The 72,089-nt window shown below is 44.1% G+C and overlaps 1 protein-coding gene across 1 annotated transcript; it reads left to right on the forward strand.

The window, feature by feature from the left end:
* Nucleotides 1-600: 600 nt before the first annotated feature.
* Nucleotides 601-59,723, forward strand: LOC137537854 (mucin-2-like). The gene is made up of 7 exons (XM_068259805.1): nt 601-771; nt 3,519-3,758; nt 25,954-26,110; nt 34,790-34,924; nt 42,744-42,888; nt 51,691-51,734; nt 59,524-59,723. Exons 1-7 carry the CDS (start codon nt 601-603, stop codon nt 59,721-59,723), a joined length of 1,092 nt encoding a protein of 363 aa, XP_068115906.1.
* The last annotated feature ends 12,366 nt before the right edge of the window (nt 59,724-72,089 follow it).

Genomic DNA, 72,089 nt, shown 5'->3' on the forward strand with positions numbered 1-72,089 from the left:
AATGTTTTATTTTTTAGCTGTACTACACATACAAATCATAATATCATAATTTTTTTTTCGCTTCAGTGTCTCTTTAACTCCTTATCCAGACATGTACAGAAGAGAGGAACCACTAAGCACATAGCCCTTAGAAGCCTAATTGATGGTACTTTATGAGTTCTCCCCATGTTGAGGGACAAGGGGTTAATCCCTAGCTCAGAGAACCTTATGAATAACTAAAGTGTCATTATGAATTGTACATGCCGCAGGTTGACACACTTGCTGCCCCTTTCCCTTCATAAGTAAGTTATTTGTATTTTTCCCCAATCAGGTGGCATTGTCGCTTGTTATGTATTTAATAAATTGCACAGAGATAGTACAGAGGGCAGAACCTTGACCTCTGTCCTAGACATACATGCTAATTGCAGGGTAATGATGCTTTGCTTATTGTCCTGCATGGTCATGCACCCCAACAGTTTTTAGACTTATTACATGCCAACAGAACAGGTTATCACTGCAAGACATGCAAATCTAAACTCCTTCTACTGCCGTCATTATGTTCTATGCAGTCACTTTCTTAATTTGGTTTTAACTCAGCTTTAATATTTATAGGACTTTATCATGACTCTTGAGGATGGCGATGTATCCGTTAATGGTGACTATGAAGGAACGGAAGCACCTTTTCAGATCCAAAATAACAGTCTTTATTTAACAATTAAAGTATCTATTGGAATTGTCTTGATTTGGGATAAAAAGACATCGCTCACTATAACTATCACAGATGATTATCAGGTACTATTTGTATATTTGCATTTCATCTTTATCATTGTTATCTCTGTATGGGGGGAAGAGTGACACATAGAGGAAAATGATTGCAGCTGCAGGCTTAAGTTGAAACTAGAGATGGTCCTACCTGTTCACCGGCGAGCAGTATTCTGCAAACATCCGCTGTTCGCATTCACGGCGAGCAGCGAACATTTGGCGTGTTCAGTTCGCCCCCTATAAATTATCATTGAGCTTAACTTTGACCCCTTACCTCACAGTCAGCAGACACATGGCAGCCATTCAGCTAGCAGCCCCTCCTGGACCCCCCACCCCCTAAGCAAAAAGCAGTTGCGGTGGCCATATTGGATCAATTCTCTGCTGGCTACTGACTGTTATTGAGAGCAGGCCTGTGTTCTTATTCCTCACTTGCTGTGAAAGAATCCCAAACAGCCCTGTTGAGGGGGGCCAGCACATCGGTCTCCTGTGTTTTTTGTGTGTGACACTCCACAGCCCACTGACACCTAGAGCTGTGTGCACACTACTGCTGCTACCTCATTAAGTTGCAGGCACAGGACCACTCCAGTACATTATTATTTTACTGTATTCTGATAGTACTAATGCATTTCTCTGTGTGAGACACTACACTACCCACTGACACCCAGAGCTGTGCATAATGTGATTTCTGCCCTTTAGGGATTAAAATCCGACTTTGCGTCAACTCCGCAATTTTTGGTGGGACTTTTGGCATGGATCCCCTCCGGCATGCCCCTGTCCAGATATTAGACCCCTTCAAACAACTTTTTTTTTATCACTTTTGCGGCCAGAAACAGTCTTTGTAGGTTTTAAAATTTGCCTGCCCATTGATGTCTATGGCGGTTCGCCAGATTCGTCTGTTCGCGAACATTTGCGGAAGTTCGCGTTTGCCGTTTGTGAACGGAAAATTCTATGTCCGCGACATCTCTAGTTGAAAGGCAACATTCTTTGGAATTTAGTTGAATATTTTAAGAGTGACACAGTAGATTTCAGGAGACCAAAATGATCACTCCTATTGTCTCAAGTGTAAATTTAGTATATGCACACGTGTACCCTGACATTGCTTTTGAAGTCATTAGTAATCTGTGGTGTTGGGTTACTAACAACAAACCAAAATTGCTCTTCTGGTAAGTGTTATTGAGGTTCCTGCAGCAGTTGCCTTTCGATTTTCTCGTCCCTCCCATCTCTATGGTCCTAAATGTGCTACCTGGTAGATGGGGAGCCTTTGAAAGTCATTTTCATTTCCTGCATATCCTTTGACACTCTATTGGCCAGTTACTGTAAAATCTAATCATTGTGGAATGTCTGTGCTTTTTATACACACAATGAATATGGCAGGAGAGCCTGAGTTTTAAAACATAGGCATCCAGTAATGTCCAAGAAATTTTCTAGGTTAAGGGTCCATAAATAATTACAATGTAGTATGGAAAAGAAGTGGAAAGGCAAGGCACCAACTTTAATTTGCTTTGCTTTAATTTGCAGACAGTTTATTGAACAGTAAAATAGCGATGAAACGAAAATTCACATTTGCATAATTTTACAACCTTATTTGCAATTACAATGAAAAAAACATAATTTCATCATTTTTGGGAAAATCATAATAAATGTGTTGTTGTTCATAATGCTGCAATGTAATTTTGCATTAAATTGTATTTTCATGTTACTTGTAATTTTCAGAAATTTCACTAAATTTCACTATTACAAAAAATTAAATGACATTATGAAATTACACGTAACGCCAAATTATACACGAAATCATAATTTTCTGTAATTAGGTAAATAAATAAAAATAATGGTAGTTACGAATATAGTCATAAGTACGAAAAATTAATTAATTTCTTGCAATTACTATTTTCCATTACAAATTATGCAAATTATGCAAAGTATGCAAAATTTCATGAAATCACAATTAGCACATTATGATTATCACTGCAATAAAACAAATGGGACAAACTGACATGCCGAAAGAGATGGAAAGGATTCCCATGGTTGTTATGTTGGGGATCTGAGTGACAACAGCCTTTTTGGTAGCTAAAAACAAACGACTGTGAGAAAACATTGTCTAGACACAAAACAGCTGTCAGCCTCTAGGATCGCCCCTCCTCCCCCACCTGTTTGGACATCATCCACTCATCTTTTAGGGCTCGTTCACACTAAGGGCGTTTTTGCCCTTTTTTCAAGGCGCAGGCGATTTTCAAAATTGCCCTCTAAACGCTTGTGCAATGATTCCCTATGAGAGAGTTCACATCTTAATGGTTTGTTTCCGATCCGCTCAGTAAAGCGGTGCCTGTACCATTTTTGAGGCATTTTGCCTCAATGGACGGTATAGGAAAAACGCAAAACGCTCACAAAATCGATTTGTGCAGCGATTACGTGAGCGTTTTGAAGAATAAATACATTGTATTTATTATTTTACGGATCTTGCATCAGGGAGTGAAAAAACGCAATCGCTCTGCAAAAGCGCTTTAAAAAAAACAAAAAACGCAGAGCCCTCCCGAGCGCTGGGAGGAGAAAATGAACTGCCCACAAAATCGAAAATTGCTGCCATCAGCGATTTCGATTTTAGATGTGAACGAGGCCTTACCATTGGATTTATTTCTGCCTGTAAACACAGTTGGTGCCTTGCCTTTCCACTGCTTCTCCATTCCAAATACAGCGTAACCAAGCTGAAATAATGCTCTGATTAATCATTACTTTGTTAATTGCTTATGTTCTTTATTTTTTTTTTTTTTAATTTACAGGATAAAGTCTGTGGGCTCTGTGGAAATTTTGATGGCAACTCAAACAATGACTTTAATACAAGAGGGCACCTTACTGTGGAGGATGTTATTGAATTTGGTAACAGCTGGAAACTGTCACCATCATGTCCTGACATTGACGATATAGTAGAGCCGTGTGACATAAATACACACAGGAAATCATGGGCAGAAAGGCAATGCAGCGTGATACTCAGTGACACTTTTAAAGCTTGTCATTGTCAGGTAAGTGGCATAAGGGAAGGATGTGACAACAAAGTGGACCTGAACTCAGAACTTCCTCTCTGCTCTATAAGATACACAACAGCATAATAACCTTTAAAGAAAGACATTTCTTTGTTACAGCTGATACAAATCCTGTAATAAATCTGCAGTGTGTCTACTTCCTGCTTTCATGAAAGAAGACACATTGTTAACATCATGTGTTTACAAATTAGCAGCTCTGCTGTGGAAGAGGAGATTCCTTAGCTGAAACAAGTTAAAAAAGACATCCATCTATCAAGTTCAACTAGAAAAAGAAATATAATAATAATACAATAATTTTTAACACTGTACCTCACTTACATATCTCAGTTAGAGATGTAGCGAACTGTTCGCCGGCGAACTTTGGGGGTTCGCGTTTGCCTGCACCAGGCGAACTTTTGCGGACGTTCGATTCGACCCATAATGCTGTATTGAGCAAAACTTTGACCCTCTACATCACAGTCAGCAGTCACATTATGGCCAAACACACTGCTCTCACTGCTGGAGGCCCGCCCCCTCCCTCCCTCCCTCCCTCCCTCCAAGCAAGGTTCTTATGCCATTTCACGCACTTGTCTGCCTACACTAATTAGTTAAGGGACAGCTGCTTCCCTCCACCCTTTTACCTATTCTCTCCTCCCTCCTACCAGAGGGAGGAGGGTCTCATCTGCCAGGAAATTATACTATTTCAAAAACCAGTTTACATACCATGGCTGGGAATCGAACCCAGATCTCACTGTGTGGTGGGCAAGTCACCCTAACCACTGTACCACAACAGTACTAACTGAAGCTGGCCTAGCATTTACTATTTATGCTCAATGCAATAGAAACATTAGGTTGCTTAAAGGGAACCTTAACTGAGAGTGATATGGATGTTTCCTGTAAACAATACCAGTTGCCTGGCAGTCCAGCTGATCTCTGTGACTGCAATAGTGGCTGAATCACACCCTGAAACAAGCATGCAGCTAATCCAGTCTGATTTCATCCAGAGCACCCGATCTGCATGCTTGTTCAGGGGCTGTGGCTAAAAGTATTAGAGACACAGGATCACCAGGCGATTCAGGCAACTGGTATTATTTTAAAAGGAAAAATCCATATCCTTCACCGTTTAGGTTCCCTTTAAGGATTTGTAGCATAAAAGCCAACTCACATTGGCTGGGATTTGAACCCGGGTCTCACTGTGTGGTGGGCAAGCACCCTAACCGCTGTACCACAACAGTACTAAATGAGGCTGGACTGCCAGGCAACTGGTATTGTTTACAGGAAACATCCATATCACTCTCAGTTAATGTTCCCTTTAAGCATTACACCATCCAGACATTACTTACCAGGCCATTACCAGGCAACTGGTATTGTTTACAGGAAACATCCATATCACTCTCAGTTAAGGTTGTCTTTAAGCAACCTAATGTTTCTATTGCATTGAGCATAAATAGTAAATGCTAGGCCAGCTTCAGTTAGTACTGTTGTGGTACAGCAGTTAGGGTGCTTGCCCACCACACAGGGATCCGTTGAAAAGGGCTCCTGAGCTGCCTGTATAAAAAGGGCTCCTCCCTAGACATCAATGTTATTTCTGCAAATATGGGCTACAAGGTGGTGAAAAGGGCTCCGGAGTTTTGATATAGGCTACAAGCGGGCGCCCTTTTGTAGCCCATAATTTTTTTTAGGCTACTGTAGGGCACCGCTTTGTAGCCCATATTTTTTATTCAACTACAAGGTTTTCGGCTACAAAAGGGCACCCCTTTGTAGCCCATATTTTTATTCGGCTACAAGGTTTTTGGCTACAAAAAGGCACCCCTTTGTAGCCCATATTTTTTATTCAGCTACAAGGTTTTAGGCTACAAGGTTTTTGATTCTGCTACAAAAGGGCACCCTTTTAAAGGCGAGATTTTTGATTCGAGGGTGCAGGGGAGGTTAGGATTAGCCATCACAAGGGGGTGGGGGGGGGGGTCTTAGGGTTAGGCACCTCCTAGGGGATTAGGGTTAGGCATCATCGGGGGAGGGTTCTGTGTGAGAGTAGGAAGCAGTTGGGTCATAATAATCACTTTTCTTAGCTATATCTAGAGCCCTTTTATAACCCAACAAATTTTGCCTAATAAACTAAATCTAGCTTTTTCGGCTACACCAGGTGCCCTTTGTAGCCGAATTAGGCATATATGGGCTACACCAGGCGCCCTTTGTAGCCGAAGTTGGCATATGGGCTACACCAGACTGCCCTTTGTAGCCGAAGTTGGCATATGGGCTACACCAGGAGCCCTTTTTTACAGGAGCACTTTTCAAATAGACCCGAAAATCGGAGGTTCGCGACATCTCTAATCTCAGTTGATCCAGACAAGGGCAAAAAAAAAACACCTCTTACAAGGCGTAGGCCATTTGGATCAAGACAGTTTGGAATTATCTAGTTATTTTTATGTGGATGTCTGTCAATGCAAGGAATGCTTCCAAGCACTCTCTAAATGCAGATATAGAATCTATCTGCATTTCCTGTGGTAACATATCCCACATTTTAACCATTCTTACTGTAAAGAATCCCTTTCTAAATAGATGTCAAAAACATTTTTTTTCTCCATACACAGCTCATGCGTCCTTTGTGACTAGGTATGAGTTCCAAATGTATTTATTGAGTTTTGTAAGATACAGAAACTTTACACCTGTGGGTAGTAGCAGAAGGAGGAGGGTCAACTCCTTGCATTCCACATCACTCTGATGCTTCCTCTTTCTGGCTTTAAAGGAAGAAGCACCTAAACGATGTGGAGCATGATGTGGAATGCAACAAGTTACCCCCCTACCGTGGCCCACTGGTTTAAAGCTTCCAGTTCTTACAAATCTTAAAACATAAAGTTAGAATTATTTATTTATTGTATTTATAAAGCGCCAACATATTATGCAGCGCTGCTGGGCATTAGTTTAGGTTAAAGACAATATTTAGGGGTGACCTACAATTATATGACAATGCAGGAAAACCAGAAAAACCATATCACGCAGCACAGTATGAGTACAAGGTAATGCTTAGTCAGTCACTGGATGGAGCATGGAGATAAGGCAAGTTAGGTTCACTTAAATGCATAGCGTGGGTGCACAGTAATGGAGGTGCATGATCAGGAAGGACACAAAAGGAGGTCCCTGCCCAAAGGCTTACAATCTAGAGGGAGAGGTAGGGATACGAAAGGTAGGGGACCAGAGTTCAGCTGTGGGTTTAGAGCACTTGTTAGGGGTGGTAAGCCAGAGTGAAAAGGTGAATTTTGAGGGCCTTCTTGAAGATGTTGAAGGAGGGGGCTGCCCTAATGGGTGGAGGTAGGAAGTTCCATAGTGTTGGAACAGCTCTTGAGAAGTCCTGTGGGCGTGCATGGGACTGGGTGTTGCAGAGGAATCTCATCCCTACTAGGGAGAAAATGCTTATCTTTCAAGCTTTGGTATTAAACTCTGCTGTATTTATACATGTTAATCAAGTCACCTCTTAGTCATCTTTTTTTCCAAGAAAATTAGGCTCAGTTAGACCAGTCTTACAAAAGTGAGACATTCCTTTCCTCCCTCTGATTTAGCTGCCCTTCTTTGTACCTGTTCTAGAATGTCAATATCCTTTCCAGAATGTGGTGCTCAAAACTGTATCTCATACCCCAGATGTGGCCTCACAAGTTTTATACATCCCAAAATTGTATTTGCTTTAGCTCCTGCTGCCTGGCATTGAGTACATTTGCTCAACTTTTTATCATTCGGTATTCCTTTTCAAAGGCTGATGTTCCCAGCTGTATGTTATTCATTTTATGTGGTGCTCTACCGTTTGTACGTCCAAGGTACATTACCTTACCTTTAGCAGCATGAAATTGAATCTGCCATATGCCTGCCCATATAGTCATTCTGTTGATATCCTTTTGTAATATATCACTATCCTGCTTAGTGTTGAAAATTCTGAAAAAGTCGTAATCATTAGAGATGGCCTGAAAGGTTCGGCGGCGAACGGGAACCGGCGAACTTCCAGGGTTCCTGATCGCGGAGAACGGAAGTTCGATTCGCCCCCATAGAGCATCATGAGTGTCAACTTTGACCCTCTACATCACAGTCAGCAGGCACATTGTAGCCAGTCAGGCTACACTCCCTCCTGGAGCCCCACCCCCCTTATAAAAGGCAGGCAGCGTCACCCTTTTCACTCACTCGTGTGCCTGCAGTAATTAGAGAAGGGAGAGCTGCTGTGCAGAGACCTATAGGGAAAGCTTAGTTAGGCTCTTGTAGGCTTCTTAGCTTGCTCCTTGCTGATTCTCATTGCTAAGAAAGCACCCCTCAACAGCTCTTTTGAGAGCTAATCTTGTTCTTGTGATCTATTTTTTTTTTTGTGTGGCCCACTGACACTTGTGTTGCATAGACAGCCTTCGTAATTCCTACTGTGTGTGCCACTGCCAGGCCCAGCACATTCAGTGACTACCTGTGTGTGTGACAGGTGCACATTGTAATACCCATCATTGCATATACCTACCTGTTGTTCAGTGCACCCACCTACCTACGTGAGCACAAGCAGTGACATTGTGCCTGTCTGGTACTTGTCTGTGTGTGACAGGTGCACATTTGTAATACCAGTCATTGCATAATTGTTCACACTACCTGCGTGACCGCACGCTGTGTAATATACCACTCCGAGCATACCTGTGAACTGCACCTGTGTGACAGCTGCACATTATATTGTAATACCAGTCACTGCATACCTTTCACTGCACCTGTGTGACTGCACATTGTATTAGTCAAGTCAGTGCATACCTTTCACTTCATCCCCTCCATTTGGACAAAACAGGTAGAGGCAGGGGCAGACCCAGAGGAAGGCCACCCAGCATTTCTGTTTAAGGTCGTGCTGACGTGATTTCGTGCGGCCCTGGCCCAAAGTACAGTGCTCAGAAGAAGGCACGTCCCGTCAACTCCCAAGATTGTCAGGACGTGGTTGACTATTTAACACAGAACACCTCATATTCCGCAGCCACCAGTGCTACTACTAGCACCACATCCGCTGCATTTGACACTTCGCAGGAGTTATTTGGTGGGGAAATCACTGATTCTTGTTACAACAAGATGAAGATGCTAAGCAAGTTACACCACCTCATATGTCTGAGTTAGGCGACACTATGGACGTAAGGTGTGAGGAGGAGAATGATGAAGTATCCGCTGTTGGTGCAGTTTACGAGGTGTCTGAGGCAAGCAAAGCTGGGGAGGATGATTATGATGATTATGATGATACGGATGCCACGTGGGATCCTAAGAGACATGATGACCAGGGGGACAGTTCAGAGGGGGAGTCAGAGAGGAGTAGGAGGAGACGAGTTCCTGAAAGAAACAGGGGGAGCTTGTCATCAGAAACAGCTGGTGGCAGTGTCCGGTGCCATGTATCGCCACCTATGGACAGCCAGCCAACATGCCCTTCAACGTCAGCTGATGAGGCCACCATAGTGCCCACAACCCAGGCTGGCTCAGCGGTGTAGATATTTTTTAGTGTGTATGCCAAAGATCAGAGCAATGCCATCTGTTCTCTCTGTCTCCAAAAATTTAGCCGTGGATAGGCCAACACCCACGTAAGGACCGGATACTTTGTAGAAGGAAAGGGGCTGGCACTACATAAACATCACTTCTTTTGCGAGCAGGGTTGGGGTAGTAGTACAGCTCTCCCCCTGCAATACCACCACTTCAGCGTGCTCTGGTGTCAGAAACTTGTAATGCAGCAGCTATAGAGGGTGAAAAGTGAACCGGCGCTGCTGAAAATGTTGCTTTTATTTACATCCAAGTTTAAAACATCTTCTTGTCAGGCATAACAACATTGCATGGGTGTGTGGGTAGTAATTGCACATACCATGTGGGTGAAAGCTGATCTTGGTGTGGTGGGTGTCGGGAGCAGGAGCCTGACGGCCATTTTGCGCCGAATAGCGCTTCTACAGAGGCTGCGGGGCGGTAGCCCTTTGCCGTCAATTGGGCGTGTGACGCAGTTTGAGATCGCCCTTCTGCTTCCTGAAAGTCATTGAGGCGCATATGCGTTCCAACGATGTAATATGGCACGACCGATGTCAGCAATGCATCCAAAACGTTGCATCTTATTGGGTGATGCTGTGACATGTATTATGTCTATCGGGTGCTAGAACTTGGACACAGATTAGTGGGGAAACCCCATCTAGTGTCCAAAATATAAAATTATCAACTTTTTTTTCCATTTTTCCATATGGAGTGCGTGCTCTTGCATTCTCACTACTCTATAGTTCTGAGCGCTTGTTAAGGATCTAGGAAGCAATGGTCATTCATACCGAGAGGCCCCATGGTGTTAGTCCGCATGATCATGAGGGCCTCTTCACGTTTGAGTTTCTTCTCTCGGTCACCTCCTCTAGAGAGGGGAGGGACTTGGTTGAGGCCTGCAAAAGTAAGTACATTTTGGTCGCCCTTGTGGTTTAATCTAATATGTTCAATGACCCGTGGTGATCCTTTTCCTGATTTGATGGAGTTGTAGTGTTCCCGAAATCTTTCACTCATGGGCCTTGCGGTTTCCCCTATATAAAAGCATCCACAGGGGCACCACAGCGCATACACACCACAAATCTGGTTTTACAGGTAAAAAATGTGCGTATTATACGACGTTCTGGACCAATCGTATACTGCGTACCTGTCGCCATCTGCGGACAGAGTATACATCTGCCACATTTGTGGCTGCCCCGCGGTTGGCCCCTGCGTAGCCAGTCGCTTTCACTTGGGGAGGTAAACTCACTTCTACTTACAAGAGAGTCAATTGTTGGTGCTCGCTTGAATGAGAACAAGGGTCCTTCATCCGCTAGAGTTTTCAAGAATGGATCTCCCAGTAGGATGTCCCAATTTTTTATGATGGTCTTTTTTATTTGATTAGCCATGTTATTATATTCAAAGGAGAATGGTGTTTTTGATTTTATTAGTCATCTGATTACATCTTTTTTTATTTTTTCTCTGGAGAATAGTCCTCCTGTCTTGGGTATTCGCCTTGGCAAAGGCCTCTTGAATAGCTTGTGATTCATAGCCTCTTGCAACTAGACTCGAACCTAGATCCTCAGACTGACAACGAAATTCCGAGTCACTTTCGTTGTTTCTATGAAGTCTGAGGAACATGTACTTGCGCCCGATAGACATAATACATGTCACAGCGTCGCCCAATAGGATGTGACGTTTTGGACGCATTGCTGACGTCGGTCACGCCATATTACGTCGTTGGAACGCATATACGCCTCAACGGGTGCACGACGTGACTTTCAGGAAGCGGAAGGGCGATCTCAACCCGCGTCACATGCTCAATTGACTGCAAAGGGCCGTCAATTGGTAGCCTGCGAGTACCATAGAAGCGCCACTCAGCGCGAAACAGCTGTTAGGCTCCTGCTCCCGGCACCCACCACACCAAGATCAGCTCTTACCCACATGGTATGTGCAATTTCTACCCACACACCTATGCAATGTTGTTATGCCTGACAAGCAGATGTTTTAAACTTGGATGTCAATAAAAGCTACGTTTTCAGCAGTGCCTGTTCACTTTTCACCCTCTGTAGTTACTGACCCATGTAGGGACAACTGCCTTACAAAGGCACCTGCAGAAAAAGCACAAACTGCAATGGGAAGAGCACCTGAGGAAAAGCAGCACACAAAAGCAAAGCAACCCTCCTTCTCCTCTTCCTCCTTCAGGTGCATCATCTTCAGCCGCTTTCTCCCTTGCACCTTCACAATCACAGCCTCCCTCCTCCACTCTGCCTCTCACCTTGAGCAGTTCCTGCTCCTCTGCCCACAGCAGCAGCCAGGTGTCCTTGAGGGAAATCTTTGAGCAGAAGAAGCCAATGTCTGCCAGTCACCCCCTTGCCTAGCGTCTGACAGCCAGCTTGGCGGAACTGTTAGCTCGCCGGCTGTTACCATACCAGCTGGTGGACTCTTTCCGTAAATTTGTGGCCATTGGGACACCGCTGTGGAAGATACCAGGCCGCAATTATTTCTCAAAAAAGGCAATACCCAAACTGTACCATGAAGTTGAGAGGCAAGTGGTGTCATCTCTGGCACACAGCGTTGGGTCAAGGGTCCATCTGACCACGGATGCCTGGTCTGCCAAGCATGGTCAGGGCAGGTACATTACTTACACAGCCCACTGGGTCAACCTGGTGACCGCTGGCAAGCAGGGAGTACGTGGCTGTGCAGCGTACCTAGTGACACCCCCACGGCTTGCAGGGAGGCCTGCTGCCACCTCCTCTCCTCCTGCTACATCCTCTTCGCTGTTGTCCTCCTCCTTGGCTGAGTGGCAGTTCAACTCTACTGGTGCTGCGATCTCCTCTCCAGCTACACAGACCCAGCTCCCAAGGACCTATGCTGTATGCCAAGTACGACGGTGTCACACCATATTAGACATGTCTTGCCTCAAAGCGGAGAGTCACACTGAAGCAGCTCTCCTGGCTGCTCTGAACTAACAGGTGGATCAGTGGCTGACCCCGCACCAACTGGAGATCGGCAACGTGGTGTGTGACAACGGCAGCAATCTCATTTCTGCTTTGAATTTGGGAAAGTTGACACATGTACCCTGCATGGCACATGTTCTGAATCTCATAATTTAGGGATTTGTGTCTAAGTACCCAGGCTTACAGGATGTCCTAAAGCAGTCCAGGAAGGTGTGTGGGCATATCAGGCGGTCTTACATGGCCATGGCACGCTTTGCCAATATACAGCAGAGAAACAACTTGCCGGTAAGACGCCTGATTTGTGATAGCCCGACTCGCTGGAATTCGACCCTCCTGATGCTGGACCGCCTGCTACAACAGGGGAAAGCCGTCAAACAGTATCTATACAACTATAGTCAAAGGACACAGTCTGGAGAGATGGGGATGTTCTGGCCGAAGTACTGGACACAGATGCGAAATTCCTGCAGGCTCATGCGGCCGTTTGAGGAGGTGACAAACCTGGTGAGTCGCAGTGAAGGTGCCATCAGCAACTTGATTCTGTATGCCTTCTTCCTGGAGTGTGCCGTGCGTAGAGTGGTGGATCAAGCTGTGGAGGAGCGTGACCAGGAACAGGAACAGGAGGGGAAGTTGTGGGATCAATTCTCAGCAGAAGCAGATGATTCCTCAACACCTGCAGCAGCACAGGGGGGGGGGGGGGGGGGAAGAGTAATGTGGAGAAGAGGAGTCAGATGATGATGAAGGTGTTGGTTTGGAGGAGGATGAGGCGGAAAAACAACCACAGCAGGCGTCGCAGGGGGCTCGTGCTGCTCAACTTCCCTGTGGTATCGTTCGTGGCTGGGGTGAGGAGAACTTAGCTGACATCACTGAGGGAGAGCAAGAGGAGATGGATAGTACGTCTGCATCCAACTTAGTGCAGATGGCGTCTTTCATGCTGTCTAGCCTGTTGAGGGACCCCCATATAAAAAAACTCAAGGGGAATGAGCTGTACTGGGTGGCCACGCTTCTAGACCCTCGGTATAGGCACAAAGTGGCGGAGATGTTACCAACTCACCTGAAGGCAGAAAGGATGCAGCACTTGCAGAACAAGCTGGCAACTATGCTTTACAATGCGTTTAAGGGTGTTGTCACAGCACAACGGAATAAAGGTACCACTGCCAGTAATCCTCCCATGTCCACGCAGGCAAGGACAGGACGCTCCAGCAATCTCATGGTGATGTCGGACATGTGGACATTCTTTAGTCCAATGCCTCGCCTTAGCCCTTCCGGATCCACCCTCCACCAACGTCTCGACCGGCAGATGCACATGCATGGCGCAAATCGCTTGTGCCTTAACATCATGGGGGAAATGCTGCCTAATTATGTGCATGTTTTGGGGGGGTTGAAAAAGTCTAATTACCTTTAGGGTTACTTTGCCTAACTGTGTTTGGGGAGGAAACTAGGGCCAACTACCGTTAAGTTACAGTATTACAATAAAGTTGGCTTTGCCTGCATCCAGTCATGGCCATGCCCATTTTTTGAAGCTCCTCCCTTCTCCTAGATGCCCTAGGGTGCCCCAGATCTTTCAGGGTCCTTGCAACACCCCTGTGGTGGATTACAAGAAGCAGAGGACCTGGGAAGCAACTACACAGCACAATATCACACATGCATCCTATGTTGTCAGGAAGAAGAGTCCTCCTAAGAAGGATTATTGGGGTTAGCTAGCTGGTGGTCTACAAGAAGCAGAGCACCTAGCAAGCAGCTGCACAGCACAATATTGCAATACAGCCTATCTACCACTGTACCTGTATCTGCAGTAGCAGCTCCTCTCCCTACACTGACTACTAGAAGAGGGAAAATAGGGCCAGGATAGTGCCTTTTTAGGGGGAGGGAGTGGCCTGGGTGGTGATCAGGTCAGATTACCCATCCGGTCCCACCTGACTTAAGGGTGAAAAGCAATAAAATGGCCCTATGGCCTAACACAGAGAGGAAGATGGGCGTGTTTTAGCTGTGCTCCTACTGTGGCCTTGCTAAAGCGGCTAAAAGCATGCACCAACCTGGGATCACGAAGCCCTCAGAGTCGGAGAAGATAGCACTGGACCTGGACCCTTCCAAAAAAAGAAAATAAAAGTTCCCAGACTCCTGAGTACTGCTACCTAACAATTGGCCATCGCACGAGTGAAACTGTGTTTTGCCTAAGCAAATAGGGTTTTTAAACCCTCTAACTTCGCTCACCATTCAAAGATGGGAATAAACAAAATTGCTGCAAAACATGTATATTCTATTCAAAGGAATAGTTTTATTTAGTCCTGCAATCCTGTTACAATATTATCTAAGCCTGCAGAATCATAGTTAGTTTGAGTAATTAGAAGCATGCATCAACACGTTACCAAGCTGTTGTAGCATCACCCAGGGAGAATCGGGGGACCTCAGCGACCTCGAAGGGGAAACAACTGGAACATACACGAACAGCACGTCTGCTGATCATCTGGAAAGATCCCGAAGTCAAAGTGTTTTCGCCGCCTTTAACAGATAGAATCGTCATAACCGCGCAAGCGCATAAGCAGCTAATCAGAACATGTTTCTATTCTGCGCAAGCGCAGAAAGAACACATGCTGCTGCTTCAGCGCGTGATCACAACATGATCTTACTCCGCGCAAGCACAGAAAGACCACATGTTGCTACTTTGGCACGTGATCAGAACATGCTCTCACTGCGCGCAAGCGCAGAAAGACCATATGTTGCCAATCCAGCGCGTAAACAGAACATGTTTCTCCTCTACCCAAGGGCAAGAAGAACATGTTGCTTTGTGGACAAGGAATGTGAGCAAATGTAAGAAATGTAACTTATTGCACAGCAATTCATCGTTCTTGTTCTGCACAAGGGCAGAAAATACAGCAACAATTACAGCAACTTCTCCAGTTGCTGTGATGAACTAAATTAACCCATCCAGTACCAGACAGAAGATAATACACATTTAACATATATACGTGAACAGTAATCCCATACATTAAAGGAAAGGATATCCATACATTGACAGTCATGTAACAAACGTATCACAATCTGGCAATAGGATTTGCGACGGCAAGGTGATTATTTAGCTTGCATCTGCAAGCTACTTATCACCTTGAATAGCATCAGGGAATCTTATGCCTCTCTATTCAACTCCATCAGCTGGACTCAATGCAGCAGGGTTCATGTCTAGTGGTGGGCAGTAATTACGCCTTTGCGTAATTACGCATCGTAATTCGCAATTATGTATCATAATCGTAAACAAAATTTGTGGATTACACATAGAAAATTTTGCATGCAAATGTAATCACTAACCCTAAATACACATGATAGTGCCATTTACTTCTTAATTTCCTTCACAATTGTTTTTACGCATACAAACAGATTTTGTCATTGAATATTTAACCACTTTACCACCAGCGGTACGAATTTCTCCGCCCCTTTTTCCCTCCTAAAAAACCAGGGACGGAGAAATCCGTACCTTCCGCGCTACCGCCGCTGTCCGCGCTCCCGCCGCTCGTGCGCGCGCACCCGCCGCTCGTGCACGCCGCCGCCCGCTCGCCCGGAGATCAATGAACGGGAAAATCCATTCCCGTTCGTTGATCTAGCCCCCGCAATGATCTGCTGCTTCTTTCAGAAACAGCGAGATCATTGTGCGTCTCCCAGCCTCCTACTGCTTCCTGTAAGCGTCCTTCCGGACGCTTACATGTCGCATGTAAACAAACACTCTGTGGCCATCTTGTGGCCAAATAGTAAACTACACCCTAAAAGCATTTTACATACACAAACATTACATTTACACAATAAATTAACTCATTACCTCCCACACTCCCCAATTTTTATTTTTTTTTTGTAATAAAAAAAAAAAAAATACAATAAAAAAAAAGCATAAATAGTTACCTTAGGGACTGAACTTTTTAAATATTTATGTCAAGAAGGTATAACACTGTTACTTTATAAACTGCGGGCTTGTAATTAGGGATGGATGCAAAACTGAAAAAAATGCACCTTTATTTCCAAATAAAATATTGTCGCCAAACATTGTGATAGGGACATAATTTCAATGGTTTTATAACCGGGACAAATGGGTTAATACATTTCATGGGTTTTAATTACAGTAGCATGCTTTATTTAAAAACTATAATGGCCGAAAACTGAAAAATAATAATTTTTTCCCACATTTTTTCCTATTTCCCCACTAAAACACATTTAGAATAAAATAATTCTTGGCATAATGTCCCACCTAAAGAAAGCCTAATTGGTGGCAAAAAAAACAAGATACAGTTCATTTCATTGGGATAAGTAATAATAAAGTTATAGACGAATGAATGGAAGGAGCGCTGAAAGGTGAAAATTGCTCTGGTGGTCAGGGGGTAAAACCCCTCAGTGGTGAAGTGGTTAAATAGCTGGGCGTGTGCAGTATACTGGCGGATGGACACAATTGAATTGCATTGTATAGGTCTAACTCAATTACCTAGCCACATACTAGCAATGTTGAACTTTAAAGGCCTTCACAGATATCTTAGTATAGTACAACGTTTTGAACCTCCTTCAGTTTCCACTCTCCAAGTTCCAGTATCTGTTACGCAATTAATGAAATATGCTACTCTAAAACTAAACTAAAACTGTAATTCCCATTGGGAACAATCCTGTAAAATACTCTATAAATAATATTATACTCCAAGGAAGAGTGTTTCCTTTACTGCAGGTATTTCTCCATTGTGTTGGCACTGCTCCTCTGCCCCCAGAATGCTGCTCTGATCTTTTGGGAGTGCCCTTATTCTTTAATTTTAGTCTACAAATTGAAACCCTAGTTTGGAGATTTTTTTAAACAAGACTTTTACATTACTCCACAATTAGCTTTACTAATTGTAGGATTAGAAGATCTCCCAAAAAATATTCAGCCCCAGATTGGTCATATGTTGATTGTAGCTACTGTATATCATTAATCTCTTCCAATTGGAAGTCTGCAGACCAGATTTCAATTTCCAGATTGCTAACTATAGTAAATAGGAACTTGCTACTAGCTCAAAAGGTTAGGAGTAGAACCTCAGGTAACAATAGTTCCTTTCTCCTTCCTGGATTCTGGTTACAATTTACTCTATGAGACACAATGGCATTCTCCCCTGGGTTTTAAAGAGACACTGAAGCGAGACTAAATCTCGCTTCAGCTCTCATACATAGCAGGGGCATGTGTGCCCCTGCTAAAACGCCGCTATCCCGCGGCTGTACGAGGGTCCCTGACCCCCCCAACCCACCCCCCGCAAATCTTGGTCGCAAGTTGGTCGTAGATTAGCCCTTCCTAGAGGCAGGGCTAACGGCTGCAGCCCTGCCTCACAGCGCGTCTATCAGACGCGCATCGCCGCCTCTCCCCGCCCCTCTCAGTGAAGGAAGACTGAGAGGGGCGGGGGAGAGGCGGAGATACGCATCTGACAGACGCGCGTGGGGCAGGGCTGCGGCGGTTAGCCCTGCCCCAACCAGGAAGCGCTCCCCCGCATTACGGAGGGGATTTGGGGGAACAGGGACCCCCGTTAAGTAGTGTTGGGCGAACATCTAGATGTTCGGGTTCGGGCCGAACAGGCCGAACATGGCCGCGATGTTCGGGTGTTCGACCCGAACTCCGAACATAATGGAAGTCAATGGGGACCCGAACTTTTGTGGTTTGTAAAGCCTCCTTGCATGCTACATACCCCAAATTTACAGGGTATGTGCACCTTGGGAGTGGGTACAAGAGGAAAAAAAAATTAGCAAAAAGAGCTTATAGTTTTTGAGAAAATCGATTTTAAAGTTTCAAAGGGAAAACTGTCTTTTAAATGCGGGAAATGTCTGTTTTCTTTGCACAGGTAACATGTTTTTTGTCGGCATGCAGTCATAAATGTAATACATATAAGAGGTTCCAGGAAAAGGGACCGGTAACGCTAACCCAGCAGCAGCACACGTGATGGAACAGGAGGAGGGTGGCGCAGGAGGAGAAGAAGGCCACGCTTTGTGAGACACAACAACCCCGGCCTTGCATGAGGGCAAGAAGCGTGCGGATAGCAGGCTTTGTACCGCCATGCAGTCATAAATGTAATAAAGATAAGTGGTTCAATAAACAGGGACCACGCGGCAACGCTAACCCAGCAGCAGCAGACGTGATGGAACAGGAGCAGGCGCAGGAGGAGAAGGCCACGCTTTGTGAGACACAACAACCCAGGCCTTGCATGAGGGCAAGAAGCGTGCGGATAGCATGCTTTGTACCGCCATGCAGTCATAAATGTAATAAAGATAAGTGGTTCAATAAACAGGGACCACGCGGCAACGCTAACCCAGCAGCAGCAGACGTGATGGAACAGGAGGAGGCGCAGGAGGAGAAGGCCACGCTTTGTGAGACACAACAACCCAGGCCTTGCATGAGGGCAAGAAGCGTGCGGATAGCATGCTTTGTACCGCCATGCAGTCATAAATGTAATAAAGATAAGTGGTTCAATAAACAGGGACCACGCGGCAACGCTAACCCAGCAGCAGCAGACGTGATGGAACAGGAGCAGGCGCAGGAGGAGAAGGCCACGCTTTGTGAGACACAACAACCCAGGCCTTGCATGAGGGCAAGAAGCGTGCGGATAGCATGCTTTGTACCGCCATGCAGTCATAAATGTAATAAAGATAAGTGGTTCAATAAACAGGGACCACGCGGCAACGCTAACCCAGCAGCAGCAGACGTGATGGAACAGGAGGAGGCGCAGGAGGAGAAGGCCACGCTTTGTGAGACACAACAACCCAGGCCTTGCATGAGGGCAAGAAGCGTGCGGATAGCATGCTTTGTACCGCCATGCAGTCATAAATGTAATAAAGATAAGTGGTTCAATAAACAGGGACCACGCGGCAACGCTAACCCAGCAGCAGCAGACGTGATGGAACAGGAGCAGGCGCAGGAGGAGAAGGCCACGCTTTGTGAGACACAACAACCCAGGCCTTGCATGAGGGCAAGAAGCGTGCGGATAGCATGCTTTGTACCGCCATGCAGTCATAAATGTAATAAAGATAAGTGGTTCAATAAACAGGGACCACGCGGCAACGCTAACCCAGCAGCAGCAGACGTGATGGAACAGGAGCAGGCGCAGGAGGAGAAGGCCACGCTTTGTGAGACACAACAACCCAGGCCTTGCATGTGGACAAAAAGCGTGCGGATATAGCAGCAATGCTTTTTGCCGCCATGCAGTCATAAATGTAATACAGATGAGAGGTTCAATAAACAGGGCCCGGAAACGCAACACCATCCCAGATGTTCATTGGTCATGTTACTTGGTTGGGGTCCTGGAGTGTTGCGTAGTCATTTCCAATCCAGGATTGATTCATTTTAATTTGAGTCAGACGGTCTGCATTTTCTGTAGAGAGGCGGATACGCCGATCTGTGACGATGCCTCCGGCAGCACTGAAACAGCGTTCCGACATAACGCTGGCTGCCGGGCAAGCCAGCACCTCTATTGCGTACATTGCCAGTTCGTGCCAGGTGTCTAGCTTCGATACCCAATAGTTGAAGGGTGCAGATGGATGGTTCGACACAGCTACGCCATCTGACATGTAGTCCTTGACCATCTTCTCCAGGCGATCGGTGTTGGAGGTGGATCTGCACGCTTGCTGTTCAGTGGGCTGCGGCTGCATGGGTGTCAGAAAATTTTCCCACTCCAAGGACACTGCCGATACCATTCCCTTTTGGGTACTAGCTGCGGCTTGCGTTGTTTGCTGCCCTCCTGGTCGTCCTGGGTTTGCGGAAGTCAGTCTGTCTGCGTACAACTGGCTAGAGGAGGGGGAGGATGTCAATCTCCTCTCTAAAGTCTCCACAAGGGCCTGCTGGTATTCTTCCATTTTGACCTGTCTGACTCTTTCTTCAAGCAGTTTTGGAACATTGTGTTTGTACCGTGGATCCAGAAGGGTATAAACCCAGTAATTGGTGTTGTCCAGAATGCGCACAATGCGTGGGTCACGTTCAATGCAGTCTAGCATGAATTGAGCCATGTGTGCCAGAGTCCTACCAGAATCCTCATCATCCTCTTGTGAGCGTTGTGATAGTTGTTGTGATGCATCATAGTCGTCACCTTCCTCCTGGTCTGCTTCTGCTGACCATTCGCGTTGAATTGTGGAAGTCCAACGTGCACCGCTCTGGCCCTCGTCAGTGGTGGCATGAAATTCCTGCTCCAACTCCAGCTGTTCCTCCTCCTCTTCTTCGTCATAGCTGCTGGGGCCAGCGTTCCCTGAGGCGGATGGCCTGATGTTGGTACCATCACGCTGATCGTTTTCTCCTTCAGATTCCCCCAGTTGCATCATGACAGCTGTTTCCTTGATTTTTAACATCGACCTCTTCAGTAAACACAGCAGTGGTATGGTAATGCTGACTGAAGAGTTGTCACTGCTCACAAGCAACGTGGATTGCTCAAAATTTTGGAGGACTTGGCAGAGGTCCAACATGTTGGCCCAATCGGATCCACAGAAGCTTGGCAGCTGGCCGGATGCGCCTCGGTACTGCGCCGTCATGTACTGGACCACTGCACTCTTCTGCTCGCAAAAGCGGGCTAGCATGTGCAGCGTAGAATTCCAGCGCGTAGGGACATCACACAGCAAGCGATGGTGGGGGAGATTGAAGCGCTCCTGCATCTTGGCGAGTGCCCCCGAAGCAGTACTGGAATTTCTACAATGTTTGGACACTCGACGCACCTTCAACAGCAGATCGGGCACGCCTGGGTATGTCCTCAGGAACCGCTGAACTACTAGGTTCATCACGTGCGCCAGGCAAGGGATGTGTGTCAGCTTAGCCAACCTTAAAGCGCGAATGAGATTACTCCCATTATCACACACAACCATGCCCGGTTTCAGGTCCAGCGGTGCCAGCCACAAATCCGTCTGTTCCTTTATTCCCCTCCAAATTTCCTCCCCTGTGTGCTGCTTATCCCCAAGGCAGATTAGCTTCAGCAACGCTTGCTGACGCATGCCAACAGCTGTGCTGCACTGCTTCCACGATCCTACTGCTGCTGGGTTAGCGTTTCCGGATGAGGTACAGCTTTGAGATGCGTTGGAGGAGAAGGAGTCAGAGAGGTAGGTGCTGCTGTTATCCAGTGGGAGGGACGGCGGTGCAGCTGTTTGTGGCGTGGGCAACACCCGTGCCGTAGCAGGTGAGGAATCGCTGCCAGGCTCCACAAGGTTCACCCAGTGCGCGGTAAGGGAGATGTATCGACCCTGGCCGAACGCACTCGTCCAGGTGTCAGTGGTGAGGTGAACCTTGCAGGCAACGGCATTCTTCAAGCTTCGGGTTATTTTGCTGACCACGTGCTCATGCAACTCAGGCACTGCAGAGCGCGCAAAGTGGTAGCGGCTGGGAACCACGTAACGTGGGATGGCCACTGACATCATGCCCTTGAAGCTGTTTGTCTCCACCAATCGATATGGCAGCATTTCGCAGGCCAGAAGCTTGGCTATGCTGGCTGTTACTGCCACGGCCCGGGGGTCATTTGCTGGCAATTTCCTCTTGCGCTCAAACATCTCCGACACAGACAACTGAACCGTAGCGCTGCACACGGAAGGGCTGTTGGTTGTTGTGTTTGATGAACACTGGGAGACCTCAAGAGCACTACTCCGGAAAGTGACAGTGTCAGCGTCGTCTGATGTTTGTGAATGTTGTGAACCACGCAATGGCTGGGCTACTGCTGCTGCTGAGGCGGGTCTGGTGGTGAGTCTGGTGAACCCAAGGGAGGCAGTGTTGTTTCTGGTACCCTGTCCTGACGCGTTTGCCCAAAGAGTGGGATGTTTGGATAGCATGTGACGGCTCATGCTGGTGGTGGAGAGGTTGTTAATATTTTTCCCCCTGCTCAGGCGGGTCTTGCACACCTTGCAAATCGCCATGGTAACATCCTCAGTGCAGTCTTCAAAGAAAGCCCAGACTTTGGAGCACCTGCCTCCTTGCTGGCGATTTCTGTTTGCTCCTCTTTTGCCTCTCACTTGAACTTCCACGCTTGTGGTGCCTGAAATTGCGCGCCGCCTACCTTGTGGCACAAGGCGAACTCGTGCAGCAGTGTGTTCTTCAACAGACTCATCTGTGCTGCTGCTACGACGGCGATGTTCTCGTTCACAAACAAAATCTGGGTCTCTGTCCACATTGTCCATACCCTCCTCTTCCATCTCCTCAAACTCGTCATATGTCATTGTGGGCCACCGCCGTGGAGTAGAGCTCCCCACAACAACCTCTGCGCAGCACACTCCAACGTCGTCTTCCAGATCTTGTCGGCCGACCTCCTGCAATTGCAACCCCTCCTGCCCAAATTGCTCTGGGATTTGGGTTTCCGAGTCCTCTTCGGACTCGCCTTGTATTTCAGTGCGCGGTGCATTTCCCACAGTTAACGGTTGTGAATCCAGGCACAACATTTCTGGCTGTTCCTCCATTGACCTTTGAAAGGTGGAAGTTTGTTGGGCTGGGAATAGCTCCTGCGAATACCCCATTGTGTCCTGAGGTAATTCATCGGACTGGTTATCTGGCAGTTGTGTGCGTGGTGTCGCTGCCGGTTGTGTCAGCTTTGTGCCCACTGGCTCCTTGTAACTGGCTGAGGACTCGGACCTCGTGCGTGATGTGCTGGTGCTGCTTAACCCACTGCTGGACGCTTGAGAGGTCATCCAAGTAATTATCTGGTCCTGTTCTTTTGGATTTGTGAGGGTTGTTGTCCTGGACAACATGGGCGGTATTGAGTGGGTTTTCTTGGGTGCTCCCCTGTGGCCTGTACGTGAACCGTCAGGGGAAACACCTCTTCCCTTGCCCCTCCCTCTTTCACCGGATTTCTTCCTCATTTCACTTATCCTTACAGTACACGCTGACTGGCAGCAGTACAGTGGCAGTACAGAAATGCTATACAGTACCACTATTCCCAGCAGCGACACAGAGCACAATGCTATACAGTGACGGGTGAGCGGTGTACCACTATTCCCAGCAGCGACACAGAGCACAATGCTATACAGTGACGGGTGAGCGGTGTACCACTATTCCCAGCAGCGACACAGAGCACAATGCTATACAGTGGCGAACGAGCGGTGTACCACTATTCCCAGCAGACACAGAACAGTACACAGAATGCTATATAGTGTGGCTGAACGAGCGGTGTACCACTATTCCCAGCAGACACAGAACAGTACACAGAATGCTATATAGTGTGGCTGAACGAGCGGTGTACTACTGTTCCCAGCAGACACAGAACAGTACACAGAATGCTATATAGTGTGGCTGAACGAGCGGTGTACTACTGTTCCCAGCAGACACAGAACAGTACACAGAATGCTATATAGTGTGGCTGAACGAGCGGTGTACTACTGTTCCCAGCAGACACAGAACAGTACACAGAATGCTATATAGTGTGGCTGAACGAGCGGTGTACCACTGTTCCCAGCAGACACAGAACAGTACACAGAATGCTATATAGTGTGGCTGAACGAGCGGTGTACCACTGTTCCCAGCAGACACAGAACAGTACACAGAATGCTATATAGTGTGGCTGAACGAGCGGTGTACCACTATTCCCAGCAGACACAGAACAGTACACAGAATGCTATATAGTGTGGCTGAACGAGCGGTGTACTACTGTTCCCAGCAGACACAGAACAGTACACAGAATGCTATATAGTGTGGCTGAACGAGCGGTGTACTACTGTTCCCAGCAGACACAGAACAGTACACAGAATGCTATATAGTGTGGCTGAACGAGCGGTGTACCACTATTCCCAGCAGACACAGAACAGTACACAGAATGCTATATAGTGTGGCTGAACGAGCGGTGTACTACTGTTCCCAGCAGACACAGAACAGTACACAGAATGCTATATAGTGTGGCTGAACGAGCGGTGTACTACTGTTCCCAGCAGACACAGAACAGTACACAGAATGCTATATAGTGTGGCTGAACGAGCGGTGTACTACTGTTCCCAGCAGACACAGAACAGTACACAGAATGCTATATAGTGTGGCTGAACGAGCGGTGTACTACTGTTCCCAGCAGACACAGAACAGTACACAGAATGCTATATAGTGTGGCTGAACGAGCGGTGTACCACTATTCCCAGCAGACACAGAACAGTACACAGAATGCTATATAGTGTGGCTGAACGAGCGGTGTACTACTGTTCCCAGCAGACACAGAACAGTACACAGAATGCTATATAGTGTGGCTGAACGAGCGGTGTACTACTGTTCCCAGCAGACACAGAACAGTACACAGAATGCTATATAGTGTGGCTGAACGAGCGGTGTACTACTGTTCCCAGCAGACACAGAACAGTACACAGAATGCTATATAGTGTGGCTGAACGAGCGGTGTACCACTGTTCCCAGCAGACACAGAACAGTACACAGAATGCTATATAGTGTGGCTGAACGAGCGGTGTACCACTGTTCCCAGCAGACACAGAACAGTACACAGAATGCTATATAGTGTGGCTGAACGAGCGGTGTACTACTGTTCCCAGCAGTGACACACAATGACTGGGGGGGACCCTGGCTAGCGTGGCTGGAGCGCGAACTACCCTGCCTGCCTACCCAAAGCTAAACCCACAGACAAATGGCGGAGATATGACGTGGTTCGGGTATTTATTTACCCGAACCACGTGACAGTTCGGCCAATCAGAGCGCGTTCGGGTCCGAACCACGTGACCCGTTCGGCCAATCACAGCGCTAGCCGAACGTTCGGGGAACGTTCGGCCATGCGCTCTTAGTTCGGCCATATGGCCGAACGGTTTGGCCGAGCACCGTCAGGTGTTCGGCCGAACTCGAACATCACCCGAACAGGGTGATGTTCTGCAGAACCCGAACAGTGGCGAACACTGTTCGCCCAACACTACCGTTAAGCCGCGGGATAGCGGCGTTTTAGCAGGGGCACACGTGCCCCTGCTAGCTATGAGGTCTGAAGCGAGATCTATTCTCGCTTCAGACTCTCTTTAAGGGATCTCAAGATGAACTATGTGCATTTATAAGCCAATGGCCACATTTTAACCACATTTTAATGATTTTTACTGTTTATTAATAACGTCCAAATTTAAGTGCACACAGCTCCAGGACAGTTGGATCAACAATACACCATCACTACTTCAGCACACATCTGTGTCCACCACCTAGGATCTAAATGTGCTTATCAAATTCGTGTTGACCCAAATCACAAAGTCTATAAGCACATGATTTCTCCTCAGGAGTATAGGGCTCAGCTTTGACTTGTATCACACCTTATTGATTCTCTCTGGGTTTTTTTTAAACATCTTCCCTTATGTGCTTCTGTATCACTTCACCTGTATTTTACTTGATTCATTTATTTGAGTAAAGTTGAAGCCAATAAAGATCATGTGGTAGTATTCCAAGTCGGTTCATACCAAACAGTCTATCCAGCTTTATTAATGTAGTTCTCCAAGGTCAGAAGTAGCCACTAAAGTATGTCCACCTTTCAGTAAGTCCATATTAACTTGTGGGGTCTTGAAAGCTTTCCTTTAGGTGTTGTTGCTTCTTTCAGTGAATTAACTTTGTAACTTTCAGAGTGCTGGTGTGCACCAGTACTCGTTCGTCAGACAAAAGGTTAATCAAGCGAACGGTTCTGCCAACACTACCAACAGGGTGCTCAACTAACAAGCCTTTGTGCACTTACTATTAAGCAAGTCAGGATACTGTACCAACTCCTGGGGTTTCTCTTGTGTTTTTTTTGTTTGTATGTTGATATTGTGATATCAGGAATCCTATTGCCACAATTTAGTCAGTTTTGTCTTGTTTTTCTTCTTTAAAGGTGGACCCTAAACCCTATTATGAGGCATGTGTGAAAGATTCCTGTGCTTGTGATGATGGAGGAGACTGTGATTGCCTTTGCACTGCAATATCTGCATATGCCCGGGTTTGCCTTTCTTTCTGTGTCTGTATTGAGTGGAGAACTCCAAGTCGTTGTCGTAAGTATCAATAACAATTTTAAAATTACCATTTGAAGAGCAAGAAAAAAAGTATAGATGTTGATGGACATGAATGCTTTGATATGTGTAATAGTACTTTGAAATAACTAGATCACTTCCTTCTGACTCAATGAAGAAAAACTTCGTGTCACTAATGCCTAGTGGTCACTAGTCACAAATGCCTGCCAAACTCACGAATGCCTGCTGCACATGATACAATAAAATTACGCGATTCAATACAAATAATTGGTTTTCCCAAACAATCTAAAGCTTTCTTTTTATATACTATATATATGTCAGTTGTGAGTGGTGGATTTTTCTGATCAATGTTTAGGAAAATTGAATGGTGTAGGGTAGGTTACATAGTTACATAGTTATTTTGGTTGAAAAAAGACATACGTCCATCGAGTTCAACCAGTATAAAGTACAACACCAGCCTGCTCCCTCACATATCCCTGTTGATCCAGAGGAAGGCGAAAAAACCCTTACAAGGCATGGTACAATTAGCCCCTAAAGGGAAAAATTCCTTCCCGACTCCAGATGGCAATCAGATAAAATCCCTGGATCAACATCATTAGGCATTACCTAGTAATTGTAGCCATGGATGTCTTTCAACGCAAGGAAAGCATCTAAGCCCCCTTTACATACAGGTATAGAGTTTGCCATAACGACTTCCTGTGGCAATGCATTTCACATCTTAATCACTCTTACTGTAAAGAACTCTTTCCTAAATAAATAGCTAAAACATGTTTCCTCCATGCGCAGATCACGTCCTCTAGTCCTTTGAGAAGGCCTAGGGACAAAAAGCTCATCCGCCAAGCTATTATATTGCCCTCTGATGTATTTATACATGTTAATTAGATCCCCTCTAAGGCGTCTTTTCTCTAGACTAAATAAACCCAGTTTATCTAACCTTTCTTGATAAGTGAGACCTTCCATCCCACGTATCAATTTTGTTGCTCGTCTCTGCACCTGCTCTAAAACTGCAATATCTTTTTTGTAATGTGGTGCCAAGAACTGAATTCCATATTCCAGATGTGGCCTTACTAGAGAGTTAAACAGGGGCAATATTATGCTAGCATCTCGAGTTTTTATTTCCCTTTTAATGCATCCCAAAATTTTGTTAGCTTTAGCTGCAGCTGCTTGGCATTGAGTACGATTATTTAACTTGTTGTCAATGAGTACTCCTAAGTCCTTCTCCAAGTTTGATGTCCCCAACTGTATCCCATTTATTTTGTATGGTGCTAGACCATTAGTACGTCCAAAATGCATGACTTTACATTTGTCAACATTGAATTTCATCTTCCATGTATGTGCCTATATAGCCATCCTATCCAGATCCTGTTGCAATATGACACTATCTTCTTGAGAGTTGATGATTCTGCACAATTTTGCATCATCTGCAAAAATAGCAACATTGCTCACTACTGCATCTACTAGGTCATTAATAAATAAATTGAAGAGCACTGGACCCAGAACAGACCCCTGTGGGACCCCACTGCTAACAGTCTCCCATTTTGAGTATGATCCATTGACCACAACTCTTTGTTTTCTGTCCATTAGCCAGTATCCTATCCATGAACACAGACTCTTCCCCAGTCCTTGCATCCTCAACTTTTGCACCAGACTTTTGTGGGGAACAGTGTCGAAGGCCTTTGCAAAGTCCAAGTATATCACATCTACAGCATTCCCAATATCCATATTAGCATTTACTACCTCATAAAAGCTGAGCATGTTAGTCAAACAGGACCTGTCTTTAGTAAACCCATGTTGATGCTGAGAAATAAGATTATTTTCTACTATGAAGTCATGTATAGTATCTCTTAGTAACCCCTCAAATAGTTTGCATACAACTGATGTTAAGCTTACAGGTCTATAATTTCCTGGATCTGACTTTTTGCCCTTCTTAAATAATGGGAAAACGTGGGCTGTACGCCAATCCACTGGGACTGGGCCAGTTGCAAGAGAGTCACAAAAGATAAGATAAAGGGGTTTATCTATAACTGAACTTAATTCCCTTAGGACCCGAGGATGCATGCCATCCGGGCCAGGTGCCTTGTCTATTTTTAATTTATTTAGTCTTGCCTTCACTTCTTCCTGCGTTAAGTATTTAATATTACAGTTATTACAGAATTTTACAGAAGATTGAGACTCTTCCGCCTCTGTAGTTTGCAACAGTGCTGTTTCTTTTGTGAAGACAGAAGCAAAGAAAGCATTTAATAACTCTGCCTTACCTTGGTCATCCACCATTGAGTTTCCACCCTCATCCTTTAGGAGTCCTATACAGTCAACCTTTCTTTTTTTAGAGTTAATGTACTTGTAAAACTTTTTTGGGTTAGATTTGATATCCTTATCGATTTGTTTTTCAGCTTCAATCTTTGCCTGCCTAATTTCTTTTTTTACAATTTTTATTGCACTCCTTATAATTGCTTAGTGCAGCCTCGTGCAGCCTCGGTCCCCTCCTGTTTTAAGACCTTATAGGCATTCTTTTTCCTCTTCATTTTGTCTTTAACCTTTCTATTCATCCATAGAGGCCTTTTTTTATTCCTAGATATTTTGTTTCCATATGGGATATACCTACTACAATATTGACTGAGAATAAGTTTAAAAGCTTGCCATTTCCCTTCAGTGTCTTCCCCTTGTAGTACATTATCCCAGTTCACCAAACTTAGTGCCTGCCTAATTTGATTGAACTTTGCTTTTCTAAAATTCATAGTTTTAGTGGTCCCGCTGCCCCGTGGCCTATCAGTCACCAGATCAAACGTTATCATGTTGTGATTACTATTTCCCAAATGTTCTTGAACCTGCACATTTGATACATTATCTGGTGTATTAGAAATGATCAGATCCAGTAACGCATTCCCCCTAGTTGGTTCAGTTACCATTTGAGTCAAGTAATTGTCCTGTAGTGCTGCCAGAAATCTGCTGCTTTTACCAGAATGGGTAGCCTCAATACTCCAGTCAATGTCTGGAAAGTTGAAGTCGCCCATAATTATGACCTCATTTTTACTTGCAGCTTTTTCAATCTGCTGTAGTAATCGCAGTTCTGCAGCTTTATTAATAAGAGGTGGCCTGTAGCATACCCCAATAAGCAATTGGCAACTTTTATTTCCACCATGAATATTTACCCAAACGGACTCCACATCTTCGCAATCTTCCTCCATCTCATCTTTGAGGACAGCTGTAAGAGAATTCTTAACAAAGAGACAAACCCCTCCACCTTTTTTCCCTGTTCTATCCCTCCTAAACACATTGTATCCTTTTAAATTAGCTATTGTCAATTTATTAATGTATAGACCCAAGAAATGTTTTGAGTTTTTAATCTTTTTTTATAATTGCGGAAAAATTGAGCACACGTGTTTAGTACAGTGGCCAGATTTAGAAAAAAAAATTGATTATAATCCTTCAATTGAAAAATTGTGTAGTGTGTGGCCACCTTAAGCAACACTTGTGTGATCTGGCAAACAATCAATATCTCCCTGATCAGAAATTGATTAGGAAGTATCAATCATTTTATTGCATTGTACGATTCAATTTCAGCACAAATCTTTTGGATTGAAACAGCATTACCAATCAATACAGTACAATGCTATGTAGTATGCCATCAATTCCCGTCTGCTTCTTCCCATATCTGATTGATAAAATAATTCCTATTTGTTTTGTTTAATATGTTGACAAAAAAATGATTGATAGGGTCACGGTTTCAAGAACTGTTGTTTGCAATAGCTACTAAAGATCGTTTCAAGTAATCGTTTAAAAATATTTGCAGTACAGGAATATCTCCTGAAGCCAGTTCTGTCCTATAAAGGGGTGACAACAAGCAGGAGGTGCTCAGCTTTGGTGACTACAGTAGGATCACAATAGCAGATAATCAACAATGTTTTTAGTGACACCGGGTAACATCAGTGCTTGCAGGAGATGAAATTCCATCATGTGTATGTAGCTTTAAGTATACCTGAGGTGAATTAATGTTACCCTTACCTCAATGTTCTACAGACTCTTCAGATCTCTCCAGACTACTTTTGTCCAGGCCTCCCATCCATCTTGCCACTGTATACCCTGTTCCTGGCCACGACTGGGACCTGTTGGAGCCTGGCCCATGTACAGTACACTCAGCACGCCCTCATGTATCATGCTCCCAATGGCTGTGTACAGAATCAGAAGGCTGCCACACACAGCTGTGCTGGGTAAAATGCAGAGAGGGAGGGCATGCATATGGACTGTGGGGGATTCAGCTGCAAGACAGAGGGATGGCCAGATGAGAGAAGTAGCCTGGAGGGATCTGAAGAGCCTATGGATCATAGTGGTAAGCATGTATTAACCCTTTTTACTCACCTCAGGTTTACCTCAGCTTGAACAAGACATTGACCCTAATACAGTAGGGTTATCCTAAACTGGAGATCATTAAACAGACATATGATCTTGAACTTGGTTTGTGGCAGTATGAATGTAGTTGCCGTTGCACTTTCACAGCAATAGCTATTTGTTTTACTGATAATTTTAGGATTTTAGATTTCTAAACTTTGCTCTGTAGTTTTTCTTGTTCAGACTCAATTCTATTGAATAAAACTGCCCAAACCTCAGCAATCCAAGCTTCATTGTTATGCACTTTTGTTGGGGCAAAATGTACAATACTGTTTGGTAAAAAAGATGGGAATTTTAATGTTATTGGAAGAGATAATTACAGAATTGATTAAGAGTATTGATTAAGGGCAGGAGATGTGATACCGTAAATCAACACTCATACACCATGCATACATACCTCAAATCTGTTCTCAAAGCTGTGCTTCTATTTAGCATGGTTTAAGTAGGCTAAACCTTTTGGCTCACTGGAGTAACTGGACTCTTAATTTCTTCCTTCCATTCTCATAGCTCCACAAATTTAATCATGGGTGATCTATTCTTTTAATATTGGTATTGTTTTTTTAGTACATTGTTTTTCAAAATACTTTCGCTTTCCAAAACGTGTTTATTGATACACATAACAAACACATATGCCAGTATGAGCCCCGCCCTAGGTGACATCACCAACTACCATGGGATGGACTGCTTGATAGTAGTAACCCGAGTAGCAGTGAGGTATCATCTGGATAGCAGCTTGTAGTGAATTAATGGTGGCAGGCATTTATCAGATACAATATGTTCCAGAAAATAAATGATCAAGACAGATGGCACTAAGTTAATTGTTGTAGCGATAGGTGTCAGCAACCAGAGAGAATCTGATTCTTGGCGATCTGCAGTATCCCCAAGAATACAGATATACCTGATTATTGAGGATCTGCAGAATCGCCAATAATCCAAGTATAACTAACCTCTGGACACCTGAAGTGTGTAAGTGTTTGGTGTAACAGTAGGAATTGGACCACCGGGGTAGCAGGTGGTCCAATAAGTAGAGAAGACTCTACTGCAGTCAAGGGCTCCAGGAGGGGAAGTCCCTGACTGGTTTTGCAGCAAGGCCTCCCCTGAGGAGCAGGGGACCCCTGCAGGAGGACTGAGCACTCAAGGGGTTGGTGACAGCCAGAAAGGTCGGGCAGGCCGGGTCGGCAACACACAGGCAGATAAAGTACAGAGACAGGAGACTGATTCGGTAACCAGGGACAGGCAGGGTCGGCAACAGTAGATCAGATGTGCAAAGGTACCGAATCAGAAAGCAGAAGAGAAGTCAGGAGAGCTACAATTCATAAACAGATATCCAATAATGCCTGGTCTAGAGTGTAAGGTCCGTGGTCCCACACTCAGGAACTGGTCTAAGGAATAACACAGATGATATACAGTATTCCTAGTCTGGGGTGTGAGGTCCGTGGTCTCTACACCCTGGAACTGGTCTAAGGAATAACACAGATGATATACAGTATTCCTAGTCTGGGGTGTGAGGTCCGTGGTCTCTACACCCTGGAACTGGTCTAAGGAATAACACAGATGATATACAGTATTCCTAGTCTGGGGTGTGAGGTCCGTGGTCTCAACACCCTGGAACTATGCTCGAGAATAACACAGATAATAATACAGTGAACTGGCTAAGTGTGGATTCCCAGGTCCACCTGGTTCCACCACACTGAAGGATCTGACTAAGGTCTGAGTGCTAACACATAGGGATTCGCAGTGCCAGACAACCAGCAACTGAACAGCAAGAGATATATATAGCAAAGCGCTCCACAGCGCCGCCCAGCTCCCATCAACCAATCACCTGCTGAGCTGGGATCAGCTGACCGCCTCGATCAGCTGACCCTTCTCCTATTGGCATAAAGAGCCTGTCTTGCGGCGCGTGTGCGCGTAGCTCTCCATCTGTGTGCACTACTAGGTCCAGACAAACCAGACGCACGCTGCTGTGGGGAAACCGCAGCTCTGTACGCGGACACCGCCGCCTCACTGTCAGAATGCGCGGCGGTTTCTCCGCAATCTATCACAATCGTATTTTTTGGTAGATGTCTGGCAGAATAGGTCGAAGGGACTTTCAATACAAATTTGAAATACATTTTAGTGTTTTTTCTCATTTTAAAACAGGTTTGTAACTATTGGTGTCAGCACACAGAGTATTTCCGATTATTGGTGATATGCAGTATCACCAATAATACAGATGCTATACCCGATTATGTGTGATCTGCAGAATCACCAATAATACCAGTATAGCTAGACACAGGACACCTAATGTAGTAAAGTGTTTGGTGCAACAGTAAGAAAGGGTATCTCCTGAGGAGCAGGAGATACAGACTCTACTGCAGCCAGTGGACCCCTGAGGTGCAGGTGGCCACTGGCTGTGATGAAGCTGACCTCCTCAAGCGGAGGAGAGACAGACTGTACTGCAGCCAAGGATTCCCTGATGGATTGGGAATCAGACTGTACTGCAGCCAGTGGACTCTTATGAGGTAGAGCCCCCTGACTGAACTGCAAGAGGACTTCCTGAGGAGCAGGCAACCCTTGCAGCTAATTGACACCTGGAGAGTTAGTGTCACGAGTAGTACAGTAAGAGTGATCACTCAAGGGATGAGTGACAGCCAGAAGGGTCAGACAGGCCAGGTCGGCAACACACGAGTAGATAAGGTACAAAGACAGAAGGCTGATTCGGTAACCAGGTACAGGCAAGGTAGGCAACTGGTAATCAGATATGCGAGGTACCGAATCAGAAAGCAGGAGAAAGGTCAGCAAAGCTAAAGATCATAACAAGTATCAATATAACACATTCCTAGTCTGAGGTGTGAGGTCCTTGGTCTCAACACCCGGGAACTAGTCTGAAGTATAACACGGTAATCTCCTAGACTTAGGTGTGAGGTCCTTGGTCTCAACACCCGGGAACTAGTCTGAAGAATAACACAGTAATATCCTAGACTTAGGTGTGAGGTCCTTGGTCTCAACACCCGGGAACTAGTCTGAAGAATAACACAGTAATATCCTAGACTAAGGTGTGAGGTCCTTGGTCTCAACACCTGGGAACTAGGCTGAAGTATAACACAGTAATATCCTAAGGCGGAATCTGGCTAAGTGTGAATTCCCAGTTCCAACTGGTTCTAACACACTGTAGGATCTGACTGAGGTCTGAGTGCCCACACGTGAATATTCGCAACGACAGACAACCTGCAACTGAGAAGCAAGTCCTATATATACTTGCAGCGCTCCGCAGCGCCGCCCCAGCCACTCAGCCAATCCGGAGTCCAGCTGGAATCAGCTTATCGGCCTGATCAGCTGATTCCCCTTCTGCTGGCATAAAGGTCCTGTTGCCTGGCGCGTGCACGCGTAGCTCTGCATCTGTGTGCACTAGAAGGACCAGGTGGACCAGTGACATGTTGCTGCGCGGAAAACGCTGCCTGCTTGCACGTGGAGACAGCCGCCCTGCCGCTTGCCCGTGCGGTGGTGTCTCCGCTATTCATTACAAGGTTTTTATAGAAATGTGCCCAAGAGATCATCCCACCCATATTTTATTAGACAACAGTGCATACATGTTTTATCCTAGAGAAAATGAGGCAAAAAAGTAATGCTCTATTGTGTAATAAGATAGCAATCATACTTTTGTATTCAGAATATGTATGTATTATGGAGATAGTTGACATGCTTATACATGGAACACAAATATTTTAATGAGATTTGTAGCTATGAAGCTTTGTAATAAAATGTAGTAAATGTCCAGTATAAGCTCTCTCCCACTTATGATAGCTTTTATCTCATACCAGGGTCTGTATAGTAGAGAGGAGAATTTCTCATGGTCCATAGGCATTATTTTTTGTTTTTGAGGAGTTTTTGATTACCTCTTGACAAATTTCAATGATGATTTTAATATTGTCATATTCAGGCAGTGCATTGTTTTATCCATAAGTGACTCTAGCAGAGTATAAGTTAGGGACTTATTTGATAAAACGTGGTTCTCAGTTTGGCACTAAAGTTTAGTATTACTGTAATTCTTAACCCACCAAAGTTGAACTTGGTCTAGAACTAGTCTTTCTATGGTTAATTAGTTTTTAAACTGTTAGGAAGTGAGATTTGAACTGTAATAAAACTATATAGCACTATTATATTGTAAAGAAATGTTTTTTTTTTCCTTGCAAGCAATTTCTTGCATTGACCAAATGGGTTTTACTATTTTAATGTATTCAATTCAATGAAAACTGGAATATCTATTGAGCATTGTGCCTATGGTTCAGTCCATATTTTCAGACACATACAAAATATGATTTTCTCTCTTTACAGCTGTGTTTTGTGATTATTTCAACAAGAAGGGGGAGTGTGAGTGGCACTATGATGCCTGTGGATCCAAATGTATTAAAACCTGTAGAAATCCCTCAGGAACATGCAACGAAGATAAAGGTGTTCTTAAAGTGGAAGGTAATAGAAAAAATACATGTAAAAATGTCAAAATGTCTGCATATTTTAAAATTGTATTCAATCAGCGTGAATAAAGCTCAACACACACCATACAATCTTGGTTGTACAGATTTACCACATCTATGTAGTATAAGAGCCAACAGAATGAAAATACCTTGAATGAATGCTTGGATAAGCTCTTATACTACATGAAAGTGGTAAGATTGAACAACCAAGATTGTATGGTGTGTGTTGAGCCTTAGAGAGACTAAGATCTATGAGTTCTCCCTTTCTTTATGGACACTATTATGAATGGCATGCACACTAACATTGTTAGTACACAATTAGTACAAACAGTATTGTGGTTAAAGTTTATGTAGGCTGCACTCATGCCTGCCCCACCCTCCTCCTAACCTCTGTCACTCTTTGTAGGTGTCAAATCTGTCAACTGCTTTTAAAAGATCTCTATTAAATGAGGTCATTTTACCAAAAACATTTTTAAACATTTCCAAAGTTAGGATTAGGATTAACAATCAGATGACAGTATTATAGCTTAATCCTTGATCTTGAGGGGTCTAGGTCATAGGTTCCGAACCCATAGTACGTTTACTCCAAGGGGTACAGTAGTGGGCCTCAGGGGGTACTTAAGCCAGTCAATGTTTATAGCAAGTTATGAGACAAAAAATTAAAACAAAACATAAATTATATATAAATAAATCTAAGTGGAAAAAAAAAATCAAGCACTTCTTGGATAGTGTGTAGTGCTGGCACTAGAAGCAACAAGCTGAGTACTTTCCCCATGACCATCTACAGAGCTGTGCTCCCGCAAGGAGCAATTCCAATAGTTCAAAGAAAAGTAGCCGGAGGCCAATAGTCCAAAGAGAGGAAGCCAGAGGCATTGACCTCCTTCTTCGCTATCCCCCAAGTATATGTGTACTCTCCATAGAATGACGTTTGAGCCATTATTGCATACCTATGTGCCCGACTGCTTCTCTTTGGACTATATAAGTATTGTACTGTCTACAGGCCTGAGGGCCAAAAACCCAATAAGGCCTCACTGGGATTTTTTAGTGGAACGCAATATGAAACTGTATAAATCATTTCATATACTCCACACCATGAATGCTTATCCTTAGGGGCAGACCTCCATATATAAAAGAAGGTATCCTCGCAAACAGTTTGTGGAAATACTCACATCTAATGTGGAGAGCCTTTCTGCAGTGATATACCACCGCATCCACGTTTTTGTCATTTCTTTACAGTAGCATTAATTGAGCTACTGGGAAACACACTTCCAAAGTGACTCTAGGTCATCTAGCTATGATTTTTATATTTATCTTAGTATTGTGGGGATTTCAGCTTCTCGGTGGACGGTAATAGCTGTGATTTTCTCACTAACATTTATATATGGCCTCTCTCAGTGGTTTGCTGCAGCAACTCACACAGATGGTCCAGAACTGAACCTCATCCCTAACCTTATTTGCTCTCTTGACAACTTTTCTTACACTCCTATCTCATTCTCTGGCCATATTCTACTAACAGTCACCTTCAGTCCATCCACTCCTTCCCAGACACACACCTGAGCACAAACTATGAAAACTTAGATCTTCACTTCCTATCTGATGCTTTGCAAATCCTACTCACAAGTCCCTTAATCACTGATCCCAAGACAGCAGCCACACTACCACTGGACTGTGACACCTGAGGAAGGGCTGTGCTCGAAACATGTCGTGTGCCTCTGTTTGCTACTGAATACAGTGATTTGCTAAAGCCAGTTGTGTGCTGTCTCCATTTGTATCTTTAACACTACCACTGGACTGTGTGCCTCCTCGTGAACAATGATGAGCAAAAATGCAGATATTCTTTTTGCATTCATTTTTGCGAAAATAATTTAAGATTCAACTTTCGAGTGAAAATGCCATTGAAAATCATTTTGTAATAAGTTTGTGATTTTTTTGCATTTTTTATGCTGATTTTTTTTTTTTTTGGTGTGCTTTTCACAAATCTTTGAAGTAAAAATAAAGTGTCTCACTAAATTTTGCTTCGGAAAGAAGCATTTGTTTTCTTCCACCATATTGCAAAAATCCAATGTATTTTCGCAAATATTTTCATGAAATCGAAAATAGCATTTTTGATGGAAAATTACTTTGATGAAAATTTTCAAGCAACTCTGCTCATGAAAACCCAACCTCATCATATCAACAGAAAACCCTGGTGGGGCTGGAGAAAAAAGCAATACAAATGGCAACTTCTGCGCATGCAAACAAGTCATTCAGCAAGAGATCTAGTTGCTCGCGCCTGATATAAGACATCTATAAACAGATGACCAGCCCTTGTTCTGCCTCCATGTGTGTGATACGTGGGAATTAGCAAAGTGCAACTTTTGTCTTGTTACAAAACAAGGAATTTGTGACTTTCACCACCACATACGCAAGAAGCAATAGGTAACTAGATCCATTGCTCAATGACAACTGGGGTGACACTAGCACTTCATGCATTTGCCTGACCAACCTCCCTGGTTGATGGCAGGCCTGGCTAGTTCAGTATAGTTATAGTGTGGTTATTAATGCAGAAGTAAACTGAAAGTGGTGGCGGGCAAGTGGGAAAAGGGCGATTGTTGCAACTTGTCATTGGAGGCTTTTATAAAATAGCATTGTATTTTGTGGTGCTATTCCAGTGGCGAGCTATTATGTTCTGTTTTGTCAACCACAAAAAACAATGGGTGCCAATAACTTTTATGGGCCCCCAATAAATGGAGTACTTAAACCCACATTGGCACTTAACAGAGCTTTCTGGCCAATTAAGTCCATTTTGCCATTACTGATTATGAGTTTATTTACCACTAACCTCCCCCCTTCTTTGCAGGGGCGTAACTACAAACCTCGGTTACCCCTAACAAAACTTTGATGCCCTCCTCCAGTGTTCTGCCCCTAATCTTCACACCTATGACAAGCATGGCCACAAAAACACCTGATGCGAAGCATGGATCATGGACTCCTTTATCTGAAGGAGTGAAGTAGTATTTGGGGCCCCCCAACAGCTCTGGGCCCCCCAGCGGTTTCAGGGGCTGCTCCTCTATAATTATACCACTGCTCATGTGCATTTGAAGATGTGAATTGACAGTACTGCATGAAGAGTAATAATGAGGGTTGGACTGACGCAGTTATTCTGCTCATAGCAGACCATTAAAGGGCAAATATAATAATAAAAATGTTATAAAATCACAATGTACAAATATTGCCTAATATTTGTACTAATTAATAGCTTTGTAAACAGTTTCCCATTTTTTTAAGTTTTAGCTGCATTGGCACAATCCATTAGCGGGGGCGAGACAGTATTTTATGTAAAATGTGACATCACAGCCAGTGCTGGTCTCTGCACTTCTCAGAAGAGTACAAAGTATTTTTCTTTGACAGAATACTCAGATAGCTCATGGTGACCCAGAACCACAAGTAAAGTGTTTCAATAAGGTAAATTTGTGTTCAGAGTTGGTTTTTAGTAAGAGGGCTTTTTGGTGTTTTTTAACCGCTTATACTTTTTTAGTGGTTCTGGTTCACCAGGAGCTATTTGGGTTCTGTAGTACTGATCCAAGCACTATCCCATAGAGCCATATCAATCCATGCCATGCACTGATTAGGACCAAAAAATTCTAAACAAGCCAAAAACCCAATAAGGACTCACTGGGATTTTTCGGTGTAGCGCAATGTAAATTGTATAAATCATTTGATATACTCCACACCATGAATGCTTAGCCTTAGGGGCAGTCCACTATATATAAAAGAAGGTGCCTACTTCTTGGCAACCACCAAAACAGTTTGCGGAAATACTTACATCTAATCTGGAGTGCCTCTCTGTGGTGAAATCCCACCCCATCTGGATTTTGAAAAATATTTTATAACATGCAAGGAAGAGATAAGCAGGGGAAGATTTACAGAAACTACTTACTTAGGAATACCTAGACAAGCTATTCTCATCCCAGTTTAAAACAAACAAACAAACAAACAAAAAATATGTTTATTGAGATTTGTCCTTTAGTGATGGCAGAACCATTTGCCGGGTGAACAGTTCCTGGTGAACAGCCACAGTTTGCGTCTAATGCAAACTATACGGGCCATTCACAACTTCCCTATCCTTTTCCATGGAGCCATTTTCTGACCCTTCACCCTGAACTCACATGGGGCAGGATGGCCAATCAGACAGGATCACCACCAGGGGCATGCCCATCCTATAAAAGGCACAATCCTAGCAGCCATTTTCCCTCTTCCTGTACTCAGGGTAGGGAGAGGAGCTGCTTCTGCAGATACAGGAACAGTGTTAGATGGGCTCTATGGTGATATTGTGCTGTCTAGCTGCCTCCTAGGTCTTTTGCTACTTGTAGTGCACCAGCTAGGGACTCCCATTCCAGGACATCCTGGAGCAGAACAGGAAAGTGGCTGGACATTTCCAATGATCCTACATGGCCATGGCTCGCCTTGCTGAGATTCAGCTGCAACACAAAATGCATGTGAGGTGCCTTATTTGCTACAGATCCATTAGATGGAATTTGGTGTTTCTTTTGTAGGATAGGTTGTACCAGCAGCCACGTGCAGAGTACCTGTGTTCACTGGTTAGTAGAACAGTCTCTGGGGATATGGGTTATTTTTTTCTGAGGCAACAGGTGCTCATCTATAATGCCTGCAGGCTGATGCATCCTTTTGAGGAGACGAGTGATCTGGTCAGCCACAGCAAAAGCACCATTAGTGACATCATGCCTTACATCTTTTTTTCTGGAGCGTGCTATGCGAAGTGTCCTTGACCAGGCTGTGGATGAGCTGGAGTGTGAAGTGGAGGAACACTTTATGCTGTCGTCATTTGGAGAGGGGCCAATATCATTGGTTGTTCACGGGCAGAGGGAGGAGAACGAAGATGAGTCAGAGGAGGAAGATGATGGCTGTGATGATGAGGAAAAGCTAGAGAAGAAGGCTTCCTGTGGTCTTCTTACTTTTCTGTGGACCCTGGTCTTGTCTGTGGCTGGAGGGAACAAAGGTGGAGGACGTTGCCCTGGATGAGGAACAGGAGCTGGAGTCCTCTGCCCAAACCTCATTATAATGGGGCAGTTCATGCTGACTAGTCTGAGGAAGAATACCGTATCAAAACCATGAAAAAGATGGAACTGCACTGGGTGTAATACTGTCCTAAATTAGTTTTAATGCATTATTACCTGTCCCTGACACTGTTACTCCTGGCCTCAACTCTGCCATGGCCACAGGCACAGCTATAATGCACCATCTGCCACCACCCAGTATGTCATTTGCTTCTACTTCAATTGGCTTTAGCCCTCCACAAAAAAATAATATGAAGACTCTGGAGCATGCCATTTACTTCTGGCCTGCCTGATACAGAGATTGAATTTCGTATAGGTATTCATCAGGGAACTACTCAATTTTCAGGCCTAACCTAGTGTGGTTGCTATTTCTAATGTTTAGGCAGGTAACTGCTCTATTTTTTCGGGCTCACCTAGTTTGGCTGCCATTTCTAACGTTTAGCCAGATGACTTGTTAATGTTTCAGGCCTCATCTAGTGTGGCTGCTATTTCTAATTGTAACCATCCTCTGAGGTACTAGGTAAGATGTATTAGGGGCCATAGAGGTGCCTCATCTAGTGGCCGGGGCATATGCGCTGCGTAATATGTTGGCACTTTATAAATACAATAAATAAATATGTGATCTTCTGCAGAAGAAAGCTATTAGTTCCCATAATACAGAAGAGGTGGTTGATTTGTTCACTCTGCATATCACTTCTGCATGCCACAGTAACCGAAAAAATTTTTCCACCTCTGCATGCCAGAAGTAATATACATTTTTTCAATAAAATAAGGTTAGGTTACACCATGCCTCATGCCCACCTTGGCCACAGGGACAGCTACCCCGCACCACCTTCAGCACGACCCAATATGTCATTTGGTCCTACATAAATTGCAATCTGACAAATTATTTGCCTGGTGCTTGCCAGTAAAATATTTTTTTTTCCAATGAAATAACTTTAAAATGTAATAATTTTGCCTGCTACACCATGCCTCATGCCCGCCTTGGCCACAGGGACAGCTACCCCGCACCACCCAGTATGTCATTTGGTTCTACTTAAGTAGCAATCTAATAAATTATTTGCCTGGCGCCTGCCAGAAATATAAACTTTGTAAATGACATAATTTATGTAAAATGTAATAACTTTTCCCATTACAGCAGGCCTCATGTCTGCCTTGGCCACAGGGACAGCTATCCCGCACCACCTTCAGCACCACCCAGTATATCATTTGGTCCTTTTTAAATTATTTTCCTAGCGCATGACAGTTTTAATTTAAAAATTAGTAAAAAATTACCGGTAGTAAAAATGTAATATACAATGCTTGATATATTAGGCCTTTCATACAGTGGATGCAAATGTTATACACCACCACTAACGCCAGCTGACATGACATATTGTTTTTAAAAGTGTAATACATAAATTTGGAATTACACATATTTCAGGCCTCTCTAAGGATCGGCGTTCTTTTCCATTGGGCAGGAAGGATGGTGTGGCTGTAGTCTGTAGAGTGGCGTTTTCACACCTCTCATACAGTGGATGCAATTATAATGTTGCACACCAGTTGACATCATCATTACATATTTGAAATACAACATTTTGATGACGTACAATTTTTAAAAATGTAATACATACATTTGGAGTGACACATATTTCAGGCCTTTTTGAGGACTAGCGTTCTTTTCCATCGGTCAGAAAGGATGGTCTAGCTGTAGATTGAGATCATTAGCAATGAGGCATGTTGAGTTGTAATATTTGAAACGTGGACATTTTAGGTCACCTATCCACCTCCACCATGGCACTGTCTAGGTTTTCAAAACACTTTTTTTTAAATAAATTGCGACTACAAAGATGCCTTGAGGGTTTCAGATGTTCACTTGCCATTTAAGTCATGGAGCTCGCTGTAAATGATCAGTTCATTAAAGGGAACTAGAGGCCCAGAAAAAAGAATTTATACATACCTGGGGCTTCCTCCAGCCCCATACGCACGGATCGCTCCCAGTCCTCAGCTTCCTGTATCCGGCAGTCCCGGGTCCCGTAGTTTCGGCCAGTCGTCGGCAGCACGCGGCCAATCGTCCGCATCACAGGGGCTACCGGCATACCCTTACGCGTGCGGCTGCATAGTGCGCAGCCGCAAGCGTACGGGTATAAAGGGAGCCCCTGTGCATGCGGATAATTGTCCGCGTCCGCCGGAAGTGACGGGACCCGGTACCGGCGATCCAGGAAGCGGAGGATGGCGGCGTGGGAGCGATGCAGGCTTATGGGGCTGGAAGAAGCCCCAGGTATGTATGAAATCTTATTTCTTTTTTTAACTCTGGCATCTCTGGTTCCCTTTAATGTTCGCATTAACGTTTGCAACCGCCTTCGGGCACGGGAAATCACGATGTTCAGACACAAACATCCCTCTTGTCTGATAACCTCTGAGATCATATTGCTCAGGGCTAGGTCCCATTAGTAATGTACAATTAAAGTCAGAATTTTACATACACTTTGAATGTTATTTAACTAACATTATAGCCTCACAGATTTTAGAATTTTCCAGACTGTGTAAAGGCACTTGTGACCCCCTGACAACTGACTACATATAGCATTGAAGCTAGAAAATCAATATTATGGTCAGGAAACTATTATTTGTAAATAAATATGAAGTGTTTGTAATCCTCTCACTTCGGGTTCCTCCTAGGCATTATTATCAGTCTCAGCATAAACATTCTTGAAAGTTGTGTTTTAATAATATTTATATATATTTATAAAAGTTGATTTCCTGTGTTTTCCTCAGGCTGCTATCCAACATGCCCCTCTGATAAACCATATTACGAGGAATTCAGCATGCAATGTGTAGCAGTGTGTGGATGCTATGACCAGATAGGAAAATATTATAATATTGGAGAAAAAATAGAATCTTGTACCAACTGTGAGATATGGTGAGTAGTCATAAGTGAAATGGATTGTCTCTGTTTAATGGTTATTTAGGTTGCCTGTAACGGGCGTAACAATAGTCCCTGCAAATGATGCATCTGCAGGAGGGCCCAGAAGCCACAGGGGACTCCTTATGGGGAGAAGTTTCTTTTTCCTGTCCTGAGAGACTGACAACTAAATTGTATTGTTTCATCAAACAAAGCAAATTGTGTCTACTATCTTTCAAAACGTAATAATCTTCTACACTCATGTTATGAAGAGTTTTTATTGACAAATACAAACGTTTTTACCTTTTGATAATTCTTTTGATACAATAAAGTGTGATTTAGAACTTTTTAAACTCCAGAATTGTATTGTAGTTTCATCACTCAAACAGATCCTTCTATATATAAACCAGACTGACAACTAAGGGCATGTAGTGAAAAAGCTTTCTGCTCCCTGCACAGTTGTTTTAATGACTTTATCTGCTGAGCCACTGATTAGGTAGCATACAAAGTTTTGCAGACAAAGCTTTGTAGACAGTCCCTATTCAATGTTCTGCAGAGTCTTGTGTACAGTACTGTTCTACCCCCGGCCTTTCTATCACTCCCTAAGTGCCCTGTACTGTAGTTATGCTACAGAGTCTGCAGAGCCAGTTCTGCGCCATCAGAGATGGACAGAGGGAGTGTAATAAGCTGAGGCTGGGAGAACATTCGTCCGTTGGCTTTCTGTATGCCTTTTCTGCACACCATGGGCTTGATTCACAAAGCCGTGATAATTCTTATCACGGTAGCGCTAGCGTTATAGCGCGCGTAACATTTTTCGCACGCAGCTGCGAATTTGCACCCAAAATCGCATCCGTTTTCACGCAAAACGACTGTGATTTCACGTGCAAATTTGTGTTTGCGCGTAAAATAGTTACGCGCATTATAGCGTGCGCCAAAACACTAGAGGGACCGTGATAAGAGTTGTCACGGCTTTCTGAATCAAGCCCCATGTGTGTCTGTATGCGTGTTTTATCACAGAAGCCAGTGTTATTGATAGAGAAAATGTGTGCAGTGCATCACTGCTGTTTTTGCATGGGGAAAAAAAACCTTAAAGTGTGCACAAGCCAATGTAATTAACATTGGGTCTCAGTTTACCTGTTCAAGTGAGAGGGGAGGGGGCCCCATCCAAAGTTTTGCGGGGGGAGGGGAGGGGGGGTGTCTGGTTGATTTCTAGTTACGCCACTGGTCCGTGAATAGGGCTTTGGTGGGGGAGAGCAGGTGCATCTCCCTTGAAGAAAGGACCAAAGAGTGAGATCTGACTTGAAAAATAACCACTCCTCACCTAGAACCTGGAAGCTTCATTCTCTGATGATGAGGTCTTTTTAGGAATTATGAATAAGAAGGTGCTTGCTCAATGCATCACTTCTGTTCAGTGAGTAAATATGCATGTCAAATCATACCTTTATTTTGCTGAAACACCAAGCATACATACAGAGCTGCTATAAGCAAACCCAGCCCACTCTAAAATCAATGGTAAGTATGATTTTGCAATTTGGGGGTGATGGGGGGGGCAGAAGGTGGTCTTGGCCCCTTGTAGAATCTTCTAGGTTCTGGTTCTACAAAACTCTTACTTCTCAAGTCCTACCCATAGAGCCATATCGATACATGCCTTGTACTGTGGGATTAGATTGTGAGCCCCTCTGAGGGACATTTATAGAGGTTGGCCGAACATCAAATTTTGGGTTCCCGAAAGTTTTTTTTACAAACTGGCTGTTTGCTGCGGGCTCCATAGACTTAAATGGCAGGCGAACGGCCACCAACTTTAACGGTTAACAGCAAAGGCCCCTTACATGCTAGAACCACCAAATTTGCAGGGTATGTGGAGGGGGAAAGTGGGTACAAGAAGAACATTTTTCAAAAAGATCTTATAGTTTTTGAGAAAATCGATGTTAAAGTTAGAGGAAAAAAGTCACGATCTAAATATGGTAAAATTACAGTTACTGTATTAAAGTGGACCTGAACTCTTGCACAGGACAGAAAGAAAACAGAGAGAAATGCACCCTGAATGTATTTAGAGAGTTTAGCCTGTTTAATTCCCCCTCATATGTGTCTAATCACAAGTTGTAATTTGATCCTCCCCTGTGTCACATGACTGCCTATGGCAGATAAGCCTATTTGAAAGCACAAGCTGTAAACAATATGTCTGTGTCCATGAAATCAGGAAGTATAAACTGTGCAAATGTATTTTGGGATTTGTATCATCTGTAACAAATACATGTTTTTGTTTAAAGGTTATTATGCTGTTGTGTATCTTTTAGAGCAGAGGGAAGTTCTGAGTTCATATCCACTTTAACATGCATGTAAAATTAATTTGTTTTTCTGTTCATTGTTTTAAATAAAATAAATGATGGGGTCCCCCCTCCCGAGCCTCTTTAACCCCTTGCCCCCCATGCAGGCTGGGATGGCCAGAATGTGGAGCCCAGGCCGTGTAGGGCTTCACACCCTGACTATAACAACCCACGTGGTCCAGGGTATAAGGGGTTCTGGGGGGAGGGGCGGCCAAGCCTCCCCCTCCCCCCTCGGAGCCCTTGTCCAATCCATGGACAAGGGGCTCTTCCTCACCTCTGGTGCCCCAGGAGGATATGAGGGCGTCAACGTCCTGGGGGGGGGGGGGGTGTTCATGGTGGCATCTGGGAGTTCCCTTTAAGAAGGGGTCTCCCAGATGCCCACCCCCCTCCCAGGAGAAATGAGTATATTACTCATTTTCACAAAGGGTTAAATGAAATAAAAACACAGCGACTAAAAAAGTCCTTTAATATACTTAATTAACTAAAAATACTTATATGTACCTTTAAAAAAATGTTCCCATGCCAATATCCTCGCAAAAATGTTGTACGCCAATATCCTCTTATCTTGCGACCTTGGTTACATTGATTGAAGATCTCTGCGCACACAACGCTACACAGAGATGCTCACCGCACAGCTGATGAGTTAGCTGAGAGCAAAAGCATCTTTCAATTGTGGTTCCAAGTCTCCACATTGGTCTATTTACAGACCAGTGAGGGTCAGAAGGATCTTCATTAGTCTGTTAATAGACCAATGGGAAGATTTGGAGCCAGAATTCAAAAATGCTTTTGCTCTCAGCTTAGTTAGCTGAGAAGTGCATCAGCTGCGTGTTGAGCACACTCAGAAGGAGAACTTTAAAATCGATTTTCTCAAAAACTATAAGGTCTTTTTTTCCGTCCCATAGCAACTGCCCCCCCTCCACAAACCCTGCAATTTTGGTATTTCTAGCTTGTAAGGGGGCTTTGCTATTAACCACTAAAGTTGGCGGCTATTGACTTCAAAGTAAAAAATGTGCAAATGCAAACAGCAAACAGCCATTGTTCGCCAGGAACTATTTGCTTGTGAACTGTTCAGGCCATCTCTAGTTCACATTTAGTGACAAGACTATATGCTTTGTAAAGTGCAGCAAAAGATGTCAGCATAGTATAAATAGTAAATGCTTATTCACACTGTTTGTAGTGCGGTCACATAGAATTAGAATGCACCACGCATTGGGCTTGATTCACTAAGACAAATAGCATGCCTTATCAGAGTTAACACGTCTTATCAGAGTTGATACGCCTTATCAGAGTAGCATAGTGAGCGCTACGAACATATGCCTGCTAATTGGCAATGATGAAAGCTCCACTCGTCCTGCCCTGAGCCCCTGCGGGTCCAATCACTTTAAAGGACATTATCCCCATACTTTGATTGGCCCAATAGGCTTCCTGTCACTTGACAGGAAACTTGACAGGCAGCCTATTGGGCCAATCAAGGTGCAGGGATAATGCCCTTTAAAGTGATTGGACCCGCAGGGGCTCAGGGCAGGAGGAGTGGAGCTCTTCTCATTGCCAATTAGCAGGCATATGTTCGTAGTGCTCGCTATGCTACTCTGATAAGGTGTGTTAACTCTGATAAGGCATGTTAACTCTTATAAGGCACACTGTTTGTTATAGTGAATCAAACTCATTATGTGCAATCCGCATGTTAGCATGAACGTTCATTGGGCCATATGCAATTCACTTTTTCACCTGAGTTTTCTGCTAGGAGATAATTTTTCATCTTCAATTTAAAATAACTTTCCAGCACTTTTCAACTAAAAAAGTACCAATAAGTGGGTTAAAAATTATTTTGAGTATTTTCTTGCTTTCTTGTGGCTTAAAAGGCATTGTATTGACAAATCTAAAATTATCACCTGGGAGAAAACTCAGGTGAAAAAGGGAATTGCATATGGGCCATTGACTTTTATGTTACCACTCACATTCCAGAGAGCTTGCCCAAGCATTGGGATGTAATGCAACCAGGAACACTTTATCACACGGTTCATGTGATTTCCTGTCAGGTTGTATAGTGTTGCGGCCACCAACTTCTGTGTTATAAGATATCTCGCTATGCATCAGGAAACGCATACACAAAATCACAGTCAGGCCTCGTTCACATCTGCTGTGCTGAAAAACGTATGAAAGCGCGTGGTAATAAACGCATGCGCTTGTGCGCGCTTTAGTGCGCGTTTCTGTGCGTTGCGCTGCGCTTCTTTTAAGCATGTTTTGCTTGTTGTACCAGCAGCAGTTGTCAATAAAACTTTGTTTTTGTATGTAAATGTATTTTTTTCTCCAATTAGGGGTAAAAAACGAACGCGCTTCTATGCGCTAAAAAAGCGCACCCATTCACTTGCATTGATGTGCGCTTTCCAGCTCAACGCACAGAAATGCATGCAACCCTACGTTTCTGTAACGCTGCTCAGCGCAGCGCATAGATGTGAACCAGCTACATTTAGTTACATGGGAAAGTAAATACCTTGCTGATCGCACAGGGCAGTGCGCTGTAAAAAGCGCACAGAAACGGCCCTGATGTGAACGAGGCCTCATGCACAGGTTTTGTAGTGTGACTAAGCCGTTAATAATAAAGATGATATTAACTTAAAGTAGTATGAATCTCAGCATTTCTTTTTGTATCTATCCTCCTTCTGCTAAAATAACTTTTTAGGATGTTCCACAGTTTTATTTTATATTTGAATCTACTTTCTAAGTTTTTACTGTTTTATTGTTTTTTCTCAATGACACATTGATTGAAGTATGCCAGAGTTAAAATCTATGAACTCTTGACCTTTTTTATCTCTTTCCTGCTCTCAGGAACAATTTTCTGCTAGGAAAGTGTTTTATAGTTGTAATTTCTTATCAGTGAGTATTACACTGTAGTCTGATTCAGTCCTGACTGGAACTGCCACTTACATACCTGATTTTTAACTCTTTCAGGCAGAGAAAGGAAAAAAAAGGAACAGAGCATAGTTATTTGTGTGCTAGGCACTGTACATACACATACTATAGAGATTAGAGGGCGCTGCTCTTGATTGCTTAAAAATACCTTAGGCCACATACACACATCAGACCATAGTCTTTGGAAAATGAAAGATCACAGACCAATCTTACCACCCTTCATATAATATGAGAGCCATACCTTCACAGTCTTTTCTATGGAGCTGACCTCCCCATCAGAAAAAAATCTTTGCAAGATGCTGCACACAAAGATGCTGTACAGACACAAAAGATCAGTATCTGCAAAAGATCTGTTCCTGCCAAAAATCCATTCCTGCAAATTGCAATGATAGTCTATGAGATCTGCAGATCATCATACACACATGATTTAACTGACATTCATCTGCAGATCAGATTCACCAGGATGGATTTTCAGATCTGCAGATGATTGCTTGATCTGCAGATGAATGTCAGTTAAATCATGTGTGTATGATGATCTGCAGATCTCATAGACTATCATTGCAATTTGCAGGAATGGATTTTTGGCAGAAACAGATCTTTTGCAGATACTGATCTTTTGTGTCTGTACAGCATCTGTGTGTGCAGCATCTTGCAAAGATTTTTTTCTGATGGGGAGGTCAGCTCCATAGAATAGACTGTGTAGAGTATGGCTCTCATACTAAATGAAGGGTGGTAAGATTGGTCTGTGATCTTTCAGTTTCCAAAGACTATGGTCTGATGTGTGTATGGGGCCTTAGGATGGGGTATTCCAATTCTGGAAATATTACCCAAAGAGTCCAATCACAATTGAACTGGTATAACCTCACTTTCTCCTGCTGCTACCTATAAAGATGGGTTACACCCCTTATCCCACCTACACTGGCACAAAATATTATATAGAAAAATAGGTGCGCTAGGATGAATAGTAGATATTAATTATCACCAACTACAGTTCCTTGCAGGTAAAACATTCTTTATTATATAGTAAATTATCTATATCAAGTCACAGTATGAAATAAAATTGTATTTGTCAATATCAATGATAATAATGATTGTAACAATCTTCCACACACTCATACACACATAGGAGTTCTGGTTCCCTTTAAAACTTATAGGTCAACTATATATGAAACCATAAAAATTATATTAAAATTGCAAAAAATTGTGCGCACATAAAAACCAATGCAATTAACATCAGAGGAAAAAATAGGATTCGAAAAAATATCCTATATATAAAAAGATCTCTTCTATTTCTTGTGCAATGTCACAGTAAGTTCCGTCCTGTGGAGTGGTTCCTCACTATATAGACACCACTGATGGTAATATTGTAGCACTATTCACCTTATTATGCAGGATGCACAAAACAATTGAAGATTACAGATTACTCCGTCTGTTTCTAATCAATAAAGATATGCTCACCAGACCTTTTCCGTATAGTTTTCAGCCTCAACCCGGGTCTATATTGTCCGTTTACACAGATGGTTTCTCCGGACAGTGTCTTCCTATGCGGCAGTGAGCCGGTTTCCGTCACTTGTATACCGCTCGGATGCCGCCTGTGTAGTCCATGCTAATCTCCGGGGAGCGCTTCCGGTTTAGTGGTGATGCAGGGGAGACGTCACTAAGCCTGTGCGTCTCACCTCTGCTGCTGATGCCGCTTCCTTGCGCTCCACCTGGATCTCTGAATGAGATGATACACAGTATCACTTTGTGGATGTCGGTCGCGTTATTGAAGTATGAACGGAGCGCCCCTATCACTTATCCATACATCAAATCCAATGGATTGACATGTTTCGACTGTCTCAGCAGTCTTCCTCAGAATCATCATCATCAGAATCAATGATTCTGAGGAAGACTGCTGAGACAGTCGAAACATGTAAATCCATTGGATTTGATGTATGGATAAGTGATAGGGGCGCCCCGTTCATACTCCAATAACGCGACCGACATCCACAAAGTGATACTGTGTATCATCTCATTCAGAGATCCAGGTGGAGCGCAAGGAAGCGGCATCAGCAGCAGAGGTGAGACGCACAGGCTTAGTGACGTCTCCCCTGCATCACCACTAAACCGGAAGCGCTCCCCGGAGATTAGCATGGACTACACAGGCGGCATCCGAGCGGTATACAAGTGACGGAAACCGGCTCACTGCCGCATAGGAAGACACTGTCCGGAGAAACCATCTGTGTAAACGGACAATATAGACCCGGGTTGAGGCTCAAAACTATACGGAAAAGGTCTGGTGAGCATATCTTTATTGATTAGAAACAGACGGAGTAATCTGTAATCTTCAATTGTTTTGTGCATCCTGCATAATAAGGTGAATAGTGCTACAATATTTCCATCAGTGGTGTCTATATAGTGAGGAACCACTCCACAGGACGGAACTTACTGTGACATTGCACAAGAAATAGAAGAGATCTTTTTATATATAGGATATTTTTTAGAATCGTATTTTTTCCTCTGATGTTAATTGCATTGGTTTTTATGTGCGCACAATTTTTTGCAATTTTAATATAATTTTTATGGTTTCATATATAGTTGACCTATAAGTTTTAAAGGGAACCAGATCTCCTATGTGTGTATGAGTGTGTGGAAGATTGTTACAATCATTATTATCATTGATATTGACAAATACAATTTTATTTCATACTGTGACTTGATATAGATAATTTACTATATAATAAAGAATTTTTTACCTGCAAGGAACTGTAGTTGGTGATAATTAATATCTACTATTCATCCTAGCGCACCTATTTTTCTATATAATATACTGTACATACACATGTCTATCTGATCATATCACATTATCTTGGGTATCCTTCAAAGATTATTTACAGCATAAAACCTACTACCAAAAACAAAAAAGTTAAACTCAGCACATTCTTCTTCAGTGGGAAAGTTATATCCCAAGCCCAAAGTCGGGGAAGACTTACATTATCTTATTTATGATTCCTTATCAACTACAGTAAATAAACATTCCTGCCAATGCTGAAGTTCAGCTACATGGTAGAAGTTGAAACTGGAGACAGAATTCTCACTAGATGCAGTATAATATATAAAAACAGCAGCTACGCAAAACAATGCAATGGCGGTTCTCAGAGCAGATAAGCTTTAACACTTATGTGTAAATGGGTGAAAATTCTTGTGCACAAAAGCAAATATGATAACTGCATTGGTAATAAAAAGTAGGAAAACACATTTTATTGAATATTATGTCAGAGTTTAATCCCGCATTAAGCCTGAAACAGCTGTCTGCAAGTTGTATTGCATGGCTGTGTAAAACTAATAGACATGGTTTTTCATGTACATAAAGGATTAATTCATTCCTCTTATTCAATTAGTGGGCAGATATGATAGATTGGTGGCTTTCAGAAGGCAAGAATTTATTTAGCATGCATTTTGCATAAGGGGAAGTGGTGTGCTGAATTGTACTATCCTACTCAGTATGAGTTACCCTGGCTTCACTAGGTACTCAGTGAAACATATTGCTTTTTTTTCATTCCATGCATCTTCTTAACAGGTATGCTTTTTTATATTTCAGTGAATGCACAACTCGAGGTATTGAATGCCATTACGATGTAAATGGTAAGTTTCTATAAACAATAGTTTATTTCTCACACTGACTGATTCCATATAGTGGCTTCATGAAGTAAAACTGTGTTATACTGCATCTTCTATCAAATCTTAAAATACTGTAACTTAACCACTTAAGGACCGGCCGAGTTTTGGCAGATCTGTGCTGCGTGGGCTTTTCAGCCCGCAGCACAGATCGGGTAATAGGCAGGGCGATCAGACTGCCCCCCTTTTTTCCCCACTAGCGGGATGTCCTGCCGGGGGGTCTGATCGCCGCCGGCCATCTGCGTTTTGCGGGGGGGGCTCCTCAAAGCCCTCCTCCGCAGCCATTTCCGCCCTCACGCTGCTTACCTCCCTCTCTCTTTTCCTACGTAATGCGCAGGACGGACTTCCGTCCTGCGCATTGAAGGATAGGCTTCCGCCTATCAGATGCCGGCAATCCTCGGCCACTCAGAGGCAGGGGATCGCCGTTCTGCCTTACGGCTCTGCTGCGCAGCAGCGGCGTAAGATGTAAACAGCGGGGATTTCTTCCCCGCGTGTTTACATTTTGCCGGCGAGCCGCGATCGGTGGCTCTCCGGCTGTCCACGGAGACACCCTCTGTGAACTGACATGGAAAGGCCGCTTGATCGAGCGGCCGTTTCCATGGTAACCCACTTAAGACCTGCTGACGCCTATGGGCGTTAGCTGGTCGTTAGCTGGTTGTTAAAACCCAAAATAAAATTTGCAATAAAACAAAAGCAAAGTACAAAAATGAATATGAAACACTGTAGGACGGGTCTGATGTCATTTGATGGTATACTTACACTACACTGAAAAACATTGCCAGCTGCAGGACAAATTATCAGATGTACTTGTAATTAAAGTGGTATGAGACTGAGCATTTGTTCTTTCCTCTAAAAGATTCTTTACAGCAAAAAAGGTACTACCAGATAAAACATGGATAGCAGAACAACATTCAAACACTTAAACACAAAAAATTCTTCTTCAGCGGGAAGCTTAGCACCATTGCCAAACTTGTAGAAGTGGTTACAATAGTAGCTGAAAAGAAAATAAACAAGATAATATAAACACTGCTAAAAGTGTCTCAGCTGAATACAAGCTAAAAGTGTTCATTATAGGAGAAGACACTGTAATATATACAGCAGCTATACAATAAATTACAGTAGCAGCTTTCAGTGCAGATAAACTGTACTTTGCAAACTTATAATTTGTAAACCCGACAAAAATACGTGTGCACAAAGAGTTGTTTCCCTCTTGAATTACTCAGCAAATAAAGGAGAGCAAGTTCTTTGCTTCCTCCTTGGATACATCAGAAACTTTTCTGTATTGTTTACCAGTGCTGCTCATCAGGATTCCAGATATCCGTGTAACCCGGATACCCAAACTTTTTTATGCTATCCAATTCGGATTCCGGATTTTAAAAAAAAATGGCTAGCTATCTGCGGATATTTGGCCGAATAACCCGGATATCCGCGGATATTGCGGGTATCCGGATCCGAAATACTGTAACTAAGGAGATGACATCTTGGAGCCAATCAGAGGGCTCCCAGCAGAAGCCCTAGCAACCAATCACAGAGGGGAACCCTGGCCAGCCCCATCTGACCTCATTGAGCCAATCAGAGGGCTCCCAGCCTAAACCCTGGCACCCAATCACAGAAAGGAACACTGGCCAGCCCCCCTGTATAATAAGGAGGGCTGCCATGATGAGACGATATGTCTTAGCTTGCTGAATGCTCACTGAGAGACATGCTCCAGTGCTTGTGGTCTACCAAGGGCTGTACACAGTTATAAACCTAAAGCTGTACAGGGATTAACCCTTCACTACTATCACTACTCTATTGTTAAATCGTTAATTAGCTTGATTGATGTCATAGTGTGAAAGTCAGAGTGTGTGCTCCAGGGCTGCTGGGCCAAGGGCTGTACACAGGGATAAGCTGTTCAGTGATTAACACCTTCGCTATCACTACACTATTGTTAAATCATTAATTAGCTTGATGTCATTTGTGTGACAATCAGAGTGTGTGCTGCAGGCAGCTGCTATGTGTCTGTGTGTGTGTGCTGTGCACAGACCAGGCCACCTGCTGCCTGCTGGCCAGCTATTAGCCTTAGGTATAGGTTAGGTTAGGGATTAGGGAATAGGATTACTGTGTTACTGTGTAGTTAGTACTGTAGTACTGCAGTCAGTGTGCTAGTAGTTGTTAGAGTAGTAGTACTACTGTGTTAGCTTTCTACAGATCTGCTGTGCTGTGAGTGACAGTGTGACAGTTAGTGTGCACTAGTGTCTTCTCCTCTGCTGTCTGACTGTCACTCGGCACTTGGCACGTGTCACGCAGCACTTGGCACGTGTCACGTGGCAATTGCCAAGTGCCACGTGACACTTGGCAAGTGCCATGGGACACGTGCCAAGTGCCACGTGCCAAGTGCCACGTGACACGTGCCACGTGACACATGGTAAGTGCCAATTGCAACGTGCCACGTCCGGCATGCTCCTGGCACACATTACACCTGCTGCTGCTGCATTGCCCTGCTCCTGCTGCCTGTGCAGCTCCCACCGCCAGGCCAGGGTGCCACAGGCCACTGAAACCACTTATATTTAACCCAAAACACAATTGCTGTGTAATTTTTTGGAGGTGTCTTGGCTGAAAACTGTCATGTTCCAGTTGTGCGGTTGGACTTTGGACACAATGTGGGCTGCACGACCGCTGTCTGGAACCTAGGCCTAATGTTAATTGACAGCCATTTTTTTTGGGGGGGGGGATTTTAAGTCCCCACATCATCAATTAGTGTTCCCCTTTACAAAATAATGATGCTACATGCCTCATATACCCTAAAAAGCGTTTTTAAAGCAATTTAAAGGCCACTTTAAATTTGCCCGGATATTCCGGATACTAGAGTCGGATATTCGATTCAAATTTGGATTGGAAAACTTCGAAATTGGATGTCCGACCCAGATCGGATATCTGGGTATCTGGATCCGGGGCAATCTGAATTTTGAAAAGGGGTATCCGAGCAGCACTGTTGTTTAGACAGCTTAGTACAGCTCAACACAATCTGATAATTTTGGACAGCAATGGCAATTGTATCAATTACCAGCTAGAAAAAGTGAAAAGTTTGAGTATTAACCACTTAAGGACCAGGCCATTATGCACAGATCTGTGCTGCGTGGGCTCTTCAGCCCACAGCACAGATCTGGAATGAGGCAGGGTGACCAGACTTCCCCCCCCTTTTTTCCCCACTAGGGGGATGTCCTGCTGGGGGGTCTGATCGCCGCCGCTCTGTGTGGCCGAGCGGGGGGGGGGCTCATCAAAGCCCCCCTCCGCAGCGATTTTCGTTCTCCCTCCCTCCCCTACTTGCTGTGGGCGGCACAGTTTGGCGATCAGTCCTGCGCCGCCTCTGATAGGCTTCAGCCTATCTCATGCCAGCGATTCCCGGCCAATCAGAGGCCGGGAATCACCAATCAGCAGCAGCACCGTATGATGTAAACAGCGGGGATTTCTTCCCCGCGTGTTTACATTTAGCCTGCGAGCCGCGATCGGAGGCTTGGGGGCTGTTCACGGAGGCACCCTCCGTGAACTGACATGGACCGGGCGCTCAAACGACCGGCTGCTTCGATGGAAACATCACTTCGACCTGATAGACGGCTATCGGCGTTAGGCGGTCGTTAGGTATCTGAAGTCTTAAAAAAGTTAGATACTAACCTTAGTAGGGGGAAACCTCTGGATGGTCCAGAGGCTTCCCTGGTCTTCCTTTGTCCCCTCCATTTCTCCGCTGCGACGGTCTAAACAATATTCAACATGAATGTTGAATATTACTCCCAGCCTCTCTCCTCTCCATTGTCAGCTCTTAAAAACTTAGCAGCATCTGGCAACTGGGCTCCAAATCAGACAAGGAATTTCTATTTTCCTTTTACATCTTTGGAAGTTACCTAAATCCCTGTTTGATATCCATATGAAAGAAATCACTGTACTCTATTCTAATCTTACCTGGGAACGACCCTCTTATGCTGTTGCTTGAAATTAAAGATCCTTTCCAGGTATTAACTTTAAAATGAACCCGAGGAGAAAATAAACTGATGAGACATACAATGGTATCTATCCTCTTACTCCTAAAAATGACTTTTCTGTAGATATCCCATGGTGTTGTTTTATGCTTAAACATTTACAAAGTAGTTTTAATTAGGTTTAGTCAGTGAGGTGCAAATAATTTTGAGTCGATGCAGGATTATGCAAATTATGCAGCTTGAAAAATGGACCAATGGGATTTTTCTTATCTTCAGCAGGATTTGACTGGGTCATCTTCAAGCTGCTTAAATATGCACGCATAATACTGCATCAACTCGAAATGATTTGCATATCATTGACTATCTCTAGATTTATTGTTTTATTGTCTCTGTGCCTATGCAGTACGCCACAGGCAATGTGACTATGATTGACAGCTGCGCTTCGCGCAGCCGCAGTAAGGACGACCTTGGGGTCGGCCTGAATACAGTGCACAGAGACCGGGACAGCAGGGGGGGAGCAGAGGTGACAGCGTAGGACAGTCGGGTGCAAGGGGCTGGAGAAAGCCCCAGGTGAGTAAAGCTCATTTGTTATTTTTTTTCCCTGATAACTCCTTTAAAGAGGAACTGTAACGACAAAACGGCCCCTGGGGGGTACTCACCTCGGGTGGGGGAAGCCTCCGGATCCTAATGAGGCTTCCCACGCCGTCCTCCATCCGTCAGGGGTCTCGCTGCAGCCCTCCGTGCAGCTGTGACGTAATATTTACCTTCCTGGCTCCTGCGCAGGCGCTCTGACGGCTGTCGGCGCCGAAGTAGGCGGAAATACCCGATCGCCGTCGGGTCTGCTCTACTGCGCAGGCGCAAGTTTCCGGCGCCTGCGCAGTAGAGCGGACCCGACGGAGATCGGGTATTTCCGTCTATTTCCGTGCCGAAAGTCGCCACAGCGCCCCCGCTGGAGCCAGCAAAGGTAAATATTGAACTGACAGTCGGCACAGTCGCCGGCTGTTCGGAGGGCTGCAGCGAGACCCCCGTGGGACAGAGGATGGCGTGGGAAGCCTCATTAGGATCCGGAGGCTTCCCCCACCCGAGGTGAGTACCCCCCAGGGGATCTTTTTAATGTTACAGAGTCTCTTTAAGTGTCCCAGGGCTAAAATCTATGATCTTTTGACTTTTTATCTATCCGCTGCAGTAAAAATCTCTTCTTTACTAGGAAAAATGTTTTATGGCTGTAATTCCTTAAAAGTGAGGGGTAACCTATAATGTGACAAGTGACTGTCAAGAAAGAAACTGTCACTTACATGTCTGAAGATTAACTCTTTTAGGCAGAAAAAGAAAAAAAGGAAACACAACCTAGTTATTAATATGTTTGGCACTGTACATACACATGTTAATCTCATCATGTAACCTTGGGTACGCTTTAAATATACCACCAGAAATCTTTGTTGGATGGATCCCCATGTGCTACAATTTCAAGTGAAAAAATGCAATAATAGTACAGAGGCGCCAACAGGGTAAAAACAATATTTTTTTAAAATTGATAAAATGAAGTAGGTAGCGGTGGACTTACCCCTCAAACACAGACACAAAAAATTGCTGTTTTAAGCAAGAATCAGTTTATTTACATACTCCGAACAAGGTGCAACGCGTTTCGCGGGTATATCCCACTTCCTCAGGCAATAAATAGGAGCATATCACCAATGTGGTCCGGTACATAGCCTGGCGCCTCTGTGAAGAGGCACCAGGCTACGTACTGGACCGCATTGGTGATATGCTCCTATTTATTGCCTGAGGAAGTCGGATATACCTGCGAAACATGTTGCACCTTGTTCAGAGTATGTAAATAAACTGATTTTTGTTTAAAACAGCAAATTTTTGTGTCTGTTTTGGAGGGGTAAGTCCACCGCTATCTACTTCATTTTATCAATTTTAAAGAAATATTTTTTTTACCCTGTTGGCGCCTCTGTACTACTATTGCAGTTGTTTCCACCCCTGGTGGATGGGAATTCTTCCTTTTTACCGATCTACAGAGAGTGACTTCTTAATCCTGAGTGGGGACAGGTCTAATCTCCTCACCTGCCTTCATAGTGGTTACCTGGACGGTAACCCTTGTTTGTGAGTATAACCTACCTATACTTACCTTCCATACCCAATTTACAGTGCATACTACACTATACTGGGCTCTTGGCATCTTCCATTATATCATGTGAAAAGATGTCTCTCTACAGCTAAAAGTCCTTTTTTAAAATGTCTATTTTTATAACAAAAGCTGCAAAGCAAGAGCACTGTAGGTGTTAACAGTGCAAGTGGGGCGGTTGCTCTGCTTCAGGTTTCAAGGGAAATGCAAACAGACTAAACATTTTCAGAAATTTTACTTTAGTGAAAGTCTGCGTTGTAAAAAGTTGAAAGCAGTGTTTCCCAGTAACTTTTTGTTACTACAAAAGTGTTGAAGGGAAGGTCCAGGATGCTAAAAAAGTAAAAATCTATTTACCTGGGGCTTCCTCCAGCCCCTTGCAGCCGAACTGTGCCCTCACCGCAGCTCTGCACCCGCCAGTGGCCCAAGGTCTCCTCCTGTACAAAATGCCTCCTGCGCTTCAGCGTGCGGCTCACGGAGTCACGTTGACGTCATCCGGACTGTACTGCGCAGGCGCAGTAGTTCTGTGCCTGCGCAGTACAGTCTGGATAATGTCAGTGCGACAGGTCCGTGAGCTGCACACTAAAGCGCAAGTAGATGCCGACCTGGCAAGGTCGGCATCTGCATCGGGAGCCACCAGAGCTGTGGCGAGGGCACAGGACAGCTGCTTGGGGCTGGAGGAAGCCCCAGGTAAGCAGATTTTAACTTTTTAATCATCCTGGACCTTCCCTTTAAGTCAAAAGTTTTTACACAAGTAAAAAATAAATTTTGGTACTCATTGAGCTCTGTTCATTAGGGATGGTCATAACATTTTCAAAGAGTTCCGATTTACAAGTTTCTAATCGGAAATGGGCTTACCGTGGTGGAAATCGGTAAACAGGAATTCTGCAGAAAAGCATTTGGACCAACCAGAGAATGCAGAATTTTTCCACCGAAATTCGATTACCGATGTAATTTTAGACCAACCAGGAGACTGAAAGTATTATACCAATTACAAAATGCTGAATTTTTCATTGGAATTTGAATATCCTGGTAATTTTAGGCCAATCAGAAGACTTCAGAAGTATTAGGCCAATCAGAAATTGCAGAAGTTTACCCGGGTTGCCAATCGAAAATGTGGTTTTCGCATAAATGCGTACATCTGCAAAAAATAGCAGATTCTGCAATTTTTTAAACAATACTTTATACAATTATTTAACTTTATTGTCAAAAAAGTACCATTCTTCAGATAAAATTGGATTTCTGCGGAAATCCGCGTAATCGGAAAGACTGTTTTCGGGAAGTGTAAATTTTGTCAGAATTGGAAATCGGCATTCGCGACCATCCCTACTGCTCATGAAATTGTGATAACATTTCTGTGGACTGGTAGCACACAGCAATTTTACAGTTACATCAGCCAGTTATGTACAGTACATTGCACTAGCACTACCCAGACTGTGCTAATGCACAATGAGGTACAGATTGCCCAGAACTCCTAGGAGTGTGCAAGGGACTAATTGTACAATGTGGGCTATGTAGCAGTAAAATTGCTGCATGCTACCTGCCTGTATTTATGGTAGTAATGTGCAGATTTACATTCTATATTACCCTTTTACTAAATGCAAGACAATAGTACCAAATAACAGCATGACCTGAAATGGTGATTCTCATACTACAAACTCTTGTGTTTTAGCCTGTTACTGTGAATATCTTGGAAAGTTGTATAAATACAATCAAACTATTGAAAGTGGAAACTTTATGAATGGAACTTGCATCACTATTGTATGTGGAGTTAATGGGACCATAATTACAGAGATCTATGCCTGTGGAACTACGACTACTTCTACTACTACTACTACTACTACTACAACTACTACTACTACAGGTGTGTAGAAAATTACACTTTTTTTTTCTTTGGAACAACTCTGCTTTCTGGGACTTAATGCTATATGCTAAATTAGCCTAGACTATAATTGGGACATGAGACTATGACCATGGTAGGGATTAGATTGTAAGCTTTTCTGAGGGACAGGTAGTAACATGACTATGGATTCTATAAAGTGCTGTGCATGATGTCAGAACTATATACTGTAAATGCATGGCAATACTAATAAAAGTAGCTGTGATTAAAGACCACTGGTCCAAAACATTTAAGCTATCTGTGATTGATTGTCATTTTATTGGATACATCCACATTAAAGGCTGCTCAATTTGAGGCATTGCGTGGATCCTGTCCAGGTTCCAGCACTGCCAAACCTTGAGAGGAGTGAGCGCTGCAACTCACCTTTCTACTCATCTTAATATACTGCACCGTTGGTAAGCTCCCTTTGGAAACATTAACCACTTCCGGGTTTCGGGTGGTTTTGCTGATCTGTGCTGCGGGGGCTCTTCAGCCCGCAGCACAGATCAGATAGCAGCCAGGGCGATTAGACTTCCCCCCCTTTTTTCCCCACTAGGGGGATGTCCTGCTGGGGGGGTCTGATCGCCGCCGGCTGTTTGCGCTTGCGGGGGGGGGGGGGGCTCTTCAAAGCCCCCCTCCGCAGCGCTTTCTGGCCTCCTTCCCCTTACCTCCCTCTCCCTCCCCCTGTGAGCGGCCTATCAGATGCCGGCGATCCCCGGCCAATCAGAGGCCGGGGATCGCTGATCTCCTCTACGTATGTATGTATGTATGTTAACAGCGGGTTTACATTTACCCTGCGAGCCGCGATCGGAGGCTCGCAGGGTGTTCACAGAGACACCCTCCGTGAACTGACATGGAACGGCCGCTCGCCATGGAAACCACTTCAGGATTCAGGGGCGTACTTATGCGTACGCAGAATCCTGAAGTTGTTAAGCACACTTAATGGGAATGGCAGTCTGTTTGGCTTCAGAAGTGTCTAAATCAAACACCTAAACAAGGATGCAGCCAGAGCCGGTCCTAGACTTTTTGCTGCCTGAGGCAAATATTTTGAGGATGCGCCCCCGCCCACTTTGGAATCATCGCACAGCACCCAACAATTTACTCTGCTTCATTTAATGTTCTCAGTCAGCAAGGGAGCATATGCAACGACTTGAGACATGACATGCTGCGGCTCAGCACAATAACACACTGGCTGGCTGTGAATCAGTGACAAACAAACTGCTCACCCTCAGCCAGTTGGCTGTCCTCCATTCCTCCTCAGTCAGGACAACGGTGCCACCTCCTCCCTTCTGCTGTGCAAGTCAAATGAGACACTGCTGCTCTTCTGCCTCCCCCTCCTCCCTCACTGCCAGGCTCCTCACACAGCACAACAAGCTGCTTTTCCCCAATGATGACCTCTTCACATCGCTTGCTCTCCTCTCCCTTCTCCTCCTACTCTGACTGCATGCTGTAAGTTTAAACACACAGTACAAAAATGCTGCCCCTGTAATCTTTGCACCTGATGCAAGTATTTCAGCTTGCTTCATGAGAGAACCGGCCCTGGATGCAGCTAATGTTGTGAGATTTTGAAACATCTGATCCGCATGTTCACAGTTTATGGCTAAAAGTATTAGGCAGGGAACACACTCGACTGTTTTCGTGCGCGTTTTCTGCAAAGAAAAACTGAGAACTAATCAATGGGCTAGTTCACACTTAATATGTTTTTCGCGTACAGAAAAAAACGGACATTCTGCATGATGACTCTGCACATTTTGTCAGTTCTCTCTACCAATGACATCAGCTGCTGTGAAGAAAACAGACGTGTTTTCCTGCATAGAAACATACTTGGTGTGCAGAAAAAGTATGCAGAAAAACGCGCACAGAAAACTGAAAGACAAGTGTGTTCCCTGCCTCACAGGTGGATCTTTAGGAAAGGAAGGAAATACATATGGCAGCCTTCATATCCATCTCACTTCAGGCTCCCTTTAACCATTAGTACACTAGCACTTACATATATAAGCAGTTATGTTTCTCGATGAGCGTAATGACCTAATTACGATTTTGCGAAATTTCGCGTAATTAGTGTAATTACGATTATGGCCGTAAGTACATAATCGTAATGAAGAAGGATTTCGCGAAATTTCGCGTAAGCGTAATTTTCGCGTAATTTTCGCATTACAGCCGTATCATGCCGTAATTTCGCATTAAACGCTACCCTAATTTCGCGTTAAACCGTAACGCTCCGTATAATATAAAAAAGCCGCCGACTTTAAGGGTTAATAGCAAAGCCCCCTTAAATGTTAAGAGCCTCAAATTTGGAGAATATATTAAGGAGATCAGGAGGAATAAGAGGAAAAAAATTTTTTTCAAAAAGACCTTATAGTTTTTGAGAAAATCGATGTTAAAGTTTCAAAGGAAAAATGTAAACATTTAAAAACCCGCCGATTTTAACGGTTAATAGCAAAGCCTGCTTAAAGTTTAGGAACACCAAATTCCCAGGGTATATTAAGGGGATCAGTGGGAATAAGAGGAAAAAAATTTTTTTCAAAAAGACCTTATAGTTTTTGAGAAAATCGATTTTTAAGTTTCAAGGGCGAAAATGTCTTTTAAATGTGGAAAATGTCAGTTTTTTTTGCACAGGTAACAATAGTGTATTATTTTCATAGATTCCCCCAAGTGGGAAGAGTTTTACTTACTTCGTTCTGAGTGTGGGAAATATAAAAAAAAAACGACGTGGGGTCCCCCCTCCCAGACCTCTTTAACCCCTTGTCCCCCATGCAGGCTGGGATAGCCAGAATGCGGAGCACCGGCCGCGTGGGGCTCCGCACCCTGACTATACCAGCCCGCATGGTCCATGGATTGGGGGGTCTCGGAAGGGGAGGGGCAGCCAAGCTTTCCCCTCCCCCTCCGAGCCCTTGTCCAATCCATGGACAAGGGGCTCTTCTCCACCTCCGATGGGCGGTGGAGGTGGAGGCCGCGATTTCCTGGGGGGGAGGTTCATGGTGGAATCTGGGAGTCCCCTTTAAAAAGGGGTCCCCCAGATGCCCACCCCCCCTCCCAGGAGAAATGAGTATAGAGGTACTTGTACCCCATACCCATTTCCTTTAAGAGTTAAAGTAAATAAACACACAGACACTTAGAAAAAGTATTTTAATTGAACAAAAAACATAACCACGAAAAAAGTCCTTTAATATTCTTAATTAACCATTAATACTTACCTGTCCCTTTAAATAAATGATCCCTCGCAATATCCTCGGAAATGTTCTATCAGTTACAATGTAACAAAGTTATTACAATGTATCAACTTTGTTACATTGTAACTACGCCGCACCCGACGTCACTCACCGCCGCCGCCGCCACCGCGTCTGCGCTGCACGGACCGACAGAGCTCTGAGCTATAGCTCAGAGCTCTCTAAGCATCTTTGTATTTGGGCTCCAAGGAGCCCCATTGGTCCTTAGCAGACCAATGGGGTTCCTTCTGATTTGAAGGAACCCCATTGGTCTGCTAAGGACCAATGGGGCTCCTTGGAGCCCAAATACAAAGATGCTTTAGAGAGCTCTGAGCTATAGCTCAGAGCTCTGTCGGGTCCGTGCAGGACGCTAAGTCCCCGCCGGCTCCGCTGCCCTCCCCGCCTCTCCCACATGTCACCCACATGTCACCCACATGTGGGTGACATGTGGGTGACAGATGTGGGCGGGGTGGACAGCGGGAGCTGCGGGGACTTAGCGTCCTGCACGGACGCGTATGCGGCGGCTGAGCGGCGAGTGGCGTCGGGTGCGGCGTAGTTACAATGTAACAAAGTTGATACATTGTAATAACTTTGTTACATTGTAACTGATAGAACATTTCCGAGGATATTGCGAGGGATCATTTATTTAAAGGGACAGGTAAGTATTAATGGTTAATTAAGAATATTAAAGGACTTTTTTCGTGGTTATGTTTTTTGTTCAATTAAAATACTTTTTCTAAGTGTCTGTGTGTTTATTTACTTTAACTCTTAAAGGAAATGGGTATGGGGTACAAGTACCTCTATACTCATTTCTCCTGGGAGGGGGGGTGGGCATCTGGGGGACCCCTTTTTAAAGGGGACTCCCAGATTCCACCATGAACCTCCCCCCCAGGAAATCGCGGCCTCCACCTCCACCGCCCATCGGAGGTGGAGAAGAGCCCCTTGTCCTTGGATTGGACAAGGGCTCGGAGGGGGAGGGGAAAGCTTGGCTGCCCCTCCCCTTCCGAGACCCCCCAATCCATGGACCATGCGGGCTGGTATAGTCAGGGTGCGGAGCCCCACGCGGCCGGTGCTCCGCATTCTGGCTATCCCAGCCTGCATGGGGGACAAGGGGTTAAAGAGGTCTGGGAGGGGGGACCCCACGTCGTTTTTTTTTTATATTTCCCACACTCAGAACGAAGTAAGTAAAACTCTTCCCACTTGGGGGAATCTATGAAAATAATACACTATTGTTACCTGTGCAAAAAAAAACTGACATTTTCCACATTTAAAAGACATTTTCGCCCTTGAAACTTAAAAATCGATTTTCTCAAAAACTATAAGGTCTTTTTGAAAAAAAATTTTTTCCTCTTATTCCCACTGATCCCCTTAATATACCCTGGGAATTTGGTGTTCCTAAACTTTAAGCAGGCTTTGCTATTAACCGTTAAAGTCGGCGGGTTTTTAAATGTTTACATTTTTCCTTTGAAACTTTAACATCGATTTTCTCAAAAACTATAAGGTCTTTTTGAAAAAAATTTTTTTCCTCTTATTCCTCCTGATCTCCTTAATATATTCTCCAAATTTGAGGCTCTTAACATTTAAGGGGGCTTTGCTATTAACCCTTAAAGTCGGCGGCTTTTTTATATTATACGGAGCGTTACGGTTTAACGCGAAATTACGGTAGCGTTTAATGCGAAATTACGGCATGAACGAAACGCGAAATTTCGCGTTGAAAATTACGCTTACGGTATTTTCAATTACGATTTTAATGGCAATTTCGCTACGCTAATTTCGCATCGTAATCGCAAATTTCGCATGCGTAATTATAGTAATGCGAAATTACGAAAATTTCAGCTCAACTCTAATTACTTCTACATACACTTCATGATGTATACACAACGCATAGTATAATGTTGTGTATCATACAGACTTATGGGGCTTGATTCACAAAAGGGTGCTAACATAATTAGCATGCCTAAAAGCTTTGGACGTGCTAACTAGGGTGCTAAGTAGTTAGCACATGCAAACTACTCAGCACCGTAGTTAGCACATGCAAACTTAGCACCGTAGTTAGCGCATGCAAACTACTACTTAGCACCATGCTAACTAGGGTGCTAAGTAGTTTGCATGTGCTAACTACGGTGCTAAGTAGTTTGCATGTGCTAACTACGGTGCTAAGTAGTTTGCATGTGCTAACTATGGTGCTAAGTAGTTTGCATGTGCTAACTACTTAGCACCCTAGTTAGCACATGCAAAGCATGTTAGCACATGCAAAGTGGCTTTTCACTGGAGTGCTAACACTTAGTACCCTTTTGTGAATCAAGCCCTAGGGCTGTAGAGGGCATTTGCATTTCATGATGCTCTGTTCTCGGTTCTTCCTCCCACTCTATAGTGATCAGTGATCAGAGGTAGACAGATGTTGCATATTAGGCTGAAGCTCTTGCATGTCTAAAGTTATAGGTTGTGCGTATATATCGTGAAAATGCTAAAAAAGCCTTTTTTGGATTGGATAAACTTTTCTGTTCGACTTTTCTTTAAATATTTATTTCAAAGTAAATAACAGTATCAAAAACTCTGTCCTTCTATTTTACCTTTGGCATCTTCAATAATAATATAATTTATTTCTGCAGAGCCGACGTCCACCAAGACAGTGCCTACTACAACTAAGTGTGTCTGTCATTACAATGGCCAAACCTATGAACCAGGTAGAGGATGCTTACTTATCTATATAGAACCCAGTCATTTGTTCTTCCTTAAAGCTGAACATATATGTAAAACGGACCTGAACTCAGAACTTTCTCTCTGCTCTAAAAGATATGCAACAGCATAATAGCATTTAAAGAAAAACAATTCTTTGTTACAGCTGATACACATATTAAAATAAATCTGCATTGTTCCTACTTTCTGCTTTCATGGAAGCAGACACATTGTTAACATCTTGTGCTTTCCAATGAGCTTATCTGCCATGGCAGTCAGGTGACACAGGGAGAGATCAAATTACAACCTGTGATTAGACACAAATGAGGGAGAATTAGACAGGCTAAACTCTCTAAATACATACAGGCTGCATTTGTCTCTGTTTTCCTTCTGTACTGTGCAAGAGTTCAGGTCCACTTTAAAGTTTTGTTTGTCTTCACCTATAATACCTATAGATACATATGTTACATTTCTATTTGTTCTTCCAAGATGCAGAGATTACAGTAGCACAGACAAACACAAAGCTCATGCATAATAAAAATTGAGAACACTGTGGCTTAATTAGGGATGTTTATTCAGAGGAATTGAAATTTACGCATTTCCTAATGGAAATCTGCATTTCTATCGGAAACCGGAATTCAACAGAAATTCGATTTACTGCAACTCAGTAATTTTAGCCCAATCACAGAACTCGGAAGCATTGGACCAATCAGAGAATGCAGAATTTTCCTGCAAAAAATCGTATTACCGTAGTAATAATTTTAGACCAACCACAAGATTTCGTTTTTCCGATTTCCAATTTTTCAATATTTCTTTTGACATTTTTGCATTCTCTTTGGTTAATGAAAACTGCAGAAATATTTAGAGAAAACCAATTAAAAAATAAACATATGCAACAGTACAAATAAAAATAATTTCATGTAAGAGGTACATAAGTAAAGCCTTGTGTACACTCTAGATGGAACTTGACTGAGGCAGTCATTTAGCACATTTTCAGCTAGGAATCGTGTGTGCATAGTTGCCCCACAACATTGTATAGTGATTGGGTACTAAAACTTAAAAAGCCACTCTGAAGAATGAGAAACATATGAGCTCATTGGGCTCGATTCAGTAAACCGTGCTAAGTGTTAGCACGCCTGTGAAAAGCCCTATATCATGCCTAAAGTTAGTTTAGGCATGATAAATTCACATCTAAAGACTTTAGGCGTGATAACTAGGGTGCTAACTGGGTTAGCACCCTTTACTAAATTCACATCGCGCGCACAGTCCCGCACGCAAAACTTTGCGCGCGCACCGCGAAAACAGCGCACCTGATGCGCCTATAAGGTCGCACTGGGTGCGACCTTAATGTCGCACCATGTGACGTTAAAGTCGTACGCAATGCGACCTTATAGGCGCATCAACGCACCGTTTTTGTCGCACCGCGATGCGACATTTCGCGCACACTGCGCTGTGGGCACGCAAAGTTTTCAGTGTGGGACTTTGCGTGCGATGTAAATTTAGTAAACGGCGCTGACCCAGTTAGCACCCTAGTTATCACGCCCAAAGTCTTTAGGCGTGCTAACTGGGTTAGCACCGTTTACTGAATCAAGCCCATTGTGTTTGACTTACCACACCGCCAGTAAGCCACCCGCTTGTGAGCTGCTTTGTCATCGCTCTGTCTTCCTCCATTGAACAGTACATAAAGCTCAGCCATAGTTGTGTTTGTAAAGTGTTGGTTATCTGCATAGTCACCCAGTACTATGTACTGTATTGGGTACATAGTTCAGAGTCCTTGCTCGACACAGTTCTGACCACTTGAACATCAGATTCATATGTTGCAAAAATCACTGAGCTCTCAGAATGGACTCTTTGAACTCTCCATAGATGTTGTAAAGGTGGCCACTAATGATGCAATTTGCTGCATTATTGATTACGAACAATTTTTCATGAATGAACGATTGTAAATGATCGTTTGAGACCACTAATGGACAAAAATCTTCTAATCAATCCGATCAGATTAATGAAATCAGTCCAAACTTCAGTTTGATGTCATCAATCTGATCAGATTGCTTAATAGATTTTTGTCCACTAGTGGTCCCAAACGATCATTTACAATCGTTCATATGAAGAATCATTCATAATCGATCTTTTAGCAAATTGTATCATTAGTGGTCACTAGAGATGGCATAAACGGTTCGCATGCGAACTTATTCGTGCGAACAAAGCGAGTTCACGTTCGCATCGAACCGCGAACATTTAGCGAGTTCGACCTGCCCCCTATACTACATCATTGGGCTAAACTCTGACCCTCTACATCACAGTCAGCAGACACATGGCAGCCAATCGGGCTGCACACTCTCCTGGAGCCCCCCCCCCCTTATAAAAGGCAGCCGTGTCGGCCATGTTCTCACTCTGTGTGCTGCTGCTATTAGTGAGAGAAGGGAGAGGTTGCTCCAGAGATAGGGAAAGCTTAGTTAGGTCTTGTTAGCTTGCTCCTTGCTGATATTTGTTGCTGAAATGCACCACCAAAAAAGCTCTTTTGAGAGCTAATGTTCTTGTGATGTGTGTGTTTTTTTGTGTGTGCGGCCCACCAGAGATGGCCCGAACTGTTCGCATGCGAACTCATTCACACGAAAAATGCGGGTTCGCGTTTGCATCAAATCGCGAACTGTATGCGAGTTCGACCCGCCCCCAATACTACATCATTGGGCTAAACTTTGACCCTCTACATCACAGTCAGCAGACACATGGCAGCCAATGGGCTGCACTTGCTCCTGGAGCCCCCCCCCCCCCATATAAGGCAGCAGCGTCGGCCGTGTTCTCGCTCTGTTTGCTGCTGTGCTGCGTTGGTGAAAGAAGGGAGAGACATTGGAGCAATAGGGAAAGCAATAGTTAGGAGCTCTGTTAGCTTGCTCATTGCTGTTATTTGATGATGAAAAGCACCCCAAAACAGCTCTTTTGAGAGCTAATGTTCTTGTGATGTGTGTGTTTGTTTTTTTTGTGTGTGTGGCCCACTGACACTGCATATACAGCCCTGTCCGTCACAGCTGGCCCTTGCTAATTGCTATATTGTGCCAGGCCCAGCACATTCAGTGCCTAGTGTGACTGCTGCACATTGTATTATAATACCAGTCACTGCATACCTTTCACTGCATCTGTGTGACCCCATGCTGTTTTATATACCAGCAGTCAGTGCCTCCATTTTTACTGCACCTGTGTGTGACTGCACATTGTTATACCAGCAGTCACTGCAACCTTTTCACTGCACCTGTGTGACTGCACATTGTTATACCAGCAGTCACTGCATACCTTTCACTGCATCTGTGTGACTGCACATTGTTATACCAGCAGTCACTGCAACCTTTTTACTGCACCTGTGTGTGACTGCACATTGTTATACCAGCAGTCACTGCAACCTTTTCACTGCACCTGTGTGACTGCACATTGTTATACCAGCAGTCACTGCATACCTTTCACTGCACCTGTGTGACTGCACATTGTTATACCAGCAGTCACTGCATACCTTTCACTGCATCTGTGTGACTGCACATTGTTATACCAGCAGTTACTACAACCTTTTCACTGCACCTGTGTGACTGCACATTGTTATATCAGCAGTCACTGCATACCTTTCACTGCACCTGTGTGACTGCACATTGTTATACCAGCAGTCACTGCATACCTTTCACTGCACCTGTGTGACTGCACATTGTTATACCAGCAGTCACTGCATACCTTTCACTGCATCTGTGTGACTGCACATTGTTATACCAGCAGTTACTACAACCTTTTCACTGCACCTGTGTGACTGCACATTGTTATACCAGCAGTCACTGCATACCTTTCACTGCACCTGTGTGACTGCAAACTGTTTTATATAACAGTCAGTGCATACCGTTCACTGCATCTGTGACTGCACATTGTATTATACCAGCAGTCAGTGCATACCTTTCACTGCACCTGTGTGACTGCACATTGTATTATACCAGCAGTCAGCCAGGCCGCAATTATTTTTCAAAAAAGGTGATACCAAAACTGTACCTTGATGTTGAAAGGCAAGTGGTGTCATCTCTGGTTGGGTCAAGGGCCCATCTGACCACAGATGCCTGGTGTGCAAAGCACTGTCAGGGCAGGTACATTACTTATACAGCACATCGGGTCCAATCTTGCCATCGTGCGCACCAGTCCAACACGGCCATCACTACACAAACAGCTGTTGGCGGTGCGTTACACAGTGAGTTTGGTCTGTCAGTGTGAAGCAGTACACTAATTTCACTACCTGATTGATGTATACACACGCAAGATATTTTCAAGCACTTTAGGCCTTCAATTTAAGAATGCAATGTGATTTCTGCCCTTTAGGTATTATAACCCTGCTGTGCATCAAATTCATAATTTTCCCCGGGACATTTGGCATGTATCACACTCCGCCATGCCCCCCCCCCCCCCCCCCCCCCCCAGGTGTTAGACCCCTTGAAACATCTTTTCCATCACTTTTGTGACCAGAATTAGTGTTTGTAGTTTTGAAAGTTCACCTGCCCATTTAAGTCTATTGTGGTTTGCGATGTTCGCCGGTTTGCAAACTTTGTCGCAAGTTCACGTTCGAGGTTCGCGAACCTAAAATCGGAGGTTCGAGACGTCTCCATGGCCCACTGACACTGCATGTACAGCCCTGTCTGTTGCAGCTGGCCCTTACTAATTGCTATACTGTGCCAGGCCCAGCACATTCAGTGCATACCTTTTCACTGCACCTGTGTGACTGCACATTGTATTATACCACCAGCAGTCACTGCATGCCTTTTCACTGCACCTGTGTGACTGCATTGTATTATACCACCAGCAGTCACTGCATACCTTTTCACTGCACCTGTGTGACTGCACATTCTATTAAACCACCAGCAGTCACTGCATACCTTTTCACTGCACCTGTGTGACTGCACATTGTATTACAGCAGCATTCAGTGCATACCTTTTCACATCACCTGTGTGACTGAACATTGTATTATAGCAGCAGTCAGTGCATACCTTTTCACTTTACCTGTGTGACTGCACATTGTATTATAGCAACAGTCAGTGCATACCTATTCACTGCACCTGTGTGACTGCACATTATATTATAGCAGCAGTCAGTGCATACCTTTCACTGCATCTGTGTGACTGCACATTGTATTATATCAGCAGTCTGTACTATTCACTGCATCTGTGTGCCTGCACATTGTGTTATACCAGCAGTCAGTACCTTTTACTGCATCTGTGTGACTGCACATTGCATTATACCAGCAGTCAGTGCATACCTTTTCACTGCACCTGTATGACTACACATTGTATTATACCAGCAGTCACTGCATACCTTTCACTGCATCTCTGTGACTGCACATTGTATTATACCAGCAGTCAGTGCATACATTTTCACTGCACCTGTGTGACTGCACATTGTATTAAACCACCAGCAGTCACTGCATACATTTTCACTGCACCTGTGTGACTGCACATTGTGTTATAGCAGCAGCCAGTGCATACCTTTTCACTTCACCTGTGTGACTGCACATTGGGCTCGATTCACAAAGCGGTGCTGACCCAGTTAGAGACTTTAGGCGTGATAACTATTGCACCACGCTGGTGAAAAGCCAGTTTAGGCATGATAAGTTTAGGCGTGATAAGTTTAGGCATGATAAGTTTAGATAAGTTTAGATCGCGCGCAAAGTCCCGCACGCAAAGCAGCGCCATTAAACTCTATGCGAAGTGCACCAGACTTTGCTAGCGCAAAACTTTTGATCAGCTGTGCACTGCGGTGCTAACCCAGTTGGTGCTTAAACTTATCACGCCTAAACTTATCATGCCTAAATGTATCACACCTAAACTTATCATGCCTAAACTGAGTTTAGGCATGATAAAGGGCTTTTCACCAGCGTGCTAACTGTTAGCACCGCTTTGTGAATCAGGCCCATTGTATTATACCACCAGTCACTGCATACATTTCACTGCATCTGTGTGACTGCACATTGTATTATACCAGCAGTCAGTGCATACCTTTCACTGCATCTCTGACTACACATTGGGCTCGATTCACAAAGCGGTGCTAACCCAGTTAGAGACTTTAGGCATGATAACCATTGCACCACTCTGGTGAAAAGCCAGTTTAGGTGTGATAAGTTTAGGCATGATAAGTTTAGGTGTGATAAGTTTAGGCATGCTAAGTTTAGATAAGTTTAGATCGCTTGCAAAGTCCCGCACGCAAAGCAGCGCAATTAAACTTTATACGAAGTACACCAGACTTTGCTAGCGTAAAACTTTTGATCAGCTGTGCCCTGCGGTGCTAACGCAGTTGGCGCTTAAACTTATCATGCCTAAACTTATCACACCTAAACTTATCATGCCTAAACTTATCACACCTAAACTTATCACACCTAAACTTATCATGCCTAAACTGAGTTTAGGCATGATAAAGGGCTTTTCACCAGCGTGCTAACTGTTAGCACCGCTTTGTGA

Source organism: Hyperolius riggenbachi, chromosome 11 (genome assembly GCF_040937935.1).
Source record: "Hyperolius riggenbachi isolate aHypRig1 chromosome 11, aHypRig1.pri, whole genome shotgun sequence".
Lineage (NCBI taxonomy): Eukaryota > Metazoa > Chordata > Amphibia > Anura > Hyperoliidae > Hyperolius > Hyperolius riggenbachi.

What these genes read in the sequence shown, in the direction of transcription:
- LOC137537854 (XM_068259805.1), top strand. Translation starts at nt 601, where the DNA reads ATGACTCTTGAGGATGGCGATGTATCCGTTAATGGTGACTATGAAGGA. An exon ending in GAGAACTCCAAGTCGTTGTC is followed by an intron (nt 26,111 to 34,789) that starts GTAAGTATCAAT and finishes CTCTCTTTACAG; the next exon opens with CTGTGTTTTGTGATTATTTC. An exon ending in ATGCCATTACGATGTAAATG is followed by an intron (nt 51,735 to 59,523) that starts GTAAGTTTCTAT and finishes CTTGTGTTTTAG; the next exon opens with CCTGTTACTGTGAATATCTT.